Source organism: Amblyomma americanum, chromosome 1 (genome assembly GCF_052857255.1).
Source record: "Amblyomma americanum isolate KBUSLIRL-KWMA chromosome 1, ASM5285725v1, whole genome shotgun sequence".
In the NCBI taxonomy this organism is placed as follows: Eukaryota; Metazoa; Arthropoda; class Arachnida; order Ixodida; family Ixodidae; genus Amblyomma; species Amblyomma americanum.
Genome location: NC_135497.1, coordinates 239,366,450 through 239,438,538, shown reverse-complemented (window position 1 = coordinate 239,438,538; position 72,089 = coordinate 239,366,450). Strand labels below are relative to the sequence as shown.

At 46.3% G+C, this 72,089-nt stretch overlaps 2 protein-coding genes across 3 annotated transcripts; both read right to left on the bottom strand.

The window, feature by feature from the left end:
* Positions 1-26,228: 26,228 nt before the first annotated feature.
* LOC144114816 (leucine-rich repeat protein 1-like) lies at positions 26,229-58,547 on the bottom strand. Of its 2 annotated transcripts, none has more exons than XM_077648793.1 (7): positions 58,152-58,547; positions 52,867-52,965; positions 46,566-46,757; positions 44,862-45,083; positions 35,308-35,451; positions 30,178-30,338; positions 26,229-26,550 (listed from the first exon to the last, which is right to left on the bottom strand). In XM_077648793.1, exons 1-7 carry the CDS (start codon positions 58,335-58,337, stop codon positions 26,313-26,315), a joined length of 1,242 nt encoding a protein of 413 aa, XP_077504919.1. In that variant the 5' UTR covers positions 58,338-58,547; the 3' UTR covers positions 26,229-26,312. The 2 variants fall into 2 exon arrangements, with proteins under 2 accessions (XP_077504919.1, XP_077504920.1); XM_077648794.1 differs by having other exon boundaries at positions 26,229-26,547.
* Positions 58,548-69,102: 10,555 nt separating this feature from the next.
* On the bottom strand, positions 69,103-71,262 carry LOC144114815 (uncharacterized). The gene has a single exon (XM_077648792.1). It carries the CDS (start codon positions 71,018-71,020, stop codon positions 69,281-69,283), a length of 1,740 nt encoding a protein of 579 aa, XP_077504918.1. The 5' UTR covers positions 71,021-71,262; the 3' UTR covers positions 69,103-69,280.
* Positions 71,263-72,089: the final 827 nt, after the last annotated feature.

Genomic DNA, 72,089 nt, shown 5'->3' with positions numbered 1-72,089 from the left:
ACTCATATATAGGTTTTGAAAGAAATTATCACAACCATAAAGTTATCTAAAAGATACGTGGGAGTACAGATATTTCAATTCTCTCAGTAAAGGGGAGCAAAAGGTCACCTTGATGCTCAGCCCGCATTTCTGTGCGAGAAGTGTAAATGCGTCCCAAATTACAAGAACACGCACATCCTGTTTCGCCACAGCAGTAAGGTAACACGCGAGATTATGGAGACCTTCTGCATTCATGACAAGGGAAAGATGTGTATCAGCAGCCCTTCCGTTGCATTGTCTGCGAGGGAATTGAGATATCTTTCCTACCAAGTGTCTTTAAGATAATTTCCTGGTTGTGATAATTACTTTCAAATCCTATATATGTGTTTCGTACTTTAATAAACCCAGTTGATAGTCGGCGCTTGTTCGTGACATACTTTCGTCTTTCGCCCCGTCTTTAGTGCGCTTTGAGCAAAAAATGAGATTCACGTTAACACTACAGCACATTGTGGATTGCTAGGAGCCTACGCTTGCAACGCATGCCCACCATATCCACAAGGACAACGGCAAACGAAATTGCAAAAATCAGTTTTGAAATAGCCTTCTTGGTATTTTGGCAGGATGAAAACAATAAGCGTTGGAACGTCACCTAAGAAGACCACATATGAGTGCTGAATTGTAGAAAACGTTCACTCTGCATTATTTGGGCAGTGCAATACAAGAAATTACGTATGATCGAGTACCCCACTAACAGCATGCATGACGATGGAATGCAAATGAGGCAAACGCGGTATGCTCCAGGGAGGATATTCTATTTGGATTGGTGGAAACGTCCCATCATCGTTATTGCAAAGCGACAGGTGCACCAGGCAGTGCCGGAAGGAAGATGAAGAGGAGCGCAAAACGAGGCAAGTGCACGCGCCGTACCTTAACGGTCACCAAGCCCATTTTCATCGCCTTCTTTGATGCAGCCGGCGCTGTAGCTTGGTCTTCGTTCACTCCTGAGGTTGGGTATCCTGATGGCAGCTACCCCGACTAAGCCGACGACGCCCTCCGTGCCTTCGGAAGAGGAACTGCCTCTTTACTAGGACCCTCGGTACCACCGCTACTTCTACGCGGGAGTCATGACGCCTCCAACAGGACAGCTGTACGACTTCAAAGGCGCCCCTGTCACCCGACCCACTGACACCCATACGTGGTCCGTTGTGCAGCTGCAGAGCAAGCAGAGGGCGCAGCGCCCTCCTCCACGCCTTCATCACGGTCCATCATCATCGAGCGAGACGAACGCGTATGTACGGGGCTGTGTTTTAATATTCACAGCGCGGCTGTTAACGGCCTGTTTGGTGGAGAAGCGGCGGTGATCTCTCGCCTTCGTCCTCGTTCTCTCACGGTTGCATCATCACTGCCACCGATGCTCAACCCGGAACCGGACCGCTAACAGGATCCCGGGCAAAGCGGGTTTGTCGTCGTCGAAAAGCGTCCTTGCGGCAGGGCGGGTGGGGTGCTGTGCGCCGCCGCCGCGAGGATCCGGGAGTACATGCTGCAGCGAGTAATGTGTACGATCCTTATGTGAGCATTTCAGAAAACACCCCTCGACAACTGCACTGAATTGGTCATTACCGAATATTGTAATAGCCCTCTGAGTTTTTTTGCTGGCATAAACGATGCGCTGCATGTAGTTGGCACGGCCATGTGGGCTAGTTGGTGGCTGACCGCGCAAAAGAAAAAACTTCGACAGAGGTGGGAACAAACGGGCGGGACAAGAGACATAGCCATCACGCTCCCCACTAAAGCGCACAAGTGGTCCGTGGGGCAGATGGTTCTCAGTTCAAGTTCACGCCTTGTCTCGCTATTTCTTCTCGACTATGTACAGGATTATTTGCGCAGCCGCAAAATTCATTGCACACCATGCACTGGATCCGACAGACATATGCGGCGCATCTTGTGGTCTGAACACACCCTCAGCCTGTTGCGAGAGGAGTGAGCATATCTGAAGGAACACAAACGGGTATACAAAACTGAAACATAGCTTACATCTGTTTTAAACTGATGGCGGTCACATATCTTTGTGAGGCGCCTGTTCACAGTCCTCTCTCAGCGCTGTAATTTCGTGATATATGACAATCAGATGTATGCCATCTTTCGATGGGCGTAGACGCAAATCACTGTGTCCCATTATTGTGTACTGCAGAACATAGATCCGATGTACGATGTTTCAAGAAGAGTGGGTAAATGTTGAACGTTTAGTCACTCACTCTTATTGTAACATCGCACATCGTATCTATGTTCTGCAGTACTAATAATAGGCCACAGTAATTTGCTTTGTGTCTACACCAATCGAAAGATGGCGCGTGTACATAATGAAATTACAGCGCCTAGGCAGGACTGTGAGCAGTGTTGTGATCGGAGGCCCCGACAATGGGAACAGACGAGCCCGGCAGGCGCCATCGAACTATGTTTGATCAAAGGTGCTGTCGTCCTGAGAAGAGGATTAGGAACGGCTCCTGGCGACGGTGAGCTGTGACGAAAGGCCTCTCATCCCTTCGTCCGGAGTATGGAATGCGGCACTGCTCCCGAACTGCGCCCTCACGTGGACCGGCAGAAAGACCCGAACAAAGGCGCCGGACCCGCCTCGCTCGCTTGCACTTGCGCGGCCAGACAAAGCGGGGGCGGACACGGCTGATTCATCTTACCCTCTGGAATGCCCGGGGCCGTCAGGACGCATCTTTCCACGGAGGGGATCACCGCCTACAAAGCCAACGACCTTATGCACATGGTCAACCGGTCGGAAACAGCATTCCAGGACCTCAAGGCGCCAGGATTCCTTATCGCATGTGCACGTGTTTGTGGGGGCGGAGCGGTCACGGGGTTAGGGAAGAGACTATGAAGAGTGTGTCTGCCCATTGGACGCTTGATCAGCCACCGGTTTCCCTAGCTAGGTGCCTAAGGAATATCCACTGTATTTAAGCCGCGATTTGGCTGGTTTCAGCACTTCATCTCTGACTTTTGGTCTCCCTGCTTCTCTTGTAAATATGTAAATAAACCTTCAAGTTTTCCAACCCTCCTGAAGGCTTCCCTCCGTCGTCTGCAGAGTTCATCGTCATGCGGTGAAGACCTCGGTCCCGATACCCAAGCATATCAGCAGGCACCTCACAAAGTAATGTGACAGCCAGCGGTTTTATACATATGTAACGCAGTGTTCCGCTTTGGTACAGTGCTTTATACTGTCCCATTATTAGTACTGCATAACATAGATGCGATGTATGATGTTTCAAGAAGACAGCACATAAATTCGGTTCTTATGAGACATGAAGGGTGATATTCAGTAATGAACATAAATTGACGCGTGCATGGAATATGTAGCGTTTGTGGATTTATTTATTGGTCACACTTTCTATTTAACCGTACGAAAGTTGGATGACGGTGGTTTGCTACGCTTATTCTGCTTTTATTGACACTCACAAACTGGTCAAAGATACCAGTAACCTGCGTTCTGCGCTTTTCAGTTTTCATAAAACTTCTTGGCGCCTTCAGTTTTCTCGCGATGGTGGTTTCTCTTTACGTATAGAGAAGACGTTGATGCTCCATCTGGTTCTCTAGCCAATGCGTACGAACATGGACGCAGGGCCAGCGCAAACGACCTAGCAAGGAACGCCGTGTTTCCTAGGGCACCGTGGAAGTGCCGGATTTGGACACCAAAGCTCGATCTGCCGAAGTGAGAGACCCAACCAGGAGGAAGCGGCTGGTCTCCAGCTGGTTGCGCCGCGTCCGGTGCGCCACTGTCTCCCTTCTGGTGGTGGTGTCGGCCGCGGCCCTCTTCTGGCTAGAGGGCTCCACGGACGAAACTGCACGCCGTACCACTGCAAGCTCGAAATTCGAGGGGGAGCTCGTTACCCAGCCGGGCCCGAAGTTCCAACGATTCTTCCCAAGGCCCTCGCCATCGTCTCCCGCTGTCTCTCTAAACACAGCCCGAGGGGAAGGCCGCTTCATGGGCGATGTTGACAACGATCCTGTCACCATAGCCGGGAGTCTGTACCTCGACGCTGCCTCCGAGTACAGCGTCTCGCGTGACACGGAAATTTTGAGCCACATCTGTCTCGTATCGGGCGACCCACTACAGCTGGAAGAAAAGGACTGCATCGAGAACAGCAGCCTCCTAGAATGGCCACTCTGCCGTCACTGTGACGCCGTAGTTCACTGTTGCTACTCACTTGGTAAGGATCTGAAACTGCAAAACGGCAACGGAATGCGAGCTTTTGCAGAGAACGCCACACAAGAGCGCCCCACGTCGGAAGGCCGCCGCGCGACGAGCCAACTCCTTGGGGTGCTGGCGGACGACGCGGCCTGGCGGCGCCTTGCCACGCGCAGGAACAGAGCCAAGTTCGCTCGAGCTGTGATCCGCGCCGTGCAAGCAAGCAAGTTCGACGGCGTTCGTCTGTTGGCACCATGGCGTGAACGCTCTGCACGCGGCTTCTACGACTTTGTCGTAAGCCTGGCTGCAGATGTGACCGCACGGCTTCAGAAGAAAAACTACAGCTTCGGCTTCTTCCTGCCGCAGGGGCTCTCGGAACTCGATCGCTTCAGAACTCAGCTGAAGAAGATCCTGAGCGCCCAACACAGCGTGCTGTTCTACCCAGATTTTTCGGTGTTCTGGAAGGCTGCGGCCGCCGTCAGGTGGCCACTACCGCACGAAGCCCTCGGTCGCTCCTCGAACAGGACCACAGTGAACAAGACAGACTCGAAAAGCGACAGTTTCGCTTGTTACCTTCTCGCGCCGCCGGCGGCCGCATCTCTGAGACTTGGTGGGGGCTGCGATCCATTAAAATCGCAGAGTGTAGCTCGTGAAGTGGTTTCCACCTTCCTGACAGCCACTAGTCTGTGCCACCTGTGGAATGCTTCTTGGAAGACCTCTGTGAAAAAGTACCACACGTACGCCTGCGATGGAAGGCAGGCGGTCTGCTACCAGAGCTCGTCTCAAGCGAGAAGTTTTGCCATCGATGTTCTGGCCCACACGCCCTCATCAACTTGCACAGGTTTCATCAGTTCATACTTAGAAGACTGGCTTCACGAGTGTGGAGAGAACTCTGCTGGTTCTGAGGAAGCATGACTGAGAACGGGATGCAGCGGCGAGCTTTTTTTTTTACTTAAATCTGAATACATTTTCCATTTAAATGTATTTAGATGCAAAACGTGCGTTATGTCCAAATACATTTCATGCGCTCCTCCCAGGTCGTTTCCCGTGGCCGATCGTTTTATGTCTTTGTTCACACATATGATGCTGCACAATGGAAATAAAACAGGTCACAAACATTTTCCATTTAGCGTATTCCTCCGTGTGTGCGATATCATGGAGTTTGACTCGTATCGTAATGTTGTCCCGACCCTGGTATCGTTCTATCGCAAGTGGAGTATCTCCAGTTTTATCTTTTCAGCGGAGTCTTAATTTGTGCCTGGCTACGCAAAACGCACTAAAAATTGCGAGGGAGTTCTAGGACTATATAAAGCAGTTATAGCAGGTTCCGAAACAGTAACAGCTTGATTCAGATCCCCGTTTTCATCGACGACGCGTTCTTCCTCGGTGGGAGAACGAGCGCATTTCCTTGTGGCATTAAGCGTGGAAGGAAATCATCCCCCGACGGGCGTTAACAGTACTCTCATTAGAATTCTTTGCCGATAGCTTAAAACGCTCGAGCACGTCTTTTTTTCTCTTTTTTTTATGTGGTCAGTGAGCCGCTAGTATAAAGTTAAAGAAGGTAAACTTTGGTATGCGGAATTTAACGCATACAGCTGCACACCGGCTAAGAGACTTGCCGTAGTGAAAGGCTTCGGATTTTAGTCCACCTGGGGCTATTTAATGTGCACTGACATCGGACAGCACACATATCTTTTTTCATTTAGCCTGCATGGAAATAGAAAAAATGGGTGTGTTTTAACACTGGTTAAAACTGGAGTGACGAGATAGCTACAGCTGGCCGAGTGGAACTCGCTCAGTCAAATTGGAAAGGCAGATTTTCGCCGCTGCGTTTCGCTGGGCGTTCCTTCTTCATCTTCGTCCCTGGACGTGATTCACCCCCTCTCCACTTCCCCCCTTCCACCACTCTGTTTCACCGGCGCGCCGCGTTTCCGGCAGCTGCTCTGCACCACGTGACCAACCACGTGCCGGCGCCGCCACGCTGAAGGCTGCTCAAAATGCTAGCGTAATTAGCTATCGCTACAAAACGCCAGTGAGATTGGCACTCTCAGCGCATTCTGAAGAACCCCAGGGGGTAGGAATGTAGATGAGTATACCACGACTGGAGAGGCTCAGGTATATATATATATATATATATATATATATATATATATATATATATATATATATATATATATATATATATATATATATATATATATATATATATATATATATATATATATATATATATATATATATATATATACTTCACAAGTGTTCCCGGATCCAGAAATTTGTAATGCAGAAAAGAGGGGCAGACGAACGGAAACAGAGACTTATTACCGACGTTTCGGTCGGGGCCCGGCCTTCGTCAGGTATATATATATATATATATATATATATATATATATATATATATATATATATATATATATATATATATATATATATATATATATATACTTCCATTTTGGGGCATTGCCCGTTTTCGCTACATTTGGAGCTGTACGCAGACATTTAAAAAATAACCGCTGCATTAAAGTTTTCACAGCTCGTCTTAGTCGGCAGAGATTCATAAGTGTCCTCTTTGAACCGCAGGGAACGAAAATGAAAGGGAAGTTCATTCCCCACGTCAATTAGGGTCTGCTGGTTTGTGAACTGGAATTACTGCTTCCTGTCACATAGTTCGCAGGAAAAGAGAAAAGTCATTGCTGCTTAGTGCTGGGCACGTTGCTCTATGCGCACCGTGATGAGGGGCGCAATAGGAACTTCTTTGTTGCGGCGATTCCGAAAAGGCCGTGCTTCTACGTACATGTACTCTTCGCTTCGCCAAAGTCCTTCATTGTTTCTTCACTTCTTTTTTCTTCCTCAGAAATATGCCATTTTACGATAGGTATATGTGAACGTGCAAATCACGCTTGCGCCATATAGAAAACGATGAACGGGATATTTATAATTCACTCACACAGCTATAATGTGGAAGTGGGACTAATAGCTTGCAGTGCGTTATTGATATACAGACTGACGAGCGCTCACTCAACGTATGGCAGCGCTCTCCGCCTGCCTGCACTACATACCCAACAATTCTGGACAAAAGCATTTTAAAAACAGAAAGAGCTTATGAACTGGATTTTTTCATTTTTTCACCGGCGAGATGGCGGTGACCCTTACAAGCTTTCTACTGCTCACGCAGGTGTTTTCGGCGAACATTTTGGCGGCGGTCCTTCCTGACGGATTTCCGTTCGACGACGTATGCCCGGAATTGGTCGACAGTGGTTCTTCGTGCACGACTGCATTGTTTGAGAACTTCGAATTGCAACAGTGCCCAGCCAGCGACGAATTTGAACAGTTTGTGATTCCGAGCTGGCAACATTGCCAAGTGGGCGTCGACGCTGCCAAGTGTCGGCTACAAAAGCATCGGAGCAGCACTGTAACGATGGGGCGTGGAACCGGCGAGATGGCGGTGACCCTTACAAGCTTTCTACTGCTCACGCAGGTGTTTTCGGCGAACATTTTGGCGGCGGTCCTTCCTGACGGATTTCCGTTCGACGACGTATGCCCGGAATTGGTCGACAGTGGTTCTTCGTGCACGACTGCATTGTTTGAGAACTTCGAATTGCAACAGTGCCCAGCCAGCGACGAATTTGAACAGTTTGTGATTCCGAGCTGGCAACATTGCCAAGTGGGCGTCGACGCTGCCAAGTGTCGGCTACAAAAGCATCGGAGCAGCACTGTAACGATGGGGCGTGGAACCGGCGAGATGGCGGTGACCCTTACAAGCTTTCTACTGCTCACGCAGGTGTTTTCGGCGAACATTTTGGCGGCGGTCCTTCCTGACGGATTTCCGTTCGACGACGTATGCCCGGAATTGGTCGACAGTGGTTCTTCGTGCACGACTGCGTTGTTTGAGAACTTCGAATTGCAACAGTGCCCAGCCAGCGACGAATTTGAACAGTTTGTGATTCCGAGCTGGCAACATTGCCAAGTGGGCGTCGACGCTGCCAAGTGTCGGCTACAAAAGCATCGGAGCAGCACTGTAACGATGGGGCGTGGAACCGGCGAGATGGCGGTGACCCTTACAAGCTTTCTACTGCTCACGCAGGTTGGTCTTTTTCACCCTTTGAAACCGTCGCGCTACATTTTGCCGGTTCCACCCCAAATGCTTTATCTTACTTTTTCCTGTAAGCCACGCGGTTTTGTGCTGTCAAATCGTCTGTATGTTAAGAGGCATTTTTCAGTTTTTCGTAGCCCAGCGTTTTATCTTCTAATCTTGTTGCTTTGTGGCGGGGATATTGAGAGTAACCCTGGCCCAGCAACAGCTGAACAATTTCAAGAGCTGTTGAATGGTCAAACCACAATTCTTTCCAAGTTATCGCAGCTTACCGCGGACGTAACTGACGTAAAAGCCCGGCTTGTTGTATTGGAAACTAAGTTAGGAAAAATTGACGCAATTGAAACAGCTCTAGCCAACGTTGAAGATCAACAACGAAAAGATCATGAAGTTCTGACAAGCATGATTGCAAAAATAGACGATTTGGAAAATCGTGGAAGGCGTAATAACTCGATTTTTTACGGCTTAACTGATTCTGATGACAGTGAGACGGCAGCCAAGTCTGAGGAGCTTATCATAAGTCAGTGCACTGAGAAGCTGGAATTGTCTTCCGTGTCTATTGAACGTGCTCATAGGCTGGGTAAATTCTCCCAAGGAAAAAATCGGCCTATCATTGTGCGCTTCAATTCCTTTAAAGACCGCCAGGCTGTGCTTGCAAATGCATTCAAGCTCAAGGGATCCAGTGTTGCTATATCTGAAGACTTTTCCCGTACTCTCCGTGATAGGAGAAAGAAATTATGGGATTATGCCAAACAAAATGGCGAAAAAGGCGTGAAAGCAGTTCTGAAATATGATACGCTTCATTTGGGTAGTAGGCGTTTCCAATGGGACAGTGAAGCCGGCACCGTACGGGAACAATGACAAACCACTGTTCATTCTGCGATGTGCCCGGTCAGCATTTTGTCAATCAATTGCCGCAGTATAAAAAATAAAGTTGATGACTTTCACTTTCTTCTTCGTACCGTGCAACCGACCTTTGTTTTGGGAACAGAATCGTGGCTCGATCCGACCATCTCAAGCGCTGAAATATTTCCTGACACGTACGAGTGTTTTCGTCGCGACCGTTGTGCACGTGGCGGAGGAGTGTTTATTTTGGTCCATAAAAGTGTCCCGTGCGCTCAAATGGAATTCTCTGATAGTGAAACTGAATTGGTTGTTTGCAAAGTACGACTGCCGAACGGGAAAGCAATGGTTCTTGGGTCATTTTATAGGCCTCCTGGTCCTTCTGTAAAGCCGCTAGTTGGCTTATCTCATTTTCTTGAAACCATTAACACTGAATGCCTTGTTTTAGGGGGGGACTTTAACCTTCCAGACATTGACTGGTCAGCTAACGAACCAAGAGATATAGCTCGAGGGAATCTATACTCAACTTTTTTTGACATTTTAGATTCCAACACCTTTTGTCAGTATGTGCATGAGCCATCACGAACGGACGGAACTGGTCACGTACTCGACCTCTTGCTGTGTAACGTGCCTGATGTTGTATGCAATGTACAAGTGTTGCCTGGTTTGAGCGACCACAATATTATTCTAGCAGATTTATTAGTTCACTACGTGAAGGTTGCAAAACCACCTAGGCGAAAGATTTATGTCTACAGCAGGGCCAACTACGAGGCGATTAGCGCTGCTTTCGATTCGTTCTTTCCAACTTTTGATGAACTCGCGGATAACTTAAATATCGAACAGCTATGGAGTACATTCAAACAGAAATTGTTCGAATTACGTGAAGCTTTTGTTCCATTAAGCGTTATATCAAGTAAGAGAGCTCGAGATAAACCCTGGTTTAACACCGAGTTACGTGCCCTTGTTCGCAGACAGCGACGAATGTATCGAAGATACAAGTTGTCTAAATCGCCAGAGTGTTTGGCCTTGCTGAAAACAATAAAAAATGAATTCAGACAGAAGTCTCACATCGCTAAAGACTTCTATTTTTCGAATTTAGGAGAAAAACTTGTCAAAGATACCAAAGAATTTTGGAGATATGTGAAGCGTAATGGTAAGGATGACAGCTCAGTACCTGCTCTGAAAAATGATGAGTTAATCATCCATGATGATGAGGCTAAAGTTGAAATGTTTAGCCGTTATTTTTCATCTGTGTTTTTGCCACCTAGTTCACGTTCTGTCTGTTTTGCATTACCTCTTGAAATAGATTGCATGCCGGAAGTTACTTTTTGTGTTGACGGTGTGCGTAAATTATTGAAGGATTTGAATCAGGCTAAGGCTTGTGGCCCTGATGACATTCCTGCCGCAATTTTAAGGAATTGTGCGGATACATTATGTCTGTATTTCACCCGGCTGTTCCAGAAGTCTCTTAATGAAACCGACTTGCCTGCTGATTGGAAGGTAGCGCGTGTCGTGCCCATACATAAGAGTGGTATGCGAAACTCCGTTCAGAACTACAGACCCGTTTCCTTAACCAGCATAACCTGTAAAATTATGGAGCATGTAATATATAGTTGCGTTATGGCCCATCTCACCAAACACAATCTCTTATGCACTAGTCAACATGGTTTCAGGCGTGGATTTTCCTGCAATACGCAGCTGGTGGAGTTCGTTCATGATTTGGCATCGGCAATCGATAAGCAACAAATTGTGGACTGCGTTTTCTTGGATTTCCGCAAGGCATTTGATGTTGTCGCGCACAGTCTTCTCTCCAAATTGAAAGCGTATAACCTGGATTGTAAAATAATTGCGTGGATTGCAGAATATCTGTCGTTACGAAGGCAGGCTGTTGTTCTGAACGGTATTTCTTCACAGTATGCACCAGTTACGTCGGGAGTTCCCCAAGGCTCAGTATTGGGACCACTTTTGTTTTTGCTGTATATTAATGATATTTCAGTTGGCATACAGTCTTCATTCAGGATGTTTGCCGATGATTGTGTTGTTTACAGAGTAGTAAATTCCACTTCTGATTCACAAATCCTGCAAACTGATTTAGATACTGTGGCAGACTGGTGTGTACGTTGGGACATGTCCTTAAATATAAACAAAACTGTTCACGTCACCTTCACAAGAAAACGTGCTAATCATCCGTATAGGTATAGAATTAATGATCTTACTCTCAACATAAGCAAGTCATTTAAATATCTAGGCGTCTTTTTTACATCGGACTTACGGTGGAATAAGCACAGTAATTATATTGCGAATAAGGCAGCTTCACGTTTGGGTTTTCTACGGCGGAATTTTAGCCATTTACCAAGTAACTTAAAAACACAGCTGTATTTCAGTTACGTACGCTCCATACTTGAATATGGATGTGTTTGCTGGGACCCACACACATCTGAGTGTGTAGGAAAATTAGAGAAAATTCAGAATAGGGCAGTTAGATTTGTTCTTGGTAATTATAATTGGCAAGTTAGTATGACGGAAAGCAAACGAAAACTTAACTGGCAAGAGTTGAAGGACCGTAGAAGGTACATCAGATTGAAATTTTTCCATGAGATTTATTATTCAAAAACTGGCATAAACCGCGAACAATATATCCAGGCACCTCATTATATATCAAAGCGACTAGACCACTGTTTGAAGGTCAGAGAATTTTCTTGCAAGGGTGACGTCTTGCGTTATTCTTTTTTTGTTAGAACTGTTCGGGACTGGAACAGTTTGCCATCGAGCATTGTATGTATTACATCTAACGAAGCATTTTTCCATGCACTGCAATAATTGCTTTATACCTATAAATGAAGTCTGTACCCCCCTGCTGTAATGCCCTGCGGGGCGATGCAGGTAACTAATAAATAAATAAATAAATAAAATAAAAATCAATAAATACGCAGATGTCCCGTCGACAGGCTTGCGTTTATTTTGCTATTAATATTTTTTTTGATATCGTCAAAAGCGTTCCCCGTCGGTTTTCTATGGTATTCTTAACTGCTCGATGCGAGCGATGTAAAAATTTTGAAAGCTAGATTTTGCTTCATACCGGAAACAAGTGACTGACTTAAAGCAGCTTGTCTCTGACTGGTTGACGAAATGGTACCCAGAATTCGGAAAAAGATTTCGCTGCGGAGAAATTTGAGCGGAGGAGCCATGGTGCTTTTGACAGAGTGAGCTGTTCACGCTGCCCACTCTAGGCCAGTTGTTTTGACCCGAGTGCTTTTAATGGTTGGCACACTGTTCGAAGACGTAATCTAGCCCTTTCTTTCAAAATTCCCCGGGTCCACCGAGTCATCGGAGAATTCCCAGGATTTCGATGCCATTACCGTCGCCACCTGGGGGGAAGTGGCGGAAATGGGGGGGGGGGGGGGGGGGGGGTCTTGACATCCCAGGAACATCATCATCATAATAATTAATTATTAGCTGCAGGTATTCCTATTTTCCCTCACGATAATTGTCTTCGGTTGCTGGGTAATGTACAATATTTAATCAATATTCTGGCAACTTTTCATTTGGTAGCGGTATATCAGACTTCCCGGCGCTCATAAAGATACACTGTTAGCATCATATCATCACCATCATCTCGAGAGTCAAAGGCATGTGTCGTTACATGATCTTTGCAGTATGCCATACACGAGAACTGGCGCGTTTACCTGCTGGACAATCCGAATGTCATTAATGTGGACCGGGTTGTGGGCACTTTTTGTAATGCGTCATGCGCGCATTGTAGTAATGTGGGATCCATATGAATCTTGATATGGGTTAGAAGGGGGGTGGATGGGGGCCAGGTATGACGAGAAATTACATCCTTGTCACGTGAGTAGGTGCGATGGAACATTAAATCGCTGTCACGTGACCTGGTGTGACTTCACACTCATATGATGTCATCACTAATTATACTAATTAGTCGTAGCGCTACCTAATTCTATTAATTAGCATCTATTAATCATGTGACGTCATCATCTTCGTCTCGTGACTCGTCGGCTCGTGACGTCCCATGGTGCCGTTTCTTGCGGACACTTTATTGCGGATATGACCTTCAAAGTGAGCCAGCTAATGCTTTCGCATTAAAGGGCCACAGAAAGGGGTGTATGAGCTTGGCTTTAAAATGCTTGCACTATGTAGAGTACAGGCCACCGAGCGTCCATGCCGCGTACGAGACCTCAGAAGCGGGCGGGAAATTTGCAATACATTTTTAAATATTCCCACTTTCGCACCTCGCGGCGACGCGCGGTGCCTAGCTTTCGCACTAACACCTCGCAGACGAGGTCACGTCTTGCACATGACGTCAGCAGGGGTTATCATTGGTTCACAGCGCTAAACTCTTTCAGGCGTCACGCGCCACCGCGGCCGCGGCCACTCCGCGCGCGCCGCAGCCGGCGGAAGTAGGGGAGTGGCCGAGTGAGTGGGGCCGGCGGAGGAGCGCCGCCGTTTTGGCGTGCGAGAGGAGAGGGAAAGGCGCGAAGACGCGGAAATTCAGATTTTGTCTGCATATAACTCAGCTTCCACAAAACGCATTAAAATAAACCTTGCTGGGGGATAATTATGAACCGTCGTGTTTTAACATCCGAGGCATATCGCACGTTTATTGCGACACCTTTTCTGAGTCCCTTTAACAAAAGAAGCCGCTCGCTTCTACGCAGACATAAATACAACATGCCTCTCTTGGTGTGCTGCAGTCGCAGCTTGTTAAGTGTTCTCGAAGGCAACATACAGAGGACTGAAAAGAGCATTCTCGCTATGATGGATGGAGCTAGAAAATCGAAATATACTGACATGCGTCTGCATAACCGTCGCATTGGAAAGCACATACAACCAGTTTCTTTATATTTGTAACTATTCTCAAGCCTGAAAAGAGTATCGTGGATACCTCACCCTCCTCCCAATTTAGAAGGGCTGTGTTTGTCAATTGCCGGTTCGTGCGTGAATGAGCGAGAGGCTTCCAAAACGAACAAGTATACACCAAGCAGGTTGCCAAATATTGACACATATAAAGTGCAGTGGTGAGCAGCCCTGTCTAGAGCGCGCCGACGGTGCTCTGCGGAGCAAGTCAGCGCCACCTAACGTTAGGCTCCGGTACTGAGTTTATATATATATATATATATATATATATATATATATATATATATATATATATATATATATATATATATAACCCCCACCCTCCTTAATTTCTAGAGGTAACCCGTTGCTGGGACAGTGGAGATAACGCGTCCGTAACAATATATATATATATATATATATATATATATATATATATATATATATATATATATATATATATATATATATATATATATATATATATATATATATATATATATATATATACATGCTACTCCGTATAAACACTCACCCACTCACTCTCGGACTCACTCACTCACTAGTTCTAGTGCCACACCGTGTAGTCAAAGCGTACACCGTGTTCGAGGCACCAGGAAACAGTCATGTTACAAGGGTCAGCTCGACACTTGAAAAAGGAGCCGGGGATGAGCGTGATGCTGACAGCTGCCACTTGCGCTTTGTTGCTTCCTATGCAGCGGAAGCCAACGTGCATCGGAGGCTGAATGTACGCCTAGGCCAATCGACATTATCAGGCAGAATTCCTCAATACAGCGCCGCCGTAGAGCCAATTTACATCTGCGGAAGGGGCGTATACATACTGTCTGGAGAAGTGCGGCTTGAAAATAGAACAAAGCGAGGGGGAAACGATCGTTTGCTTTGACAGCGCAGTGGAAGAAGTGTCGACAATAGCGGCGACCCTTAAGAAGAACGGGCAAGCCTCTTGGTTCAACCCACGTTCCGCTTGACACGAAGTTGTTGGCCTCTGGGAAGAAGGGGGAAAAAAGAAAACAAATAAAATGGCCTTCGGAGTTTCAACTAGCGATTAGTGGCGCAACCTTTCGTCAGGAACCCTCTCCGTAGATGCAAGAGTGATCTTGGTGGAGAGCGCCATAAAAGTGGCCTCCCTGGTGCGCAGGCGCGTGCGAAAGACTTACGGAGGGCGACGCGCTCGGCGCACGCAGAAAGGCATGAACTTCGCGCACCGCCTCGTCCTCCTGGCCATTCTGGTCACAGTGCCGAGGACTTGGACGCAAGACCAGGATCCGGTGTCCAGACCCGCCGCTGGAGACGACTGGCTGCGATACCTTCGCCCGCAAGCAGACCTTTCGCGCGCCGCCCTAGACGGATACCAGAGGTCACTTCGGGACCTGGAAGCGTTCGTCAGCCAGCAGAGTGCGACGAAGGCTGTATGCAGCTTATTCAGTTCGCATCTCTGCTACGTGGTCCGTTTAATAATTGCATGAACCGTCTTCCGATTTCTAACCGGGAGCCTTGGACAGCGACACGTGAAAGCAGGCGATCAAGTCTGCGTTCGGGCGCTTCTTATCTGCCTTTTTTGTCTTTAACGCGTCTTACCTGATCATCTAGCAAAATTCTGAGCACTTGCGCTAATGGCATTTAAACTGATATCTAACGCGTCAGCTTACTTTCTTTGCACTAACAGCGTGAGCTGACCGAGTTTTACATCTTCTTTAGCCCCATCACGTCTAAGGCGATAATACTACACTTATGCGAGTAGGGGTAGCATACAGCTGCCGCTCCACTCCCTAAACAGAGCTCCGAGAGCGACTTCCTTTCTCCTCTACAGTGTAATGCAGTATAGCAGCAAGATGCTTAGCTTTCCAGCACCACCGGGCGAGCACCACTTCGCAAAGTGAGCTCCCATGCCACATATTGTGTTCTGCCGGTATTGCTGAGTACAGACTGTGCCTTTACTGGGTAACTGACATCGCAGCCGATTCGACCCTGACATCGCAGCCGCTAACGTACCCTGATAGGAAATGCAGCTGCGCAAGCTTCAAGACCCGACGAGGAACACTGCCGCAGCGTGTACTGAGTAAGTGATACAGGCGCTTGATATAGGCATGCTCTTAAAAGGACAGTGAGGACAAATTGAAGCTTGCCTCTCTCGGTATGGGGAATCACGTGTTAAAGACAAAGGGGCCATTCTAACAGGAAACTGAGATTTTATAAGGTAGAAAATGGAAAAAAAGATAAATACAGGAGTCGCTATGCATCACCCGCCCATTACAATGCGTGCGTCAATCCCGATTTTCGGCTCGGATCATGGAGGCTACGCTACACCATCATTAACTTCAAAACGGTGGCTACCTGTCCTTTTTATCGGTAAGGACATCACGAGTTTTAATCGACTGGCGGTAAGATTCTTAAATTCCATTTTCTCGGCGACAAATGCGTCTCTTGCTGCCGAACAGACTTCGGAAAATCCAGAAAGCACTGGGGAATCAATTTCTGCTGAAGAAACTAAACTGGATGGATTGGTTCAAAAGGTCCCTTTTAAGGGCCGCATCGACGCATTTTCTATGGACTGCTTTTGTGCGGCGCACTTCTGAGCGCCGGTTTTGGCGGGTGTAAATCGGTCCTCAGTTTTCAGCTATACACGACGCACGCGATTATCGGCATGTGTGGTATCAAGTGAAAAGGCACTCTGCCAGGAATAGTTTTGTACGGGTGACTTATCGGTGCGGTACGGCCGAACGGTGCAGTTGTGACTAAAAAAGAACAGATGGAAGGATCCATCACGCGCGGTGACACACTAGGGCGCGCGGGAGTAGGTACAGCCGGCTGTGTGCTCCGCCTGCGCTCGTTGGCATCCCGTGCTCGAGTCCCCGGCAGTAGCCGTGCTAGCGTAGACACGGCCGGACTTCAGCGGCGGCGACAGATGCGCGCGCCGCCGCCACCGCTCCAGTCCGGCCATGGCGGAGGACAGATACCGTGCGGTGCGTAGCCCAAGGATGGTGGCGCTATGTATTAGAAGTGGTCGTATATTGCCGCCTTTAAACTTTATTTAAGGAAAAGTGCTCGCGCTGCAGGTGCCTATAGACCGTTTACAGCGCTCACTCTTCTGTTTGAGACCAGATGGCGCCGCAGGTGCGATCAGAAAACGGCGCCATTACGGGCCTCTTAAGTCGCTGGTAGTCGCCGGCGTGTACGCATCGACGCAGCAGTGGAAATATCGCGGGTGGCTCCCGAATGTGTTCTTTCTACGAAGATCTGTAAAGGCAGAGTAAATACGTGCTGTGTTGTGAATTACAAGAATTGCTACAGAGAGTTAAAGGTGCGGGATACGATCATTTGCGATCTTCACGGAACCGAACTGCGTTCGTCATGTACCCTTTCCGAACGGGCGAAGGCAACAAACACCTCGCCAGCGCTAGATAGCCAATATAGAAAGAAAAGTTTCGATCTTAGGAAATCTGCAAGGGTAACTGCACAACATAGCCGCATGAACAAGCTGTTTCGCCACGGAAACCGTGACTTCGTGCTTTCAGTTGCTGTGCAGTTGGGTCTGCGTGTGTAGCGAGACCTCATTGCTCGTAAGTTCAGGCGTGCGGCCATTACTAACAGGACAGTCCGAGGCCGAAATAGGAACGGGAAAGAAGGACAACTTATGCTCCTACATACCTCTACTGTAGATTATGCAGTGCACAGCCTTGCGAGCGGCCAACGCTTACCGTCAGTCCGCGTATTACTTGATGTCTTGGTGCTACTGTTGAACTTCGCTCCAAGTACCCCGGTTTTCGTGGACCGTACTCGGAATAAAGCATTTGCGTTAAGGCTGCCGGGCTGGGTGGTTGCCACTTCCTCGCGGTTCATGCGAGACCATCACTAAGAGTAAATCCGCAGGCCAAAGCTCAGAGTGAATAAAGCTAAATACTTACCACCAACGAGACCTCGAGCATTTTCATGTCCGCATATCGAGCGTGGAGCGCACCCAAATTTTATTTGTTAGGCTGGCATAATTGTGAACTTCGTGTAGTATTAACGCGTTGTCATGCGCGCGTTATAACAATTATGTCGCGGAATCCTTCGAAAAGATTGCACGCCAGCTTGTGAAGGCTGCTTGATGCATGGTACTGCTGCCATGATAGTTACCATTTTTGTGTCTTTATTTTTGTCGCCTTTCTGTGTTTAACAAACCAGTAGAAAATATTTTAGGTTCTCTAAGCACCGAATACGTTGCAAACAAATGCGTACAATGCGCATGTGAGCGTTTTAGAGCGGTGTCTGCATGCATGTACACACTACGCGTCAACGACCTGCGCTGCCGCAGGAGCATTACACCTTGTCGTTTTAGATAATAACAATAAAAAAACATTCAGCAAAGCATTAGCGGGTGCAAAAACAGGCATTCAGGCGATCCACCCCGTTGGCTCAAAGGACAGCTGAGCGGCTGTCCGCGACATAATAATAATAACAATAATAATAATAATAATAATAATTGGTTTTGGGGGAAAGGAAATGGCGCAGCATCTGTCTCATATATCGTTGGACACCTGAACCGCGCCGTAAGGGAAGGGATTAAGGAGGGAGTGAAAGAAGAAAGGATAATAGGTTCCGTAGTGGAGGGCTCCGGAATAATTTCGACCACCTGGGGATCTTTAACGTGCACTGGCATCGCACAGCACACGGGCGGCTTAGCGTTTTTCCTCCATAAAAACGCAGCCGCCGCGGTCGGACTCGAACCCGGAAACTCCGGATCAGTCAGATCACGTTTTCGCGCCTCAAGTGATCAAATTAGGGTTCTAACATGTCCTTCGAAGCTTTGGCCCAACCGTAGTGTCGTCTTCTCACTAATTTACAACCGTATCAGCCGAAACACTTCCTGTCGGGACAGAACCATCAGACGCAGTAGCCGTCGCGACAAGTGCGCGCCGAGCAGTCAGGGGTATAATAGAGGCGTCAGGAGGCGTGTAATTTCGCGTAATCACGTGATCAAAGATGGCAGCCCCCATGATACGGCGCTGTAGAGTCTATTAAGGCGAAAGCCTTTACGCGCTCATACTCGCGGTGGCGGCGTCCGTCCGGCCCATCTTGGCGCAGTGCCAGCTGCTACCCTCCCCCTCACCGGCCCCCATCCTCCTCGCACCCCCAGCAGTGACGTCAGTTGCGCCGTTCGTCCCAGTGGCATCTGTGACGCGCGGCGCACACAGTTGCGCATAGCAACAGGCAGTCGAGGTGACAGTATTCAGGACGGCTTTCGCCATGCACACTTAAGGCCCACAAAGTGTCCCCGTAGTTTTTTTCAGCAGAGATTTTTCGCGTTTATTTTTTTTCCCGTGCCCAGAGAGACTAGACTCTGCTAGTAAAAAACGTCTCCATCGAAGATTGTTGGGATGTGCTTAATTATTAGCTTCATAGAGGGAGCTTGATGCTTTGTTCTGACGGTTGAGATTTTATTTAATCCTGGAGATAGAGAGAGATAAATACGAAGAGGGAAGGCAGGGATGCTAACCAGAAGGGTGTTTTGATTGGCTACCTTTATGTAATACTAACTACTCATTTTATTTCTGAGGGTAAAAATAGAGAATACTATCTAGCATACGAGGTAGCCGCTAACAATGCAGCTTGAAGCTATCCTTTTTCAAAACTTTGCTATAGTTTGCATTGAACATCGTGACCTTCAGGGGGGGGGGGGGGGGGGGGGTATTCTGTGGAGTAGTCTTTTTAGATACGTGTACACGTCCGCGTCGATTGGCTGGAGCCTTAGTAGCCACGGGCTCGAGCCAATCCACGCAGACCGAAGAACACACGTCTAAAAAGGTGACATCCGCAGAATACCACCCCGGATGTCTAATCAACTTGAATTGAATAAAAGTTTCATTAGGGGAGGGCATGTTTCTTCAGCTCCGTTCACTCAAAATTTATCTGTTTTCCTTCAGACCTCCTGTCAAGCACGGACGCTTGTCTTGAACGGCAAAAACAGACCCGCTTATTTCACATCTCTTGCACACGTGGTCACCCTCATTGTAAAAGCCTATTCTGACAACACTCGCTGTACAGCCCATACTAACCCGCCTACTGTCAGCTCAACCTCCCCATCACCGCCAACCCGAATGGCACGTATGTATCGCTCTCCTGTTGCACTGCAACACACTCTGGGGAATTGGTAGCTTAACAGGGTCGTGATGGGTTGGATTCACAAGAAGCACGATAGTCTCATACCTTTTGCGCGCAAAAATAAGCATTTTGTTCCTCTCTCTATAGTTTTGGGTTTTTCTTATTGATAGTAGACATCAAATATTGGTTGCATTTTTTCTTCTTTCTATTGACGCGTAAGACGTTAGTACACATGGATCACCACGTACGTGGCAATTGCCTATACGGCCGCTGGACATGTTATGTATACACTCGAGTAAGGGTCGCGATTGTGTAAGGACCACTCACGCCCAACATGGCAGCCGGAAGACGAAGCCAAAGAAGTGCTTTAAAAAGCGTCTCTTCCACGGAAACCGGCATAAGTCGATCTCCAATGACGCCAATTCTCCGCAACACAACCCAGGAGTGGGCGCCGCGGCCACCACGTGCGCCTCTGCATCGAAGCTTTCGCACTCGGCGGAACGCTTGAAGAACCTAAAGGCAAGTGACAGTGACCGCGGTTATGGCCTGATTGACATTGACCTTCTCTCGTGTGCCGTTGCCGAAAGCTGGGCGTGTAAAGCGTGCGGTGGCGACATGCAGCTTGTTGAAGACGCTGCACAAAAAGGAGTTGCTTGCGCGTTTTCCCTGCAGTGTGTAAAGTGCTTCTCAGCGCACCGGTTCGAGACATCGAGACGGACAACATCGGGCTTTTACGAAGTCAATGTGAGGATTGTTTATGAATTGCGATGCATAGGAAAAGGAGCAGCTGCCGGGGCTACGTTGTCTGCGATGCACAACTTGCCAAAACCACCCACAAAATTTTCGCGGTACAATGATGAACTACTGAATCATGTTACCGCCGCCGCTGAAAGATCAATGGAAAGCGCAGCTAAAGAAGCAACGGACCTCATTGACGGAGATATTGATATCGCTATTGCTCCTGACGGAAGCTGGCAGAAGCGAGGGCACACCTTCAATAATGGCATAGTGTCCGCAACCAGTTTTGACTCTGGCAAGGTCATTGATGTGGAAGTAATGACGAAACATTGCGCAATGTGCGTGTCGAAAGCCACCTCTCGTGCCGACCTAGACAAGCATCCTTGCCAACGGAACTATGAAGGTTCAAGCGGAGGAATGGAGACCGAAGGAGCTTTGCGTATATTTCAAAGGAGCAAGCAACTACACGGTGTTCGATACACTAAGTATTTAGGAGATGGGGACAGCAAAGGCTACCTTGCTGTGCAAGCAGCAAAGCCATATGGAGATTATGCTGACGTTTCAAAGCTAGAGTGTATTGGCCACGTCCAAAAAAAAGGATGGGGACCCGGTCGCGAAGACTCAAAAAAAGAAAACAAAGGAAACAAGCTGCCCGACGGAAAAGTTATTTCTGGCCGGGGACGCTTGACTGATACAGTGATCAACAAACTTCAGACATATTATGGCTTGGCCATTAGGAGATATGTTGGGAGCTTGGACGACATGCGGAAGGCCGTATGGGCCACCTATTTTCATATGGCGTCCACTGATGCCCATCCTTCCCATGGCCTGTGCCCAAAGGGTCCTGACACGTGGTGCCGATTCAACAAGAGCGAGATGAATGGCGAACCTTACATCTACAAGGATTCCCTCCCGGCAGCGGTGAAGCCGGTGTTTCAGCAGCTCTCAAAGCCTGAGCTTCTCCAGAAATGTCTCCATGGAAAAACTCAGAACGCGAGTGAGGCGTTCAACAACGATGTATGGGAGCGCGCTCCGAAGAATGTCTTTCTTGGTCTCAAGACGCTGAAAATAGCAACAATGGATGCTGTGCTAACTTTTAATGACGGCAGCATTGCTCGAGCCGACATTTTGAGGTCATTCAGAGTTTCTCCAGGACGGTTCACAGTCCAGTGGTTGCGCGAAGCTGACCGGTGGCGACTGTACTTTGCAGAGAGGGCTACACGACTGGTCACTAAGAAGGTCCGGAAAACAAGGCAGCTAGCACAGAAAAGAAGTGTTGATGATGGAGGGGACTACCAGGCTGGTGGCTACTGAAAAAATGCATCCGAATTTTTTTCTATAGTCCTATATTGCAATAAAACTTTCTTCCACTTCAAAGCCAATTATCTCGAAACACCAAATTTTGCTGCATTTGACCCTTTTTTTTCAGAAACTACAAGCGCTAGGGAGATATTTTCCAGATATTGAGCAAACATTACAGACAGTCTACTGAACAAGGATTATAAATAGTATTGCATGGGATTTTTACTTACGGGCTATTAACTGGAGATTTTGGCTCTAAAATTTGGTGGGTCCAGTAAAAAAGAAAACAAAACTAATTTTAAAAAAATCCTAGTTCAGTAACACTACCTAACATTGCTGATTACAATGCCACCAAGGTTTATGTTCTAACCCCAGCAGATCATGAGAAAAAGGGTCACGAACATAGCCTAAAATGCATGGCAAGAATAGGACCTACCCTGTCCCCTTAACAATTCGTCAAACGCCACCTCGTCCTTGGCTCACGTCCGACACGTGGTTCGCCTTGAAGAAAGATGCGAGGCCACAGATAATAGTATATCCTACCTTGTCTTTGCCAAGCTGCACTTGGCTGTAGCTGATGGAGGGGGCATCAAAGGGAACAGAGAAGCCGATGCCATATGGCAGCACGGAGTGATGTGTGCGTCAAAACAGCATTGAGACACATCACTTCAGCATTTATGACCTCTAAGTCACGTTGAAAGATATCCTTTGCTGTACGATCGGGTTGGACGTCCGTCGCCGTAGTTGAAGCACTCGAAGGATGCGCAGAAACTGACGGCACTGGCTTGGCATTGATCACAACGGTGGCTGACGGCGTCAAAAATGAGGCTACCGAGGATGTCCCGGCTCCGGTAATGGTTAGTCGGTGGTTCTTACTTTCAGCGTGACTTGTCACCGCTCTTATTCCCATGTTGCTGAGCGAAAATTGCTTTCTTCATAGTGCACAGTGCGCTGCGTTCGCGTTACTTTCGACTGGCCTAATCCAGGCTGCAAACTCGCAATGTTTCGCATTCGTCCAGTGCTGGACGAAAGTGCACGTGAAGGCCGTCATGACTGACACGTCACACACAGCTTGCCTGAGACACCACAGCAGTCATTAAAACTAAGTTGGTTCAAAACAGCGCAGCTAAGGACAAAACTCGTTGCTTTGCCAGCGTCGGCAGATCGCGATAAGGCGCGAAACTATTTCCCCCTCTCCCAAAGCTGCGCCGCCTGCATCGAGTGCGTGCCCTCACGGCGGCAAAAATGGACCCCCCCCCCCCCCATCCCATTCCCCCCTCCAAATTCCGTGAGAATTCACGGTTCTCCCAGTTCGTAGACACCAAACATTTGCACTGTCACCATAAAGTTCGTAGACACCAAACATTTGCACTGTCACCATAAAACTTCTGCAGAAGTGCAATGGCACTTCAGGCGTTTTCCCATTAAAGGGACTACGCAACGAATAAAAAGTCGCTTGTAAATGTTTTCAATGCTTATAAATGTTGCTAAGAAGCATTCACACCAAGCATGAGTCGTCAGAATTGAGCCGGCAATTTATTATGAACTTTTAAAAACCGTGTTTTTTTTAAATTCGCGGGCCGATTGGTGTGCTCGTTGTGACCGATTTTGAAACTAGAATCTTGAAAAAAGGCGTCACTATACCCATGACGTCACCAAGCCACCACACGCTGTTATTCGCTGGAGCCACGGCAGCCACGACGTCACGGGCACACTTCCGGTAGCCGTGAAAATCGTTTGCTCGTGCCGCCGCGCGACCCTCTCGGGGAATCGCGAGCGAGGGCATTGCCTTCGCGCATATGGTTTCAATTTTCCTCTGCCGCCTCCCGTCTGGAGTTCCGGAGCCACTCGCACGGTTCTTCGTGGGCACGCATAGGGCTCGATGCCCATCGCGGCCGTAAGAGCGAGCAGTCGCGCCTCGAGGTCCGGGTTTATTACTGCTAACTACAACAGATGACAAGCAAAGAAACCCGACGCGCGCCGCAATCCAGGAAGGCGAAGAGAGACCGGAGAGATGCCGCCACGACGCCGACGCTGCTGCTGGGGTGCTAGGAGCGACAACCGGAAGTTGCAAAGCGAACGTCATCTGATGCAGTTTGTTGCAGAAGTGGAATCTAAAGCAGCAAAAATATAATTCTGAATTAATCTCTATTAATATATTTTTTGTTAAAACAGTAATACGTCCAAAGCCGTGTATAACCATGGTTGGCAAGCACTGAAGTCTAGCACAAACATTGTGTTTTGCAGTATTTCACTGCATTAGTCATTCAGCATTGAAACTTGCCTAGTTTGTCTGATATCAATCAGAAGCTCTAGACCCATACAAACTAGGCTCTGAAAAAGAAAGTCCAGCCAGCTGACAAGATAGGTATAACCTCCAACTGTGTGACTAGAGTGGTGTTGCCATCTGCCAATCGGAAATGATGGAAGTACTAGTACACTGCACAGCAGTGGCAGAATTGACCATCGCAACTTTTTCAGCAAATGGCAACTGAAGTCATTAAACAGTAGCTGGGCTCACTGTTTCCAAGCATGGCTTAGCCCAGTTTCTAGAGTTCAATATGCAGTAGCAGTTTATTTTATTGGTGTTAGTCAAATCTGACAAGTCTTGAAGCCAAATCAGTAATTTAACAAAACAAAATGTGACACACAATTTGTGATGTGGCTTGCATGCAAACAAACCAATGGTACTTGCAAAAGAGCCTGTAAGGTTGTTTGTGCAAAGAATGTGCACAAATATTTGTGAAATGAAGATGTATTGGTACCAGCCAAGAATACAGCTGCATATCAAGCAACAGAAATTACTTTCTTGCAGTCTGATTTAGGACGTTAGCCACAGCCACAGACAGCCACTCTTGATGGCACACTTCTAAGCAAAAGAAAACTTCGAACAAGAAAAATAATCATGTAGAACTGCTTGGATCTGAGCTAGAAGGTGCACAATTTTTAAAGATGTCAGAGGAACAAAAGGATATGTATGAGAAAGACAGACAGCACACAACTCTGACTAATACCTAATATTTATTGCTGGAAGAAATGCACATATAAGATATAAAAGTTGCAAAATTTCTCTTTTCCAGTAAAACCTGCATTGTTCGCATTTGGAGTGCAAGTCTTGCACATGAGTATGAGTGCTTTATTAATAAGCGCAACTGAAGGCACACATTGGTACATTTCAACAATGGCAAACAGGCCCTACTTCGTGTGCCATCGCAATTCTGCTGCTATTAAGCACTATGACATCACGCAGTTTAACGTTCCACCGGTAGTCTTGGTGGTGTGCTGCCAGGCGGCTCGAAGGGGATGCAGCATGCTCTCAGTCCTTGGCACATCTGTGGTCATCTTTTGTGTTGTGTGGCACAATGGAATATCCCTTGAGCAGAGCAGAACGTTCAACTTTGACATTCCATGTGCAGCCATGGTAAGGCACAAAAAAATGACCGCACATGTGCCAAGAGTTTCCAACACCATGCCATGTCTTATTCCCTGCCTGCTGCATCCCTCAGAGGGACACTCTTTGAGCCACCTGGCAACACACCAATGAGACTGCCAGTGCGATGTTCAGCTGAATGACATCACGCTGTTCAACAGAAGCAGAAAGGAGACGGTACACAAAGTCATGAAAGTGTTCGCCACTTTTGAAAGTAAGCCTATATATGTTGGCATACCTTCTATTGCACTTACTATTAATGCACTCGTGACCCTGCACAAAACTTACACTGCCAATGCAAAAAATGCATGATGCGCATTGTATTGAAAAAGCAAAATGAAATTTTTAGTGCTTTTTACTGCACATTAAATTTTAGTTGTGCCCTGTCAGCATTGTGCCTTATCTGGATCTCTTGCAAAAAACAAAAATAGATAATGTGTACACAGACTTCTAGGTGCTAAGCAAGTTGCACTAAACAGTAAATGTGCAGAGGAAGCAATGCCTGCTGGCCATACTTTTACATTTTAGCACATCCACAAAGCACATGGCACTTTTTGCTCCCTTTGCATACAGTGTACACTGAAGTCTGTTCACTGCAAAAATATGCACCAGAGCACCGGTTACCTGTACACTTTCAACAACCCTTTGAAGAAGAAAACAGAGATCACTTCAAATGAACTACCCAACACAGCTTTCAATGCACTAACTTTTATTCTCACATGTGATGCAGTTCTCATTTCAGAAGAGCTCTTTTGTCCAGCACAGGAAGACAACTCTTATTGAGGGAGACACTTGGTTGAGCAGATGTGTGCTCGCACTGGCACCGAGTTGTCATGTGTGGGGGCCCACATTAGCTCACCACCAGGTGCAACTGTCTTGTGTGGATTCACTCTGAGAATCACGCTAGCTGCAGTGGCTGGAAACACAGGCTGCTGGCAGCCATAGCATGGGGTGGCCGTGCGTAGCAGCTGTAACAATGATCGTGGCACATCCTCGGCTGTCAACTCCAAACTGCTGAAAGGGACCGATCAGACAATGTCAGCATTGGCTACAATGACAGAAACCTTGACAGAGGATCATTTTTTGTGCCACTAAAGGTAGCAAGATATGAGGCACACACAAATGTACCTCAGCACTGAAATAAGAGTTACCTGCAACTTACATTTTCTTTCTGGAATAAAGCATAATAGTTAATGTTCACTTGATGGAATTTTGAATGTCACATTTAGAGTGGTAACCTAACTCCTGCAAGTGCCACCCACACGACTCCAGAGGAAGTAGGATTGGCTGGAAGCTGACATGCAAGTGGCCATTGTAGTAACCAGCACTTCACGCAGCCCACGCTGTTGCAGTGAGTCATCAGCTCTCTCTTGAAATCATATCTGCCTGTGTAAATTCCACAGGAACACCACATCTAAATACAATGGTGGTCATGCTGTTACAGAAGATATGTGCTACTCCAGGTGTTGCAGTCATGTCAGCCACAGCAGACTGAAAATTGTTGACCTCAAAAGACCTCTACAGAGGTACCCATTCATATTTGTATCCAGGTTATCAGCCACATCGTCTCCATGACAGCTAAACCCAGGATTTCTCGTTGCTTTAAGCCTTCAGAATAAGTAACAAACTTTGCTTCCATGCTTCATTAAGTGCAACCACACACACTTTCAAAACTGATTGTCTGTGGAGCGCCATTGAAATTTAGAAGTGGCCGCGCTTTGTCCCCAAAGTGCGCGCCTCTCAGCCTCTGCAGCTGCGTTTCAACAAGCACGCAGTTTGCAAATTTGTGCATCTTAAATGCATGGCTCCTTTTTGTCTTTAGCGTTTTGACAAGCATCGAATTCACAGGCCTTCGCTCATTTACTGATGCAGCGGAGAACATTTAAATGAGTACAGTGGTGCTTTTGTATGTTGAAACAAACTCTCAGCAAGTTCACTTGATGGCAGTACAAACATACAGACTGCGTTGCAGAGCGTATCATGCATGGTTTTCACTGAAAGTAGCCCAAAATCAATGTCATCATTTACAGTTTAGCTTACAAGGACCGTGCTGTTTACCATTTGCTGAGACAGGCATATGAATTGAGAGTGAAACCAAGATTTCCACACCAAGACCTCTATCACTTGTTAATGTATTTAAATCTATTTGAATGAGAAGCAGAACATGCCTCAAAAAAGTGTTGCTACAATTTCGCGACACTTTTGTGCTGTTTTCATAGAAAAGATTTTGGGATGTGATTAAAAAGACCTCACTGATAGCAAATATGATGCTTTCTAAAACACGATTTTTTTAGATTTGATCCCCACGTCCCCCCATACATATTCTGAATGCAAGGTATTTTGGGAAAACCTTCTCCCTGTGTGTCAGGTTTCTTTCTCTGTTTCAAATGTATGCATTTTATGTTGTTTCTGACCGTATAACAGGATTCGTTTCCAAGAAACCATACAGTGATAAGTGAGAAATATAATATTTGGTTCTTGAAGAATACATCAACACATTTTTTTATTTTTGATACGTAGACAGACAATAAACAATCACAGTTGTGTGGGTTAGAGCACTTAGGTACTGTGATATCGTTCAAAACAGGGCATGACACATAGTGATAGGTTGTAGGTCGAACAATGAGCAAGTGCCTTTAGCCACCACAGCAAATTCAACAGCGGCATATGCCCTAAATCTATGCAATGACGTTTCAACTTGAGTTTTAACAAATGCTCATTAGATGGCGGGACCAGCCCAAGATCTTTTCGAACCAGAGTACATATAATCAGGAGTTGTAAGGAGTAAGCACAAAATGCAACACGAGTGTCTTCGGACGTTGCAAGAGGTGTGTATTGGGGCTCACTCGAGTGTACTTAGGCCATAGCCCCCTATATTTTTCAGGACTGGGCATCAGCTCAAAAGCAGCCGTTCAACCAAATCAAAGCTACCAGTTATCCTTGTGGGCAAAGTGTGAGGAGGTAAGGAGAGGGTTTCACTACGTGACGATGGGCGCGGTGCTGCTGGTTCACGTGCACTTCAGTCTCTCTGCCACAAGCAGGTCGTCTGCAGTGCGAGCACCACACCACTGCCAGTGGCAAAACAAGGCACGCCTCAATGAACCAGGTGATGAACGAGGTTTTAGGTATTCTCCGATGCGAGCGCCTCATCATGGCGAGCACCTCATGCATTGCCGCATGCCTACGTTTACCGATCGCCAAGCAGCAGCACTTGCAGCCTTGACGAAAAGTGCGACGGTCGGCATCCATTGACCTCGGCGCCGACGACCAGGCACGGAAAATATAGGAGGCTATGCTCAGGCATGGCACTCAAAGGATTAAAGAACCCATTTTCTATCATGCAACATGCAGAGTTCACTACAGATGCACGCAGTTCTGTAGTTCATCATCCTGCTATTTGATAGCATTGAGCTCATTAGTAGATTGAAAATGGCGAGCCAATGGTGACATTACGGCAACTGTTTGTCATATATGTAGGAGCTGGACATCTGGGGCTGGCTATAGGGTCCCTAAGTGCCCGCCCCTGGCTTAGTGTTAGAGGTACCATGAACCATAGCCTCCAGAAAAGTTTTTTCAATAATCGAGGAAGGCTACGAAAAAGGAACCAGACCTGCAGAAGAGACTAGGAGATGTGTGTCCCAGTGGAGAAGAGGGCAATGAAAAAGATGCCAGAAGAGTGCAAAGCTATGAGAGTTTCAGACAAGGAACGTGTGAAGACAATGGTCCACTGAATCATGCCCGCCACCATTGCTTGTCGCACCAGAAGATATGTCGAAGTGTAAGAACATGCGAAGTCTACGTAGCTGTTGACAAATTCTCGACGCATAAGTGACATCCAAGCTGGTTCAAAAGCCTGTGCAGATGTAGACTTCTTTTACCTCAGGCTAAGCGCCAACAACTTTCATCACATTGTTTTCTGGTATTCAATGTTCTGCTGAATATGAGAACAGTTTAAGCACAAACCTTTGCACAAAAAGCATGCGCTGTTCTTGCTTCCTGTCATCTGCAAAATTTATTGAACAGCACGCACCCATTAGAGATTGCTAGAGCAATTACACTGCCTCGTGAAAGTCGCAGTGGTCCCCATAGAATCCACTATGTTCCGTTTGCACGACCATTCTCCGGATAATTTTTTCCATTTATTTTAGTCCATTAAGTTTGGGGATGACCATCATAGACTTCACTGCAGGCCTTTCTCAGTGGCTCCAATGGTTAGGGCACTTGGCTGCTGAGCTCGAGGCCGTGGGTTCAATCCCGACCACAGTGACCACGTTTCAACAGAGGCAAAACACAAGAGAGAGTGTGCTATGCAATGCCAGTGCAACTTTAGGGAATCCCAGGTGGTCTACATCACTCTGAAGTCCACCACTATGATGCATCTCTCTTTTATCCCTTCCTTCTTTCCTGTCCCGCCTTATTTCCCTTTCTCACAGCATAGTATGGGCATCCACTAAAAGGTAAGACAGTAACTACACCCTTTCCTTTCCACAAAACCAATTTTCGTTTTTTTTTAACTGTAGCCCAGTTCATTAAACAGAGAGAAACACTCTTGCAGAGCTAATCCAAAGTGAGTTGTAAAACTTTCAGTGGAGCTTCTTCATGCAATAAGTCAGCGTTTGTAAGAAAAGCAAAACTTCTTACCCTGCAGCCACAACAGCCCGTGCCGCCAGCTCAATCAAGGGCCAGGGTACCTGCCGTGAAGCTGTAGTGTGCTCCATGGGCTGTCCAGCAGTAGCAGTCAAAGGGTTACTCCAGATAGAGACACATTTCAGCTTCAGCTTCAGCATGCTGGCTGGTAGAAACTGCGAAGTTTACATATAGGTATCACTCATCACAAGCTGAAGGCTTTCAATGAAGCACATCTTTAAATGCAGAGGACTGTTTTTAAAACTGCAGAAGAAAGGGTCCCGAGAAAAGTAGTGGAAAAAACAGAAATAGACTCTCCCAAACACCAATCCCGTGAACTTACTCAGGCCCAGAAATTTTGACAGGGTCAGAAAACAAGCGCTGCACTAAAGGTAGTAGGGACAGTTAAATGGCAATTTTTTCACTACAATGCAGACACAAAGCTCACGAAAACGATGCTCAAATAGTTTGAAATAAAAATTGCTTGAGATTCCCTATATTGGACAGAAAAAGTTCGCAAATTGGACTGTAACAAGCTTAGAGATCAGAAAGATTACCTAGGATACTTTTTTATTGCTAGTGTGGCTTTTTTACAATTCAAAAATGAGAAGGGATAGTAGTAATTACTTTTCTTTCTACCCCTTTGTGTGTGTGTGGTAAAAATGTGATTACTGCATTTGTGGTCATTTATGCAGTCAACTGATTGAAACACTGCAGCATAAAAACTGCATATCCAATTTATCCCTTTGCAAAAGAGCAATCAGCAGTCACTGAAAAAGATGCCTTGTTTTTCTGACATGAATACAGGTAAGCACACTCTTCACTGCCATGGCCATCATTTTTTAATGCTTCGCCCCATCTGAAAGAAAACCTGAAATGATTTTGATGGTCATATTCTAATGCTTGGTTTAGTTTGGTTTGGTTTATGGGGGTTAAGTCCCAAAGTGACTCAGGCTATGAGGGATGCCATAGTGGAGAGCTCCGGATAATTTCGACCGCCCGGGGTTCTTTAATGTGCACTGACACTGCACAGTACACGGGCCTCTAGCATTTTGCCTCAATCCAAAAGCAACCGCCGCAGCCAGGATGAAATCTATGTCTTTCGGGTCAGCAGCTGAGCGCCATAACCACTGAGCCACCACAGTGGCCCAAGGGTCCATTTTAATTTCCTATCCCAAAGCTGCTAAAAATCAGCAACATACGCCTTGTTGCCGAAGGTTTTAGTGAAGCGTCGTTGCAGCTTCATCTAAGAAATGCAAAACATTGCATTACCATCTAGTGATAAAAGCTAAAAGCACATCATCGGTGATCCGAAGGGAGCATTGCTTTTCATCAAATGGGGCACTGGAGAGAGCGTAAAGTATATAGAACATGAGGAACACTCCTGAAAGAAAAAAAAAACACTGTGCACATAAAACAAATCAGTGATATTTTACAGAGATGTGGTCAAGTGGTGGAGTACACTAATAATGGCAGGCTTTCATCGCACGATGGCACTTCAGTTAGTTTTATGCGATTTTCAATGCCAAATTAAAATTATATATCCTTGCTTCTTTGCTACTGCAGTGCTCAATTCTTACAATATGAAATGTCATGACACTTTTTTGTCGGTGGTCGGTCCCTTAGCTTTAAAATTTTTCTGGTGCAGTGATGAGTGATGAAGTACATTCGAAACCCGCGATAACGAAATTCCGAGGCAACATAATTCTCGCCGCAACAAAATATTTTCAAATCCCCGGCGAACGCCCATAGAAGTCAATGCATTTCGTATCTCGCGGCAGCAAAACTTTTTTGAACAGCAATCCCTCATCAAGAAAATTATCTGAAACGGCAGTCCGCATATTATTTACTTACGTAATGCTAACTTTGTCCAAAAATTGGTTAAATGCTTTCGTTGTGCTCTTAAATTGTATAAACTACCGCCATAGCGTATTGCTGTGGCAGCCGCCATTATTGTTTACTTAAAAAAAAGCTGCAGTGGAGGACCATAGTGGAGCAGTTGCATCTCGCAACAAGCAACAGCGATGATGATGGTTTGCCCATCGCAACGGGTAAATTATGTACTGCGAAGTATATCCTGACCAAAAATGCAATTATATATAGAGTATTTAAATTACGAAAATACTAAAGAAAAGCAGTCGAGGCGGAGGCGACCTCGCAGTGGGCTGATATATTTTTTAATGTGTGTCGTCACGACATAAGCAAATGCGGAGCGCCCGCGTCACATGCCGACTGACTCAGTAATTGCTTGCTAGCCAAATTCACATTCACGCGTGAAGACAGACTCCGGCCATACTCCGACTGCCGACGCGCGACTTGTAGGACCTGACAACATTTTGAGCTTTGTGTACCGCCGCACGTGGTCGACAGTAGTCCGTGCTTCGTGGAATATACGCGCAAACCCGCTTCGTGTTTTTTATCTTCGAATTGTCAGAACATCCGCCGATTTCTCCCAGACAATAATCAGAGCTCTCGGCGCTTTGGATGTGGACTGTGTAGCGCACGTCAAATGTTTGTCGATCGGACCGTCTACTCAGCCAGCCCGCTAAGATGCCGTCTCCAGACAAGAAGCGGAAATTTATGACTTTACAAGATAGCTGCAATTATTGCCCAGGTTGGAAAGGGCAGGAAAAAACTGGAGACAGCTAACGAATTTGGCATTGCATGCAGCTCACTGTACAATTTTGAAGAACAAGGCCTCCATTCTCAGCGCTCTTGGAAATGGTGCAAGTGGAAGTAACAAAACGATGACGGCCGTGGCGTTCCCAGATGTCGAGAAGGCAGTGTTTGCATGGTTTTGTGAACAGCGTGCAAATAAAGTGCCCCTGTCTGGCAGAATGTTTCAACAGAAGGCACTGGACTTCGCGTACATGCTCGGGCACAGTAACTTCAAGGCGAGCCCTGGCTGTTTGAGGCGTTTCGAAGCCCGCTACGACATAGTCGCCAAAGTCATCTCCAGGGAGGCAGCAGCCGTCGACCCAGCGACAACGTTGTCGTGGCTGCTGACCAACCAAGAAGTATTGGACCAGTACAAGCCCTCAGACATTTAGAATGCAGATCAGACGGCTTTATTCTACGAGATGCTTCCATCAAAGACACTGGACTTAAAAGGACAGAACTTCCATGGGGGAAAGCACAACAAGCGGCAAGTTACGATTTTGCTGTGCGCAAACATGGACGGCACAGAGAAACGGCCGCTGCTAGTAATCGGCAGAAGCAAGAAGCCCTGCAGCTTTAAGGGAAATCGTAAGCTGCCTGTCCAATACACCGAAAACCTTAAGTCATGGATGACCAGGGCTATATTTGGCGGCTGGCTCGAGGCCTTCAATGCCGACATGTGGAAGGCCGGCAAGTCGGTCTGCCTTTTTCTAGACAATTGTAGCGCCCATCACGCTGAGGTGGAGCTCACAAACATGCGGGTAATTTTTCCCCCCAAAACTGCACTTCCCTGCTGCAGCTGCTGGATCAGGGCGTTATTCGTGGCGTCAAGTGTGCCTACAGGGAAAGGCTGATCCTCCAGCTCAAGCGTCCCACCGACATGGACATGTTCATGGCGCTTGAGATGATGGCCGCCGCATGGGTTGCGACACGTCCTGTCGTGATTGCCAATTGCTTCAAGCATGTCGGCTTGATTGTCACACAGCAGGCATCATACGCCTATCCAGTGACGCCAGAAGATTTGCCCAAAGGCGCACTCGACGACAGTGCTGGCGGCACAGTGCCGCCATCGCTGTCCAACGCATGGGGTGAACTTTGTGCCGGGGCAAACGACGTCCCAGGTGGTCTCAGCGTCGATGAATTCGTTCGCACGGATGAAGACGTCGTGCACGAGGAGATGACCGATGAAGCCATCATAAGTAACGTGTGTGAAACTGAAGACACCGATGATCAAATACCAAAACATCAAAAGAAGACGAACCCACAGGACTTGTTAGATGCCTTAGACACACTGCGTTCGTTTTTCGGTGAGCACAACGATGACGTTGCTATGGGCCACTTTTTGCAGTGCAAAGCAGAGCTTTCAAATTGCTGCAGGGCAAGGTTCGACAAAACAAGCTTACTGACTTTTGGAAATAATTTTTTTTTTCCATTTTCATGTCTTTTCTGTCTCATTCTCGCATCAACAAAATTCCCGAAGCGAAACTTTCTGGTTTCCCACGCGATTTCGTTGTTGCAGGTTTCAACTGTACTGATCGTTAGTGCACATTTTCTAACCTCAATAAATATCATTTCATGGTCCTTTTAAAGTGCACTGCAAAGAAGCCACTGTGGCAGCTGACTGACTCCTGCTACGCTTTTGATCTTAGCGTAGCGCACCTCCAGGGTCAGCTGGCTCTTGTGCATTGCAGTTTTCGGATGCTTCGTCCCCACTGCATTGACACATTGCGGAGACGCTGCTCTGGTTGCCAACTACCACTGGGCTTTTGCTGATGCTGTGTGTCTGCAAGGTCAGCCCGCTCGTATGTTTGTGCACGTTTGGATGGTTGCTGAATGTATCATATGATCAGAATTGGCAAAATTTTTAAGATACTTACCGGGAAATTGCACTATCTGGAAACATATTAACCAGAATAAAAACAGCTAGTGTAACCCTATGGAACATTTTTATTACTTGCAATTTTGAGCGTATGAACCACGAAATTATCTGAACTGGGAGCATACCAGTGAAGTGCTACTGCATACACAACACCATCAAAGCCTATCATACACAAAATAAAAAAGAATCGTATGTTCCAGTGAGTCTATCTCTGTCAGAAACTGAGGCACCGTTCTGACAAAATCCACCAAAGGTGTAATTTCATTTTAAGCATAAGAGTGTACTGATTTGTGCACGTGCTTACTTACATTTTGTTTTGCTGCTACGTTGCACTAATGTTACCACTGCATGTGTGTGAACACTGTGCAGACCTTTTCACGACAGCCGAGAGCGTCGGGGAGCTTAATCCTCAACTCTTTCTGTACTACAAGCATAGTCCGGTATACAATATGACCGCACTCCTCGACCTCTTTATAAAAATCTATAGTTTTTAAACAAAACGTGCAGCTATTAGCTAATGACTGTCCTGCCCATGCTTTCTGTCTCTTGTTGCATGACCCTTAGATGGTATAGCCTTCCTGCAGCAGGCACATTAGCAAAGCACTTACCGTGAGAGCATTGCTGGTTATATCAAGCTCCCATAAGTCAGACAAATAACCAAGGCCATCTGGGAGCTTCTGAAGACGATTGTATCGAGCTGCCAGGAACGCCAGCTTGCGTGCACTGCACAGTGTTTCTGGTAGAACTGTAAGCTGCACAGAGGAAGTTTAAGGGTCCTGTGTTACGCTGTGACACAATTATGGTTTGAAAGACTAAAAGCATTTTAAACACGACAAGTAAGGCACAACACAAAAGCGGCTTCAATAGTCAACTCCACAGTGTTACACTATGCACACTATAACTCTTAGTCCAGAAAAAATTACACTACAGACCAAAGTAAAAAAGTGCTTGTGAAAGCAGTACCATGATAGGCATCTATATCCCTTATTCACCTGGATAGTGAACAAGGGAGCCGTTGTGCTCTCGAAACGTCAAAATTTCCATCTTTATTAACCTTGGCCAGTGTTGGGATTCATGTAGCAGTATCCCACCGCTTCCACCAGTCGTTGGGATTCAGGTAGCGTGACTGGGCCGGAGAAGAGACGAGGACGATCGAAGGAAGAAAACTTGGAAAACTTTATACAAAGACTATTTACATAATGTACAAGTAAGGGCAGCTGAGAGTGTTTCTCAGTAAAGAGAGCTTCACAGCAGTCGGGAGTCTCTCCTAGCAAAGGGTATCTCTCAAGAAGGGGGCTCTCCTCTGGTACCAAACCAGCATCTCATTAAATACTCTTCGTATTCCCCAGATCCCTAGCTGGGGAATACAGTTCGAAGAATGATGTCCAATCACACAATGGCACTGATGGTACCACCCATGGCAGGGCGGTCCTGATGTTCTCTCGCAGCTCGGTCGAGGGAAAGGAAACAGGACCCGGTCACATCGTCCACGCGGCCTCCAGGTGGGCGCGCACGTGTGTCCGGACCGCACCCATGTGGAACCGGAAGGTGCCTGCGTGATACAGGAATGCAGGCTGTCTCCCAGCAGGGGTTGAAAGACCTTGTACTGATAACCGGAACGCGGAACCTCTGTCGAAGGCGCGGCACTCGGGCAATTGTTCAACCCCAGCGTGACTGAAGAGGGCAACACTGATCTTGTATTTCGTCGTCTGAGGACTGGAACGAACACATGGGGATGCTAATATCATCGCTGCTTCCGGCATTTCAGCCACGTCTCCCCCAGAGGGCTCACCCACCCTCGCGGTGGTCCTCAGGGAATCCTCCCCATGTCCAAATTCACAGAACTCAACAGCAGGAAGGAAGCGCGAGCACAACAGCACCCCCGCCACCAGATATTGCGCCTGGAAGATGAACTGCTCGCACGTAGCTCGGCTGACTGGGCGTGCCAGGAACCTGATGCTCTCTGGGAGTCTTCGGATGACCTTCAGTGCCGAAGCTCGGCATCGCTTCCCCTCGTCAGATGGCCGTTTTGGGAAATTCTCTGCAATGCTAGCCAAAAGGGATCACAGACGCCAAACCACACCCAACAAAAGCAAGTGCCCTCAGAACCCACTCATCCCGCCAGACCAAAACTCAAAGCCAAAACTGCACTTAGCAAAAAAAATGTTCAACTAAAACATGAAGAGATCAAATGTTTTGCCTGAATGAACACATGGTGTCTCCCGACGAGGAGTTTAGACAGGGCACCTGTCCAAGGCGTGTGCTCCCACACGAGGCGCACTTGGAAGGAAAAAAAAATTCGCTAAATGAAATCAGGTTGGTGCTTAGAGGGCACGCGGTATGGGAATAGGTGACTGGATTTGGCCGAAGTGGCGTTCAATTTTTGCCCGCCCCAATACCTCAGAATCAAGGTACGTTACACCACTCGCTCTTACTTATCCTTGGCCGAAAGAAGGAAAACGTACTCCTAGGTATGTTACCTGATTATGAACAACATTACTGCAAAGAAAGTGGGAGATATACGCTCTCCATTAGGAAGAGAATATGAAATAAATCTCCGAAACTAAAATTTTGGGGGACATCCCCTTTAGGTAAAATCTTTACCAGCTAAAAGGCTCGACTTAGCCCGTGGGCATTTGTGTAGAGCTTGACTTTCTTGCAGCGAACCTCGAAGCTGTGGTGCTGGAGTGCCAGGCTCCACCTCAGTAGACGACCATTTTTGGGCGACATATTGTGCAGCCAAGTCAAAGGGCAATGGTCTGTTTCTACTGTGAAACGGGATCCGGAGACGTAGCATGCCAGTTTGTCAATAGCCCAAACGAGGCATGAGCATTATTTTTCAGACGTGCTATATGCCTCTTCCCGCGTGCTGAGCTTGCAGCTCAAGTAAAGGACAGGCCGTGTGTGCCTGCCATCACATTCCTGGCAAAGAATAGCGCCTAACCCGCGCTCGCTGGCATCACATTGTATGATAAAGGGTTTCGAGGAATCTCGCGCTGCCAGTATTGGGCGCTCGCTTAGGGCCGTTTTCAGACTCTGAAATGCTTTCTCTTTCTTTTGGTCCCAAGTAAGATTGGTAGGCTCACTTTTTCTCAGCGCGTCAGTCAGGGGGCTGGCTAAATCAGAGTAGCCCTTTACATAATGCTGATAATAGCCTGCTAGGCCAAGAAAAGCCCTGAGTTCCGATTTTGTGGTTGGGCGACAGTACTCCACCACGGCAGCCACTTTAAGTTCTGCAGGTCTGCGTTTGCCTCGTCCAACCACGTGCCCAAGATAGTTCACTTCGGCGCACCTCAGGTGGCATTTTCCCGCCCTTACCGTTAAACCAGCCTCAAGCAGTCGGCTCAACACAATACGCAGGTGTTCAATGTGCTAATCCCAATTTTGTGAGAAAACGGCCACGTCGTCAAGGTAGGGGAGAGCACTTGGTCCATTAAATTTGAAAAACAGTACGGGGCATTTTTCAAGCCGAAGCTCAAAATTACAGGGCAAAACGTGCCCGCGGGGGACACGAATGCTGCGTACCTGCTGGTGCGATCAGTGAGTGGCACCTGCCAGTAACCACGAACTAAATCCAGTGTGGATATATATTCTGATTTAGCGACTGTTTCAACCCTCCCCTCGATGTTCGGAATGGGGTAGGTCTGGTCCACTGTGATTGAATTCAGTCTCCGGTAGTCCACGCAAGGTCTCGGATCCTTGCCTGGAACCTCTACAATAATGATTGGTGACGTATAGTCACTTTCGCAGGGCACTATGACGCCAAGTTTGCACATACAGCGGATCTCCGTCTCAATGATTTCCTTTTGCCTTGGAGAGAGACAGTATGGTTTGCTCCTGATCGGCTGTTCGCTGGACAGCTGAATGTCGTGTTCGATGAGGGTTGTTTTTCCGGGCTTGTTTGAAGACACCACCTCAAAGTCACGGACGACGTTTTTCATGTCTCCTCGTTGACTTTCCGTCAAACGTGGCTCTCTGTCGATTGAATTTAGCAGCTCATTCGCTGCCTGCTCGTCCTCATGTGGGACATAAGGTATGTCTGAGATCTCTTCCTCTGGCACGTTCAGCGCCATGTTAACCATGGCCTGACGCTGTACATAAGGCTTCATCAAATTACTGTGGATTATCTGATTGTGTTTGTTCTTAACTTTTACCTCATAGTTGGTGCCCGAAAGCTTGGACACCACCTTAGCTGGCCCTTCCCATTGCACCTCAAGCTTGTTCCTTTTTGACGGACGCAGCAACATCACCTGGTCGCCAGGTTGAAAGGTGCGCTTGCGTGCCGATTTGTCGTAGTACACTTTAGACAGTGACTGCGCTGCTCTGACATTTGTTTCCACGAGGTCTCTGGTTTTCACAAGTCTTTCCAGTAACTTCAGGACGTATTCCACTACACAGGGATCCTCTCCGTAACCCTCCGGTGACTCCTTCAGCATGCGCAACGGGGTCCTCAAGTCAAGCCCGTAGACTAGTTCAGCGGGGCTAAATCCTGTGCTTTCGTGGGGGACGGATCTCATTGCAAAGAGTGCTGCTGGAATGCAGCCTTTCAAATCTCCCTTATGCTCAAAACACAGAGACCTAAGTATCTGCTTTAGCACTGAGTGCATGCGCTCGACTGGATTTGACTGAGGGTGGTGAATGGAACTGCGGATTATTTTAATCCCACACCATTCAAAGAACGTTGTAGTCAAGTAGCTTGTGAACATGCTCCCTTTATCGCTTTGTATCTCTGCAGGGAACCCCACACGAGAAAAAATTGACAAAAGGGCGTCTACAACGCAAGCGGAACTTAGCTCCTTCAAGAGAATGGCCTCGGGAAATTTGGTTGCCAAGCACAGTGAGGTCAGAATGTAGCGACAACCAGAGTTGGACGCTGGCAGCGGGCCGACAGTATCTATTACGAGACGCCGAAAGGGTTCTGTAATGATGGGAACTAGTGTCATGGGCGCTTTCCATTTATCCGTCGACTTGCCGACCTGCTGGCAGGTGTCGCAAGATCTAACAAGCTGTTCCACATCTTTCCAGCAGCCAGGCCAGTAATATTCGAGAGCTAATCTAGCTTTTGTTTTCTTTATGCCCAGGTGGCCCGCCCATGCATTTCCGTGTGCGAGCTCTAGAAGCTGCCGCCGGTACTTCTCAGGCACTAGGAGTTGCTCATATGCGCGTCCCTTTGAGTCGCAGTATTTCCGGTACTGAAGGCCTGATTTTTCATGAAAGCTGATGTTCTTTCTGGCGACTCCCTTTCTCACCTTATTGCTTAGAGCTCTTAACGATGGGTCGCTTTTCTGCTCTGCAATGAGTGCTTTCCTATCAACCTTAGTCAACTCCTCCCAACAAGTCGAAGCAGGTGTTAATGTCGAACCCTTCGCGTTGGTTCCTGTTGCCCCATTCTCTACGGAATCGGCAGTTCCTTGGATTTCATGAGCTACCGCTTGTTCGGGAACACCTTCATGGTCATGCTCATGCGGTTTAGAGGGATCAGTTTTCCTGCAAGAATCCCCCGGCTCGTCGGGACAATGGTTCGGTGCCTGCTCATTTATCGGAGCGCAGTCGAGTTTCTTTGCAAGCTCTCGTGCTTGAGAACGTGTTAGCGCCATGCAAGACAAGCCCGAGGTGAAAGAAAGACCTTTCTCTTTCAGCAGCTGCTCGGATTTGTTCGAAAACAGGTAGGGCAAGTGTCGGCAAGTTTGCGCTAACTGCCACCTCTGTGTCTAGCCTGCCAAAAGTCCCCTCTAGAGTCACCTTCGCTATAGGCAAGCATGCACTCTGTTCTTCGGCGACCTGCTTAATCCAGGCGCATTCGCCGGTGTAGTCCGTGAAGGAAACACAGCACAGGTGAGCAACATCCATGGTAGCCGCTGATTCCCGCAGTGCTCTGAATTTCTTGCCATTTATCAGCAAGTCCCGCATGTATGGCTCCAGCAATTTAAGGTTTTCCTCAGACTCTCGCATGCACGCAAACGCCATCTTTTGCCGTTTGCAGTTCAATGAGATGTGACCCTCCTTGTTGCAATTATAGCAGACAATGGGCTTTCGCACTTCAAACGCGCGAGCTCCAGGTGCCTGCTGTTTCGGCAAATCGGCAAATTTGGGTGACTCAATCTTTTTTCCGCTACCTCCTCCTTTTGATCCCGCATCCTCTGCTCGGAGATCCCGGCGTGCTGGTGGCACCCTTCGGCCGGGGATTCTCTTTAAAAGAATGCAGCGCGAAAAAAACATGGACGAACAGAAGTGGACAGGACAGCGCCCTGTCCTGTCCACTTCTGTTCGTCCTTGTTTTTTTCGCGCTGCATTCTTTTACCATGTCCACTGACCAACAAGCCCAAACAGCCGCTTTAATTCTCTTTAAATAGGTTTCTCCCTTTCCTAACCTGTCATCGCACCCTGCCTTGCTTTGGAGGTTTCGGCGAGCATAATACTCGTCTGCGAGCTGTGCCGCTTTGTCTAGGTCTATATTTGTTAGCCTATCTTGCAGCCATATCCTCAGATCTTCTGGAATCGCGCTATAGTACTGCTCTAGCGCGATGCACTCCGGTACCTTGTCATGACTTCCATGCACCTCAGCGGTCTTAAGCCACTCGTCTAAGTTGACTTTAAGCCGGTACGCGAAGTCAGTATGCGACTCTCCGCCTTTCTTTGCCTGCCTGAATTGCTGCCTAAAGGCTTCAGCAGAAAGCCGGTACTTTCTAAGCAGTGCGCTCTTTACCTTCTCGTAGTCATCACACTATTCCCGCGAGAGGCGAGCCACCACTTCGGCCGCCTCGCACGGAAGGAGAGGAAGTAACTTCTCCGTCCAAGCGCTCTTGTCGATGTGCACCTTCCCGCATGCGCGTTCGAAATTCACCAAAAAGAGTGCAATATCGCCTCCCACGTGGTATGGTGAGACAAGATCCTGCAATCTCTGCCTCCCTTGGTCCTCTACCAAAGCTACAGGGCTAAGACGCGCCATATTCCCTCCGTTAGACGCGATTTCGAGCTCCTTCATTTTTCGAGCATGCTCTCTCGCTTTTTCCTCTGCCTCACGGACCTCCAATCTCTCTGAGCCAACCGAAGCTCTTCTTTTTCTTTCTGCTCGCACAACTCCCGTCTTTTCTGCTCTTCTTTGCGTCCAACAATCGTTTCCCAAGCCTCGTCGACCTCCTCAGTAGTCACCTCCTCCGGCCACATAACCTCGAGAATTTCTTTTTTCTTTTTCACAAAACGTAGCGAAATCCCCAGCTCATGGCAAATTTCGAGCAGCTCCTGCACATTTAACTTCTCCATCGTGAGTTACACCATGCGTTAGCAAGCCCACTAAAACAAAAGCCCTAGCTTGAAGTGGACAAAACAGTTTCCCTAAATCAATTTCCCAGACAACAGGAATCCGCACCTAGCATCTGCCTGTGCTAGTACAGTCTGGCGAAATGAACGGAAAACATTGGGCACTCACCCTGCCAAGGTATAGCTGACGCCCGTCAGTCCCGTAGCTGCCGAGGTCCGTTGGAGCCGGTAACTTCACGTGGACGTCCCACAGCTGCCATCCAGTTGTTGGGATTCAGGTAGCGTGACTGGGCCGGAGAAGAGACGAGGACGATCGGAGGAAGAAAACTTGGAAAACTTTATACAAAGACTATTTACATAATGTACAAGTAAGGGCAACTGAGAGTGCTTCTCAGTAAAGAGATCTTCTTAGCAGTCGGGAGTCTCTCCCAGCAAAGGGTATCTCTCAAGAAGGGGGCTGTCCTCTGGTACCAAACCAGCATCTCATTAAATACTCTTCGTATTCCCCAGATCCCTAGCTGGGGAATACAGTTCGAAGAATGATGTCCAATCACACGATGGCACTGATGGTACCACCCATGGCAGGGCGGTCCTGATGTTCTCTCGCAGCTCGGTCGAGGGAAAGGAAACAGGACCCGGTCACATCGTCCACGCGGCCTCCAGGTGGGCGCACACGTGTGTCCGGACCGCGCCCATGTGGAACCGGAAGGTGCCTGCGTGACACAGGAATGCAGGCTGTCTCCCAGCAGGGGTTGAAAGATCTTGTACTGATGACCGGAACGCGGAACCTCTGTCGAAGGCATGGCACTCGGGCAACTGTTCAACCACAGCGTGACTGAAGAGGGCAACACTGATCTTGTACTTCGTCGTCTGAGGACCGGAACGAACACGTGGGGACGCTAATATCATCGCTGCTTCCGGCATTCCAGCCACGTCTCCCCCAGAGGGCTCACCCACCCTCGCGGTGGTCCTCAGGGAATCCTCCCCATGTCCAAATTCGCCGAACTCAACAGCAGGAAGGAAGCGCAAGCACAACACCAGTGACCAGTACTCCTCATAGTACAGAACTACTGCATGACCAAGGAAACAAGCCAGATATTCTTGGTGTCAGGGAATGCTACCAAAAGATACACAGATATGTGAACAAAGCAAAACAAGGTCAGCAATTACTTCGCTGATTACTTCTAATAAAGATGTTAATTTGTTAAATAAACTACTTTAATTTACACAACCATGCTCATTTAATACCACAAAATATTTGAATTTAATGCAACTTTGAGCTATAATTTGTACTGCTTTTTCATGTCTAACTGAGCTAGGTATAATGAGGTCTGACTGCACCATTTCTTTTCATGACTGATCGCCTGTTTATTCACCTAGCCTACAGGGGTACAACAAAAAAAAAAGGGGGAGGGGGGGGGGGAATATGACTTGATGAAGCAGAGGTGTTTAACATATGAGCCATCATAGGACTGCCCCGAAGTCACTTGCCTTGGCATCAATGTAATCCAAGCAGCTACTTTTCCATACACACATGTACAGCCGCGGTCAAAAATACGCGCCCCACGGCTCCGGTGCAAGAAGCAGCTGCGGGGCCGCACCGCAGTGCTGCTACCTCCGTCGGGCTACATCGGGCGCTCGCTGCGAGGGTGCACAGAGTGACGACAAAGCTTCGCCCTCTCTCTCCCCTGGGAACGCAACACAACTGATAAATGTCAAGTGCGGCGTTCTGCTGAAGGGGAGTGCGCGCGGTTCGCCGTTGCCGCCTCGATTCTGCTTCGCTCTCGTATGCCCCACGAGCCCATGCGTAGTGAGCCTTGGTGCAAGGGCATTACGGTGCTCAAGAAATAGCGCAGAACAAGTTATTGTCGCGTCAGGACCCCGGTCTGTGAACTCGGTGAAGCCCTGTTTTGTTTCTGGTAGTGTGTTACTCGTAATTTCGTTGCAGCGGGAACGTGCCTAGATTTTTTTTAGCTTTGAATTAACGATTTTAAAGGAGCGAGCTCCAGCTACTAATTAGGGTTAACCCGACCAAGCGCCAGGCACTGGAGTGCGGCGTACACGTATGCGAGACGCGCGTAAGTATGGAATGCGAACTGAACTCAGACGCTTCGCAGGCAGACACGCTTAGTCGAACTGCAGAACGCGCACCTGCCGTAGCCAGTCTGTGCATAAGGAATACAAGATATTCGAGTAGACGATGAAAGTCACACGCAGCACGCATTGCAGAGCCCTCTTTCGTATGGACCGTCAGCCGCGAAACAGTTGAACGCTGCACTTAACATTCATCAGCCGTGTGGCGTGCTCAGGGAAGAGTGCGGGCGAAGCTTTGTCGTCACTCTCTACACGCTCACACTGACCGCCCGACGCAGGTAGCAGCGCCGCGGTGCGGCCCCGCAGCCGCTCCTTGCGCCGGAGCCGTGGGCCGCGTATTTCTGACCGCGGCTGTACAGAATCATGACCAACAGTTTGGCTGGAATCCAGAAGACAAACTAACATGTACAGATGGTACAGAGTAAGTAAGGCTTGTGTGCAACCTCTTGGTGACATTCACTTGATAAATATCTTTACATCATAAAAAATTGAGCTCAACCAACGCGAGTTAAGATTTGTGCTAGCGAAATCCAGTGCAGTGCCAGAAAACCTAAACCTGGGAAGAGATGATATTCTGGAAACCATAACTTCCTGACCTAACCCTGGAAACAGATAATATGCTGGAAGTCATAACTTCCTGAACTGAGAAATTTTAAGTCATGCAAGAATTCTGCACATAAGCCTTTCCCAGAACTCTTGAGTGAACCCAGCCCCCAGCGATTTCTCTTTTCTCTATTCAAAGGCAGTTATTTGCTGCTAATCAACCCAATTCCATCGTTAAGAAACCAACATTCTTAAAAAACTTCACCTGGTTGTTGGAAACATCAAGGGACTGCAGGCAGCTGCGGAGTCGGCCTTCAAAAAGTTCAGGCTGCAACTCTACGATACAGTTCTCAGATACTGTTAAACACTTTATAGGCAGGTTTTTCAGCTGAGTTGGCAACTTCTGTATTTGGTTGGCTTTCAAGTTCAAGACGCAAAGGTTTGCAAGTGCCAACACGTCGCTGCTAAGCTGGACCAAGCTGCAGCCCTGAAAAAAATGGCCAGTGTGAGTCTTGGTATGAATGCCACACCTTCAGGGTGGCTTTCAAGTCCCACAAAGCTAGCTTTACAAAAGGTAACATAATGGTTTAATGCAGTCAGTCAAGGCTGTCATATCAAAACACACTTATACAGTCAAAAAACATAAACAAGCAGGTTGTGCAAAGGGTCCCACTGTAGCATGTAAATTGCTACACTTAAGCATTTTAGAAAAGACAGCTACAAGAAGGAATGAACCATCAAGTAATTTCGTACTGTTGTGGAACACTTTTGTAGCACTGATTCATCAGTTTGATAACTCATATTTAGAGACCTATTCTGATATCTGCTTAAATTCCATAAAAAATTACTGAAGGTTCATTTTCACAATGCAAAGCATCAATGAAAACGAAATGAGTTAAATGCAATTTTCTAACCAACTTTCATATTTAAACATGTAAATTAATTATTACAAGCTTCATCAAAGTTATTTCGTGCACAAACGGCGGCAAAATAAGTCTGGGCATGCAACAGGCGGCCAGAATCACATAAAACTGCATCGGCGCACCGTCTGGCGTTGCATTTATGGGGTCAAGACATCGCAGTGCACGTGCGCGTCCTTTCATGCTCGCAGCTCTTTTTTCTTGCCTGCAGTGGACTAGCTGATTGCATGCAGCGTTTGGCAGTAGGGGTCACTTTCATTATTCATAGCGTGACACTCGCAGTTTGACGGGCGCCCGCCGAACTGCGAGCGTCACGCTATGAATAATGAAAGTGACCCCTACCGCCTAACGCTGCATGCAATCAGCTAGTCCGCTACAAGCGAGAAAAAAGACACAGCTGCAAGCATGAAAGGATGCGCACGCGCACCGTGATGTCTCGACCCCAGCAGTGCAACATCAGACGGCGCGACGATGCAGTTTTATCCGATTCTGGCCGCCTGTCGCATGCCCCGACTTATTTTGCAATTGAAACTTGCATAAAAAAACTGTGAATTAAAAACACCGATTCCCCATAACAGGAAACATGCTTTTATCTCTCATAACTGCTTCTCTCTGCATGCCTGACAAAGTTTTCCCACTATTACGCTAAACATGTGCTACCGTTTCTGCAGCATCTACTTACCTGTTTTACCAGAAAACAAGAATTTAGTTTAGCGTGGCACCAGTTCCGTTTGTTGCCTCCGTCAGTTATGCTGCATGTTCTTGTGTTTCATCATACATGAACCCAACTTGCCCAGCTTACAATCTTGCTCTAACTCGGGAGTATCATCTATTCAAAGGCACTTGCATACATACCCAAGTGGCATTCTTGCGAGCCAGAGTGAGCCCACATGGTGAACACGTCGCTGTATGCCAAGTGTCAACTAAGATGACTTAGTTAAATTTGTTGCCTTCATCACATCAGTAGATGAGAAGAAAAAGCATAGCTCAGCTTGCCAGAGGGCGTGACTGCAACACAAAATAAAAATGCGGCAGCAGACTCAACTTGCCTCAATCGTCAACTCCTTCAGTGCTCTCGGGAATCCCTGAGATGGATATTGGTGCCGGCTCTTCACAACTAATACCTCTCGAGTCCGAGTGATCTTTGAAGGGGGGTCTGAGAACACAGACTGGTCAAGTATGTCCCCACGCTGAACGCGACGTAGTAAGCAAAGGAACTGGCGTAGCTTTGTAGCTTCGGCCTGTGTTGAGGAAAGAGAGAACCACTGATTCTAGTGCCTGGCAAGTCCACGTTCAAATAAAAATGGCACTGAAACATTCTTGGCTACACTTGGCTTTTCTTTGTCTCTGAGTTTTTGCCTTCAGTGCTAAAGAAGGAGCATAGCACGTGTGACACATAGCCTCCTCAGCCTAACAGCCACTGCTATGTGACTTCATACATCCTTTCCTGACAATGTGGTTGTGAAGGATGCACTCCTCTCCGCCTACACAAGAAACCTGGCCAATGCTGGCATTTCATTTCCAGAGATAAGAAGAAAACCACCTGGCATAATACAAAGGGTGCTCAATAAGTTTTGTATTGCCTCCCAGGCTGTAGGTTATTTAGTAGGTGATAGAACTGAAAGATGTTACATTGATATAATAGTCTGAAATGATCACTATCCTAGGAAAGCATCATTTTTTGATAGTGTCCACCAGCAGTGATGCACTTCCGTGCCTAGTGCACTAATCTCCAAATGATGTCACAGAAGAATAAGGGTAGCTGCTCTGGCTCATCCACCTTACAGCCCAGACACTGCGCCATACGAATTCTTTTTCTTTTCCAAGATGAATGAACGCCTGAAGAGTACACGCTCAGTGCTCTAAGAGGTCAGCAATGCACTGTGCCACTGGTGTCACCAACAGCTGCCCACACTCTTTTACAATAGTATGCAGAGAGATAAAGTGCATAGACAGAGTGCAGAAGAGGTCACTCCAAGCCTCCATATCAGCGTAAAAATTTTCAATTCCAAAAAAAAAAAGTTACCAGGAGGCAATACTTACTCCACACTCTTAATAGAAGATGGCAAGTGATAGAAAGAAGCACAGCGATGGGCCCACATAAGCGCTTCAGGGATTGTTTCAATGGCAACATTTAATGCTTGCAGAAAAGTGCGTGGAGGCTGGGAACATAGAACACACTTGCAATTTCTTGTACAGCTATGGCTGGCCAAACCTAACAAACAGCACCTCCATGCAGCTCCTGCACTGCCATGTTCCAGAGAACATGCACCAAAGTGTGCTAGCCACTTTATCATTGGTTTATACATGGGTCACCAAAAACTAGCTAAAAAATAGATCTTGCTGCCTCACTCTTGCTCACTTCACCACTTGAATCTTGTTCTGGACAAACCTGAGGCCAGGCATGATGCTGGCAGAGGAATCATAATCAGTTTAACAAATGAGCTCTCAACAAGAAATGTTACAACTTCTAACTGGTTAAACGAATCATGAAAGTGGGTTGATCAGTGAGTAAACAGATATGCTTGCAAAGCATGACTGAATACGAAAAAGTAAAATCTGCCAAAAAACTTATTTAAAAAATTTATTTTGTTTATGAGTAATGTACACCAAAGATCAAGCACATGAGGTAAAACAGACAAAAAAAAATTACTCATAACATAGATAAGGTACTGATACAAAGAACCACGATTTCTCACAAGCCACACATGCAAGTAGTACAGCATAGCAGCATCAGATATACTGCCAGACAACAAGATGATATGTGACAAAAAATTGGCGGCTCTGAAACCAAATCTGACGGATACAATTTTAATCTCATGAAAAGAGTAATAGATGACATCAGTGCCCCATGCCATTCATGGAGCAAGCATATTTAGAAAACCATGCTTCTTCTGGTGATCAGGTGTCTCATGCACTCGAGGCTGAGCAGATGCTATTCACGTGCATCGTTGTTGTTATGCGCTCTTTTGCATCTGATCCACGTGCACCTGAAGCGTGCATGTGTTTCATGTTCATGGAGTTTTAAAAGCATTGCAATTCCTCAAAACATGTCACCTATTGGAGATCTTGAAGGAACACAACCAGTACTGCTGCTTTAAGGTGAGTAAGGCTTTTACAGAAAGCCTTCGTTTCTTCACTCTTTTACAGATTTATTTTTTACCACAAGATTTCATTACAAATCCGCATTCATAGCATTCCCATGCCTGTTCTAGGACCTGCTAACAGGGGTCTCAGACATGCAGCTCGCTGGCCCTAGAGGTGTCTGGCATTGAGGTGCTGGAGCCCCCTTGCCAGTAACATTTGTTTCTTCTCCATCCATGTTGCATCTCCCTACTGCTGCTCATGGCTTTAAGCCGGCCAGTTGCACACAGTGTCTAACCTGTAAGTCAGCGGCTAGAAATTCTGTGTGCAAGACCAGGAGTAGTAACCTCCTACCTTCACATATCACAGGTTGTGAGTCAATGTTTTATATTCACTACATCCAAGGTGGAAGAAGATTCAAGTGCTCACAGGCACGATGAGAGGTACGCTGCTTCATAGATGAGGGGGCTCGTAATACATAATTTGGCTCATTACGCCCTTCTGGACTTCACCAACTACAATACCCTGTTGTATGTTGTATGGTTTTATTTGTCTTGAAGAAAACTATCCAGAAAGAAAGTGAGTTTGCTTGTCGCTCATACAGGTGTTAACTACTGATTGAATGCTAATCAGGTGTTCCCTTTCATACAACTGCTACGTGTACTCTTAACGATGAGACCAACCTTTCAATGCCACAGTCCAAATTTAGAATGCCCACTGTTCAAGGGGCCCTGAAACATTTTTTTGCACACTGTAAGTACTAATCTGTACTTATTGTTACACCTCGCACAGATCACCATCTTGGCTAAACATAGCTATCCTATGTATAGATGAAAACTTACAATTCTACGCCGAAAATTGTCTAACCCTTCCTGTGCCATTGCACGCTACCAACGTTTTTTCACCAATAAGGTGTCATATCCATTGCTTTTCAGTAACAACTAGGAGGTGACAAATGTTAGCTGGAAAGGTTCATTCCGCATTACTAACAGCAGCTGCTAATGGTATCAGAGGGGCAGAAAAGCAGGCCAAGCATTCCTGCAAAGTTGTCCAACTCAGCGAGCAATAACCACATTCAACATACAAAAAAAGCACAAAAAAGCAGCCACCAGGTGGAGTGCCACAAGAACCTCGCAGTGTCAGTGATTGCATGTACGCTCAAGTACAGTAGGAAGAGCGAGAGTAGAGGGGAAGCCTATGAAATTTTTCGTTATGGATAACAAATAGACTTCGAAAAACTCTTGTGGTAATTTATTCCACAAGCGGTAGCCCTCAATACCACACATATTCAGAAAATTTAGTAAAACAAAGAGTTTTAGCATCAGTGGAGACATACTGGACCAATCACGCACCTGCTGTACATGTGCAGTGGCAAATATGATGTGCAGTGGCCACCTGGCTGGTTTGGTATATGCCTATGCTAGTGCATCACCACTGTGCGATAACTCTCTAGTGTGTTTCAGGACCCATTAAAGGCAACACTGGCATATAGGTAGCACACAGTAAAATGACATCAACCTGTGTTTCAAAAGTTCCCTATTCACAAGCACTGTTCAAATTGATCTGCAGGAAAAGCGTTGCCTCATGTGACATCTAAAATGAAGTTCACAATCATGAACTCACCAATAATTAACTATGAAGACCTTTCTCACATGGGTTTAGGATGGCTGTTGGCATCTATACAGTGCCTTAGTTTATTAGTTTGCAGCAGAAAAAATACACGTCGAGGAAGCAATTTATGAGCAGATATTAGATTTAACCCAACTTTTAAGGAACTATTTGTGGTTAAAAATTTGGGAAAAATTGAGTTTTATCCGGAAATAAAGAGGTGTACATGTGCACTGAAGCACCGGAGAAACAGCTTTGAAGGTGTTAAGGGAAGTCAAGGGCATTCAGGGCACAAAAAGCCAGATAAGTGATAATGATGTACACATGCGTCAATGTCTTAAAAACTTATGCCAGGCAAGTTTATGAATAGAGTTTGGGCTGTTTGGTTTGAACTGCAGAGAACAGATAAAAGCACAGAAAAATCAGTTTTTTTAAATTTGGTTTTAACTGATAAAGATCAGCATTCTTGGCATGCAAAGCCAAGCTAGAGCTCGATGTTAAGCATGAGTTACACTCAAAGTTCAAAATTAACTAACCAGGGAAGCCAGGGACATGATGCAACAAGGGAATTGCTGGATAAGCAGCGCAGTCGTGCGATTTGAGGTATTGCTCCACGAGCTTACACGCCTCTGCAGACCGGTAAGCACCATCTCCTTGCAACCTGCTAGCTAAGCACCATTTGTTCGCTATCATACCCACTTAAAGCAGTTAGTCGGTTAAGTAGGTATATCAACTGCGTGTAGGATACTGACACGAAACCGTGCTTAGGTATCACGGAAAAAAATACCATATTCTGGCTACCACAACCGTTCAGCAGCAGTTCCATCGCTGTCATAAACATGCGGACCACGTGATACCGCACCCTCTCGCTCAATCCACCCCAACAACCCAACGATACCGTGTCAACCCAGTTCTTAGATGTATACTTCCATCTAAGTTTTTGTCTGTCGGCTATGTCATTTAATTTGAGTCACTTTTTTAATGATGACAGCAAAACCGTCTACACGCTCAGCTCCAAGGACTATCATTTGCATGATTCATCATCATCATCAGCCTGACTACGTCCACTGCAGAACAAAGGCATCTTCCGTATCTCTCCAATTAACCCTGCCCTGTGACAGCTGCAGCTACCTTACCTTATCTCCGCAAAATTCCTAACCTCAAAATCTCATCCCCTTTGCACTCACAATAATTACTGATAAACAAACTGTTCATGCTGACAAAAGCACCGAGATACATTCTAACTGACTTCGACCACATAAGAAAGATTATCACATTAGATCACCACAAAAAAAAGTCAGTAACTCGTTCGTTGAAAATAATACCAGACCAAAAAAGAATGAAACTTTCGTTCTGAATTAAACACCAAAAAATGTCCGCAGAATGTCTGCAGGACTATGCGTTGAGAGGGCACCGCGAAGTTTTCCTCAGTGCCGATTATTCTGATTAAATGGATTCATCATGTGTTCCAGAAACCAGTGCAAAAAGAGTTATTGAAATCAGAGCATTCAAACTAAAGTTATTCCACTTTGAAAATTGAAAATAAAAAGATCAGGCGAAAATGCATTTCACTAACCCATTTCACTCACCCAGTGAGGAGATTGGGTACTACCAATCACAACCGCGCCTGGCACACGGGCAGCAGAAGCTTGCATGCTGCAGACAGGGTAGGGCTGAGTAATTAGAGAGAGGAGCCTCCCTGATGTTTCTTTGTTGGTAGGATTGGAAGGCGGACACTGCTCCCCGCTTCTACAACCTTGCATCCTGTCTCTTGTCTGGCTTTCCACTTCATATTTTTAGGCAAGGTGCGTTGATGGACTGGCTTTCCTTATTTTTACTTTGCTGCCTTCTTGGTGTGGTTTCAACTACATCATCACTGGTGTCCATGAAAGTTTGAAGTGAAATGGAAAGTGTTGACCCTAGCTTCAAACTTGATAGTTTTTGTTCCCTTTCCCTGCTTTTTTTAAGTTTTTGTGTCATGCAAAAAGCTTAAGGCACTCAGAGACACAATATTTTTGATCAATTTCATGAGTATAAAGGAACAAGGTTCAAACTGGATGCCCAACCAATCGGAAAGGCAGCACCCAAACTAGATGCCACCTCATTTCCGCTGCCAAAAATGGCTAATGCGTTGCGACACCGTCGACTCGAAGCAAGCATTTCTGGAGAAGATTTTAGATATTAAATATTACGATTTCAGCTATATCTTTGGGCATTCAGGCATCACAATGTTTTTTACTTTGCATACAAAGAATGAAGAACTCATGCTTGATTTATGTCGCAGGGCCCCTTCAAGAACACTGCATCCTAGTATTATTCAGAAAAACTTTAATGACTCCCAATATTAAGAAATTTTCCACTTTAATGCAAAACTTTTCTTTACCGGGCACACTTATGACAGTGTTTTCTCAAGCAAAATTCACAATTTGATGGCATAACTAACAGTTCCTTTGGGCTTTCAGACTGAGATTTGTGCACACAAGATGCACTGACTTGAGCTGGTCAGGAGAAGTATGAACTCATAAAAAGCCTGCAAATTGTAAAGCCAACACAAAAGTGCCATCATGCCCTGCAGAAATATACCTAACTTGGTGAAGATAATGGTGGTGAAGATACAGTATGGTGGAAGTAATCGTCATACCTCTCACTACTGCTTACCTTGCTAATGATCACGTCATGCTTTGGCTCTCGTATCCGAATTCTAGCTTTTCCTTCATCGACAAATTTTGTGAAGAGTCCTTCAATATTGCTGTCAACCTGCAAATAAATCACAGTTCAAGGTCAATAAAGCAGAAAATAAAAAAGCTCCCAAACTTATCTCCTCCCTCAAGACAAGAACTGACAGTGATCGCCATTACTGCATGCTGTTCTTCCACAAGTATGCCCATTTTCACATTCCTAGGCCCACCATGATAACTATAGGTGGAAAATTTCGAGAGTGCCCAGCCCCTGTGATACCTGTAGCCCTTGTGACTCAGGCCAACCTGGATCCCTTTTTTAAGGCTGCAGGGTGAACATGGAAGCTTTCGGCTGCAATGGCCATCATTGCATCTCTTCCATTACCACACGATCAAAGAAGTCTGAGAACAAGGGAACATGCTAAGTGAATAAACAGGTAGGGCTAGCAGAAATCTATATTTCATCAGGTACCTTTCCAGGCAGAATAAAAACTGTTAGGACTGCAGCATTATATTAGAAAGGTGACAAGCTAAACAATCGAAATTACTGTCCAATCTCTCATTCCCATATACTCAAAAGATCTCGAAAAAACTATTCAAAATCAATATCCTCATTATGGTCAAAATTTGAGCAGCTGAATAAGGTTTTCAAAACAATAAGCCAACAGAGCTGGTGCTGATTGATTAAAAACAATACCTGATACAAAACTTTCAACAAACTTTTAGCAACTGATATATGTGTTGATTTCTGACAGGTTTTTCAGCACAGAAACCGTAGACATGTACTTGAAAAACTTGAATGGTATAAAATCACGGGTCTCTCATACAAAACCATAAAATCACATCTAGTGGGCAGGTGCCAGTTTGTTTGTATAAATGGTGTGGATTCTTAGTAAATGAAAATAGCCACAGGTGTTCAACAAGGAAGCATTCTTGGCCTGCTTCTTCTTAGCTTTTATGTTAATGATATTACCTTCATTCAGGAGCATGCAAAATTCATAATGCATGCCGATGATACAAGTACATCTATACTATAAGCTTCACCAACCAAATTAATTAGTAAGGCAAATGATCGTCCATTTGGGTTGAGCATTTAGTCAAAAAAAAGTCTAAAAGTTAATGCTAATGAAACAAAAGTTCTCATTTTCCACACTGAAGAAATGCAAGTACCATCAAATTTTATCTTAATCTTTAACTCTACACAGCAAGTTCATATTTCCAACCTGCTTAAATAGAACGACCATGTAAATTTTGTTCTTAAAAAAAATTAGTCACAAAAGTATGGTTCATTAATCAAAATCGCTATAGTTTTATACTTTCAGTAACATTATTAATTTACAAATCACTGTTCGCTTCCCACATAAATTACTGTTATTTAGTATGAGGCACAATAACTCACTCAAACCTCATTAAGTTATTATTAGAGACGCGTCACAACATCATATGGACTCCAGGGCAAGTCGACCTCAAGGGCAATCAAGTAGCAGATGCCGTCACTTCAGGTAACACCAACCAAGCAGCAAATGGCGAACAGGAACCCACGCTGGTCCCTCAAACGTGCCCCACTACCCTCAAACATCTCCGGGGAATGCGCATGTGATACCCAAAACCTCACCCAAGGCTCAATAGAGAACAGTCAGTTCACTGGAAACAATTATACACAAACACTTTTCAGAATTGCCACATTCTAAACAAAATTTACCCCACACAATATCAAGGCCTATGCCCCTGGTACGGGGACAAACTGACTTGACATCATACCATATGGGGCTGCAAAAATATAACGACAGCTCCCAAATACAAAATGCTACAACATAGCGGTGGGAGGCAGCGCTGTCCAGCGTGAGGCTGGAAGAGCAGTGAAAGCTGATTGGCTAGGCCAAGACCGCCACAGCAGCCACAGGGCTCCACCCATCCACAACCAAAATTTCCAAGCAAAATAAGTTTTTCTCTCCCTCTCTCTCTCTATTGCAAAAAAAAAAAGGCCTTGCACATTACTGGAAATTCCTCGTACACACAACACACCTTCTTTCAAAAACACAAGATCCTAAAAATTCAACAGGTGTAGATATAATTTGCTGCGACACTTTTATTATGGCAATAGAAAGAATAACAAAACACTAGCAAAAACCTCAAATCTACGCCAAATAATACCTTTGCATTACGCACGGCACACGAAATTCTGCCAAATAACTCGAACTAGAACAAACTATGGGCTATGCTTCACCATGGCTAGCCTGCACTCCTGAACTCTTTCGGAATTCTAAGCGCAAGTATTCTTAGCTTAGCACCCACAGAATTCAAACCCTTCCTGCACTCAAATGTCCAACCTTTTTTTTTTTTTAAGACACGAGGCATCCCATGCTTTACCACCATTTATTAATTTTACTGCTGTGTGTGCATGTGTTTCAAAATGTTTTCACGTGAAAATCGATGCCATGTTCAAGATTCTAATGTTTTCCCGTGGAAACAAGGCAGTCCCATGATTTATCACCATGTATTAATTTCACTGATATGCGTGTGTTTTGAAAAGTTGTCATGTAAAAAAAAAACACATTTTTGTCATCGCCACAGAGACTGTGCGTGCATTCGCTCCTGTGCTGTTGCTTGTAAAAGGGGCCAAGGGCTTCTCCATGCAGCTTTTTTACTTGGCCTCCTCCATATGAATAAATGGAAATAAACAATTGAATTGAATTGAAAGCTCAGGGAACTGTACCCTATTAGGCAAAGAAGGAATTTTTTTTATTGCACATAGAATGCAAAAAGGCAGAAGAAAAAATGTGCTTAGATGGCGAAAAGCCCGCTGTTCCCTTCATCTTCAACAAAATTTTGAACTCTGAATCTGAACCTTCCTCTTGGCTGGAGGGCAACAACCCTCCGGTATTTTCCTTGGTATCAATGGCTCGCATAGCTTCTATCCTCCTGTGTTCATAACACAGTCTTGTGCACCCTCTTTCAAAAGCATACAGGCCAGCAGGTGGCTACTAGACGATATATTGGTGCTCTTTTAGGTATACCATGAGCACCTAAGCCTAAGCAGAGTAAAGATCATAGTTTAGCCCAACCTGAGAGATCTGGAGTGGCAACAATGCAAAACTAGGCACATTGCATGGCTATGAAGAAAACCTAATGGCCTGTATATTTTTGATAAAGGCTGTCCTTTCGTTATACCTCAGTTGAAGCATTTTTTGACATCTACAACATACATCTTTTATATCTACACACTATGTCTTCATAACAACTCTGAATCTAAGGCCAATAGTTGCAAAGTTCCGCATCACATGTTAATGAGTTCACCAAATAACCAGTTAAAAAGTCGGCCTTTGAGCTCACATTTAACCTGCTATCTCAGTAAGATGCACTATACAAAATGTGATTCAATGCCCATGCAATTTGACCTGCTTGTGCTAAAGAGGGGAAAAATGCCTGCCAGGTTAGTGACGAGTACAAAACCTGAGGACAAGGCAGCACAGTGCACTTATAAACAATGCTAAACATTAGAATTGTGTGCTAGCCCCTTGAATCAGTTCTGCCTACATCACAATCGTTTTGCAGCGCTGTGAAGGCAGCAGCGAGCTGAGCCAATCAGAACGGCGTGCACTGGAAAAACGTCCATACCCCTCACCCCGCGACTGGTGGCTCCACACTGAGAAGGAAAGCGCACCAGTGTCGAGCTGCTGCAAACGCCATGTACACAAATAGCAGCGCACCGCTTTGCAGCAGGCCTCTGCAGTGCAGTGTTTGTGCGGACTTTCAGTGATAATTTAACCAGTGAATGAAACACTCACCGTACTTTCAAAACATCATCATACACTACCTTTTCAATTACTGCATTAATTCTTTCAAAAACCATCACAACACTGCACAAATATCTGAGGGACTATTTGTTGTCTTCCTTGACCCAGATTAAATGAGAGAGCTCTACATTTCACAGTGCTGCAAACCACTTTCGGGATGAAGTAGAGCTCTCAACTTTTATGCAGCAAAGCAATCTACTACTATTTCTATATAATTAAAACATTGAGCTGCAAGTCGTGATCACATTTATCACTACCTAGCACAACTTACAACCACAAAAATTTGTGAAAAACAATGCACTGTTCCTTGTTTATGATGCAACTGTCAACCACAAAAACAACTGACTGACTGAAATCTTTTACTAAGGCCATATTTGTGGTGTAATGGGTGAACCACTTAAATGTGTGCAGCCAACAACTGCCTCACTGGAGACACCATAACACTCCTCAACTCGCTGCCAATACAGTTCAGTCTCCTGAGCAGAAGATAAGTGCCTTCTGTGTTTTTCTGTACTACTCCACTAGAAGTTCGAAAATTCAGCAAATGAAGCCAGAACGTACGCTTTAAAGCGTACGTTTTGATTTCTCTAAAAGTAGAAATTCCTATAACTAAGCGCGCGCTGAGGACAAGCATGCTGAACATGGTGATGAATCGATGGTTCATCATCATCACCATCATCATTTATTATCCCTTAAGGGCCCTGGGTTGAGCATTACATAGGGGGGGAAGAGGGGGTTAACAAGTACAGTAATCACGTGGTCATATAAAAGCGAAATAAAAACCAGAAAGGCAAGTAACTTTACACATTCTTATGAAACCATGGTTATTGAAAGAGAAAAACGAAAAAAAAAGACGAAAAGGACATCCATGCGATTGATTTTCGCATATCTTTGCAAAGCAATACAAATGTTTACATGCACAATTATTACAAACACAGAAAAGAAAAAAATACAAGACAAAGCAGAAAATATGACATTCGAAAATATGACAGACGGCAATGGACCCGGGATGGTTGAAATAGCGCAGCTATTATTCTTGCTCAGTTAAACCCATTTTTCACTGTGCTTAGCAGCTGCAATTCCTTCTTGGTAAAAGTTGTCGCGCTCCTAATTTTAGAAATTTTCACTCTATTCAACCATCACATCTGTTTTCGGCTGTGCACTTAATCACACTACAAGCGAGATAAATTTTCTTTGGGCGCAAGAACCGATATACAAGAACCGCATGACCATTTTTGTGCCTAAAGCACGATAAATTTGGCATCTTTGCAGTTGCTTCTCTCGCTTTATGGAGGTTTATGCATGAACCGGTCTCTTGTATAGAATGAGACAGCTGCACGCGAACGAAAGATTACAGCCAAGGTAAAGAGAGAATGATTTCCTACGCTCGCTCAGTTTTCTTCCACAGAATGACTAAAGCAAGAACTTATTCGCGACGGATGCGCCCACATCCTAAACATAGCCTTACCCTGTATTTTGTCCCAGCCGGATTTTTCGCGGTGCAGAGGAGCAAAAATGTGACGGGCTTGGACTTCTTTTTCTCGGGCTTGCGGTAGAGAGTGAGCGTCGTGAAAGTCGCTTTCATGGATCTCTCGCAGTGATTGAGATACTGCAGCATTCGATAAAAGATTTGGGTCTCACAGTCTAGCCTCATCTTGAGTACAATGCACGAGAACTACGCTTAAAAATTGCAGTGCCAGCCAATTTCGTGCAGTGCTGTCTGCACGAACTATTCGTTTAGCAAGTTTTTAAAATTAGGCGCAGTATGGCCCGTATCCCAACACATGCTCTGCAAAAACGACTCGCGATGCTTTAGAAATATAGCGGTGAAGTCAGGGTTGCGTGCACTTTGAGAACGCAAAACGGCGCGTTTTGTCACCAGGGTTACCAGATGTGCTGATGCGCCGTGGCCAACGTTGGCCGCGGCTAATAAAAGCCAACGGCGCAGCAAACATAGCAGAATGTCCAAACTTTTACCCTCACCTTTCAAACTCAATCATAAAACGCAATATTTTCAACAGATCTTTAAGTTACACAGTCGTCTGAGCGTGGTGGCGAGGCGAGAAACAGACACCTAACGAAGCAGAGCCATTTACCTAGAGTTTCTTGCTGTTTAGAAACTAGTGAACTAGGATATTAGAAACTTCTGCACCGTGCTTATTGTTTTAAAAGTGTGTTCGTGTAGGTGGGCGGAGCTGCACTATTTCTAGACTGGCGAAAAAATGATTTCATGCAACACTGGCTAGTAGATACATAGATAGATACTTGAGGCCTTGCACTTTGTAACGGGCGGGCACCACTACGCTGGGCATCCGGATCAAAAACAAAAACAAAAAAAACGACAGTGTAGGTAAAAAAGTGGACCTCTATGGCCATTTATCATCATAAAATGTGTCCGAATAGATGCATGAAAAAGTGCATGTGGTGTGGGGGCTACGCCAAGACGTACCACGTATTTGGGGCTGTGAAAAAAAGCCCTTTACTACCCAAGATAACTAGACTAACTAGAACCATTGCCTCCTCTAGCAAGATGCCTGCGGCGTCGCTCGCTCACCCATTGTAGTCGCCGTGCCTTGAGTTGCGGACGGTTGTTAAGAGATGACGCTAGCTACTTCCCTTTGGGCTCCGTGCGCTCGTATGGTGGCGCTAGCAGCGACCACATCGCCAGCGCCGCCTCGTGGCACTCGCCGCGTTAACCGAGGGGTGAATACGGCTGAATTCTTTAAATCGGGCGGTGGCTCAAGCCACCAATCATATAACCTTCGCTTGGTTACTTCTACCCGCTTAAAATCTACTTTCCCTTCACTATCCTTAAACCCCAATGCCTTGGGTAAATCAGCCCTGCTGCTTTCCACTGTACGGTGAAGCCCTTTAGAGAAAAGTATCAAGTGTTCTGCCGTTTCCTCCTCCTCTAAGCACGCAACGCACAACGTATCGGTCTTGTGGTACCTGACACTATATGTCTCAGTCCGCAAAACTCCAGTCCTGGCCTCAAACAACAAAGAGCTTCCCCTACAATTCTCATAGATATTTTCTTTAGCAATTTCCTGCTTAAAGGTCCGGTTTGTTCCCAGGGCCGATTTCGTCAGCATCCCTGTTTTCCACAGAGCTCTCTGTTTCTTTAACCTTTTTCTTAACCGATAATTGCTGATTTGCCCCCTTACTGCTGTCCAGATATTTGCTTGTCAATTTTCTAGTTCGCTTTCTCCATTTCGTGTCAACATTCTTTATGTACAGGTATCTGAAAACTTTCCTAGCCCACTGCTTTTCCCCCATTTTTCTCAATCGTTCCTCAAATGCTATCTTAAGATAGCATTACTGCTAGCCTCTCTGCTCTCGAAAGACGCCCATCCCATATCAACCTGTACCCCCTGATTTGGTGTATTGCCATGTGCTCCCAAAGCTAACCTCCCTACTCCCCGTTGTTTAATTTCTAGCCTTGCTTGAACATCTGGTCTCATGCACAGGACCGCATTACCGAAAGTCAGGCTAGGGACCATCGCCCCCATTCCAGATCCCTAGTCTTACCACTTCATACCTGTTTTTCATGACAGCTGCATTCATACTAGCTTTATTCATTACATATTTTTCATGCTCTGTCAGATACTCAGCACTGTCAAAAACGCGCGGAAGGCGCCGTCTGCCGCAGAGGCGTGAGCTACAGCTACTGCGCGCCACGACCGCGCGGTAATGAGCGCATGTGTTGCAAGCGGACGCCACAAGGATCGCTAACTACTACCTAAAGTGGAAAGGAGGAAAAAGGAAAAGGTAAGGGCAGCAGGTTTTTGGTCCACACGGCAGGCATATCTCTAAAGGTGGCGGTGCTAGAACTATAAGTGAACTAGAGAAGATAGAAGGAAGGAGTGTACGATGGGGGGCTAGTTGGTAATCCATGAACTAAGAACGAAAACCACGCAAAGGACGATACACAGGGAAGAAGTAGACAGGACGAGCGCGGACTTGCAACTGTTTATTGAAACACATCTTCCTTCCATCACCAACCCTACGCATGCGCAACAAGCAAACTCTATCTTATCGAGTTCAAGAACTTCAGCTCCTTCTTGTACAGATAGACCGAAGCCTCGCTTACACACTTCTCGGGCACATATCTATCAATCTGCCAGGCTTCGATGACCTCACGCGTTTTCTGGTCTTTGGCCCTTCCGATTATCTTTGTACGCTCAAAGAGTGGCGTGCATTTATTGTCACAAGAAAGACAGTGTTTGGGCAAATGCATGCCGCTGTGAGAGCCCAACGAATTTTTGTGTTCTTGTAGGCGCTTATTAATGCAGCGTCCCGTTTGTCCCACGTAAACTGAGCCGCAACTAAGCGGGATTTCATACACTACTCCCATTCGACAGGACACAAACTTGATTTTGTGGTTTACACCACAGCCTGCTTTTGTTCTCGTTTCATTGTTAGTTAGCGCGCACAAACGGGACAGCTTACAAGGCGCCGAAAAGAAGATTTCCACACCGAATTTTCCTGCTACCCTCTTCAGGCCATGCGAGGTCTTATGTATATAGGGCAGTACTTCAAATTTCCGCCTCTCACTAATGCCAGATTCTCGAGCACTAGAAATTGGGATGACGGTTCTCAACAGAGACCCGGCAGCGGCCTGCAGAAGCGACGAGGGAAACCCAGCACAACTTAGGCGTGCGACTTGAGCGGAAAAGCTGAGTGAAACCTTGTGAAAACAGGACTTCAGTAATGATGACCTCAAGCAGGATGAAGCAATTCCTCTCTTAATAAGCTTAGAGTGACAGGAGTCATAGGGTAAAAGGGCCTTTTTTGTTCTAGGCATGTACATCCAACACAAGTGGTCCGGTTCACTGAAAAACAATCTCAAGTCCAAGAACTGTAAGCAAGAATTCTCAGGCAATTCCACGGTAAAATTCAAACTGGGAGCCTTAGATTTAAAAGACGTTAAAACTTCATTAGTGACCTCTTGTGGGTTGTCATTGGGATTCATTTTTAAGAGTATTAAAAAGTCGTCTACGTATCGGAAAACTCGCGCGATGCGGTCGTCAGTTAGCGCCCGTGAGAGTGAACAGTCAACTTCCGCTAAATATATTTCAGTGAGAACAGGTGCAACACTCGACCCTATACAAATGCCTCGTTTTTGCACATAGAATTTATCCTGAAAACTCACTAGCGTTGAGGAGAGGTACACATTCAACAGTTCCATGAAACCTTCTATCGAAATGCCGCAGGCATTTTGGAACCCCACAACCCCCAAACGCTCTATACAGTTGCTGACCGCCATGAGCAGTTCGTTGTGAGGAACCGAATAAAACAGCTCTTCAATGTCAACCGAGAAGCCATAATTAACACCTGGCATGCTCTCTTTGAAAATTTTCACAATGCCGTCCGAACTGGTCGTCTTGTAGGGGTCTTCAGGCGACAGACTCTTCAGGTGTCTTTGAAGGTATCGGCTAACAACTGCCTGCCAGGTTCCTCTCTCCGTTACGATTGCTCTAAAGGGGCATTCTAACTTATGACTCTTTGCACTAAAAAACACAGTGAGCACATGTACCTTGTTACTCATCACTTCATTCTTCATCCGCTCAAGCTTCAAATCATCTAAAAGCGCAACCGCTTTGGCCTTCGCCTTCGTCGGCTTCACATCCGCAACTCGGAAGTTCTTGTTGATCGCTGTTAGTGCCTTCTCCCCGAATAGTTTCCGCGGTAGGACCACGAAGCCGCCTTCTTTGTCGGACAAAAGAACCCGTAGCCCAGAATCACAAATTGAGCCAGCCACTCTTCTCAGCAGGGAAGTGCAGTCCTTCTTTTTCTGATAGGTGTTGCTCACTGAATCAACTCCTTCCGAAAGGCAGCACCCTTTCTCTTCCCCTTCTACCTTGTCAGCGATCCTGTGAACCGAAGCCAAAAGCTCAGGCTTGCTGAGCGGTACTTCCAGGCTGAACTTAGGTCCCTTCCTGAGGACCCTTTCAGTGTCAGATGAAACAGTCGCCCCTCCAAGGTAGACAACAGGCACCTCACAGGAAGTCCTGTTTTCACAAGGTTTCACTCAGCTTTTCCGCTCAAGTCGCACGCCTAAGTTGTGCTGGGTTTCCCTCGTCGCTTCTGCAGGCCGCTGCCGGGTCTCTGTTGAGAACCGTCATCCCAATTTCTAGTGCTCGAGAATCTGGCATTAGTGAGAGGCGGAAATTTGAAGTACTGCCCTATATACATAAGACCTCGCATGGCCTGAAGAGGGTAGCAGGAAAATTCGGTGTGGAAATCTTCTTTTCGGCGCCTTGTAAGCTGTCCCGTTTGTGCGCGCTAACTAACAATGAAACGAGAACAAAAGCAGGCTGTGGTGTAAACCACAAAATCAAGTTTGTGTCCTGTCGAATGGGAGTAGTGTATGAAATCCCGCTTAGTTGCGGCTCAGTTTACGTGGGACAAACGGGACGCTGCATTAATAAGCGCCTACAAGAACACAAAAATTCGTTGGGCTCTCACAGCGGCATGCATTTGCCCAAACACTGTCTTTCTTGTGACAATAAATGCACGCCACTCTTTGAGCGTACAAAGATAATCGGAAGGGCCAAAGACCAGAAAACGCGTGAGGTCATCGAAGCCTGGCAGATTGATAGATATGGGCCCGAGAAGTGTGTAAGCGAGGCTTCGGTCTATCTGTACAAGAAGGAGCTGAAGTTCTTGAACTCGATAAGATAGAGTTTGCTTGTTGCGCATGCGTAGGGTTGGTGATGGAAGGAAGATGTGTTTCAATAAACAGTTGCAAGTCCGCGCTCGTCCTGTCTACTTCTTCCCTGTGTATCGTCCTTTGCGTGGTTTTCGTTCTTAGTTCATGGATTACCAACTAGCCCCCCATCGTACACTCCTTCAATTCATTTCTTCTACATGGGGCTCTGTTTTATGTCATCTTTCCTTCGAGAATCAATGCACGATGTGCACGAGTTTTATCGCTGCTACCACGATCGAGGCAAGAGTGTTGGGCTTTTGCCTAAGGAAACACGTCTGTCCGCCCAGCGTTGTGGGATTGTTCGGCTTCCTGGGCTGCTCCGAAGGCCACTGGAAAAGAATGGCTAAGATTTTAAGGAGCGAATGTTGGAGAAACGTTCGACTACTACGGGACTGGCTGCGGTTGGTGTGCTTCACTTGGAAGGGGACAGGCTCTGCCGGCATGAGGACATACAAGGACTACCAGAACCTGGCTGAGACTACCACTGAGTTCCTTTGGAACAAGCGACGACAAAGCCTACCTAAGGCGCCAATGAAGCAGACAGGTGAGGTGCCTGTTATCTACCTTGGAGGGGCGACTGTTTCATCTGACACTGAAAGGGTCCTCAGGAAGGGACCTAAGTTCAGCCTGGAAGTACCGCTCAGCAAGCCTGAGCTTTTGGCTTCGGTTCACAGGATCGCTGACAAGGTAGAAGGGGAAGAGAAAGGGTGCTGCCTTTCGGAAGGAGTTGATTCAGTGAGCAACACCTATCAGAAAAAGGACTGCACTTCCCTGCTGAGAAGAGTGGCTGGCTCAATTTGTGATTCTGGGCTACGGGTTCTTTTGTCCGACAAAGAAGGCGGCTTCGTGGTCCTACCGCGGAAACTATTCGGGGAGAAGGCACTAACAGCGATCAACAAGAACTTCCGAGTTGCGGATGTGAAGCCGACGAAGGCGAAGGCCAAAGCGGTTGCGCTTTTAGATGATTTGAAGCTTGAGCGGATGAAGAATGAAGTGATGAGTAACAAGGTACATGTGCTCACTGTGTTTTTTAGTGCAAAGAGTCATAAGTTAGAATGCCCCTTTAGAGCAATCGTAACGGAGAGAGGAACCTGGCAGGCAGTTGTTAGCCGATACCTTCAAAGACACCTGAAGAGTCTGTCGCCTGAAGACCCCTACAAGACGACCAGTTCGGACGGCATTGTGAAAATTTTCAAAGAGAGCATGCCAGGTGTTAATTATGGCTTCTCGGTTGACATTGAAGAGCTGTTTTATTCGGTTCCTCACAACGAACTGCTCATGGCGGTCAGCAACTGTATAGAGCGTTTGGGGGTTGTGGGGTTCCAAAATGCCTGCGGCATTTCGATAGAAGGTTTCATGGAACTGTTGAATGTGTACCTCTCCTCAACGCTAGTGAGTTTTCAGGATAAATTCTATGTGCAAAAACGAGGCATTTGTATAGGGTCGAGTGTTGCACCTGTTCTCACTGAAATATATTTAGCGGAAGTTGACTGTTCACTCTCACGGGCGCTAACTGACGACCGCATCGCGCGAGTTTTCCGATACGTAGACGACTTTTTAATACTCTTAAAAATGAATCCCAATGACAACCCACAAGAGGTCACTAATGAAGTTTTAACGTCTTTTAAATCTAAGGCTCCCAGTTTGAATTTTACCGTGGAATTGCCTGAGAATTCTTGCTTACAGTTCTTGGACTTGAGATTGTTTTTCAGTGAACCGGACCACTTGTGTTGGATGTACATGCCTAGAACAAAAAAGGCCCTTTTACCCTATGACTCCTGTCACTCTAAGCTTATTAAGAGAGGAATTGCTTCATCCTGCTTGAGGTCATCATTACTGAAGTCCTGTTTTCACAAGGTTTCACTCAGCTTTTCCGCTCAAGTCGCACGCCTAAGTTGTGCTGGGTTTCCCTCGTCGCTTCTGCAGGCCGCTGCCGGGTCTCTGTTGAGAACCGTCATCCCAATTTCTAGTGCTCGAGAATCTGGCATTAGTGAGAGGCGGAAATTTGAAGTACTGCCCTATATACATAAGACCTCGCATGGCCTGAAGAGGGTAGCAGGAAAATTCGGTGTGGAAATCTTCTTTTCGGCGCCTTGTAAGCTGTCCCGTTTGTGCGCGCTAACTAACAATGAAACGAGAACAAAAGCAGGCTGTGGTGTAAACCACAAAATCAAGTTTGTGTCCTGTCGAATGGGAGTAGTGTATGAAATCCCGCTTAGTTGCGGCTCAGTTTACGTGGGACAAACGGGACGCTGCATTAATAAGCGCCTACAAGAACACAAAAATTCGTTGGGCTCTCACAGCGGCATGCATTTGCCCAAACACTGTCTTTCTTGTGACAATAAATGCACGCCACTCTTTGAGCGTACAAAGATAATCGGAAGGGCCAAAGACCAGAAAACGCGTGAGGTCATCGAAGCCTGGCAGATTGATAGATATGTGCCCGAGAAGTGTGTAAGCGAGGCTTCGGTCTATCTGTACAAGAAGGAGCTGAAGTTCTTGAACTCGATAAGATAGAGTTTGCTTGTTGCGCATGCGTAGGGTTGGTGATGGAAGGAAGATGTGTTTCAATAAACAGTTGCAAGTCCGCGCTCGTCCTGTCTACTTCTTCCCTGTGTATCGTCCTTTGCGTGGTTTTCGTTCTTAGTTCAGAGAAGATAGAAGGGCTATTTTTTTAACCTACACTTAGTGCAAGCTCGTGTAGGCGAGTGGAAGGCGTGGCTAAAGCTATGACGTGAGGCGCTGCCCGAGCGTCAGCCAATAGCGTGATACCGATCGTCGCCGTCCGCGAGAGCAGACGACAAGCTCTGAATGTTTGGGTCGTCGCAATATACTATAAGATGAAATGAGAAATACATACTGCAAAACGTATTTGCGTGGCGTTTATTAGGGTAGAGAAATGCAAGGGACATTTTTGTTTCCCCTCAAATAGAGCGAAACTCACAAACTTGTAAAATATACTGGCTAGTGTGGCAAGCGCAGGCTAGGCGAAGGTCCCGATGCCGATGATTTCCGGCGGCGCCCGCTTGGTGCGCTGTTGTGCGGGTGGTTTGAGCCACCGCCCGATGTAAAGGGTTCAGCCGTATCCATCCATCCATCCATGCATCTGCGTTGAATTCGCGCCGTGATACGCGCGCTCGGAGGAGCGCGAAGCAAACTATTTTTTTTTTGTATTTAGACTGCTCTTTAAAAAAAAAAATATTTCGTAATGGAACTACGCGTAATATACGCGAGCTCGTTCACAGTGCGCACATTTTGCAGTACCAAATATAGATCAATTTGTTGACGTATTCTAGCAGTTTGCTTTCGCCCGCAAAAAAACACGATACTAACCATGCAACCGTTTTTTTTATTTACTAAGCTCTCGAGAGCGAAATTATTTCAGAAAGACTTAAGCCCCTTACCACATAGCCTTCATTTGACCATATTGAAGTGAAAATAAAGAATGACAATAAGGTTAAGCAATAAACTGCACACTAGCTGAAGGAACGTGCGATATGTTCATTGCACTGGAAATTAAAACGTTGAAATCGAGAACATTATGGCAGTTAAATTTAAAGTGCCACCCTCGATTAATTTAAAATACACGCTGATATTTGGAAATGACTTTAAAGGACTGATTTTGTTTAAGGCGAATAATGAACTTAATATAAACTTCCCCAATCAGAGCATTTAAGAAATGCACAAAACTTGCATTGCTTTAAAAAGCTACTATAGTGACATACGTTAAGGTAATAATATTTCCGTTAAAAATCTTGGAACAGCTGTGCTTCACAATGCAGAACATTAAAAACAAGCATTTTCTTATTTCTTTCTCATGAAGAGCCTAACCGAGAATATTACGACCACGATTTATAATAACTCCACCGATCTCGACAGCTTCCTTATAATTCAACTAGCCCACTTACCGGATAGCGAGATGTTGAGAACTGAAGCTCGATGCCGCACGTAAAGACTGACATGCCCAAAGCATGCCACCAATTTAACCTGTTTCTCATGTCCATCCAGAATAAACAAGCTTCTAAACAAGTTGTATTTTATACCACTGTTTAAGCACTCCGTTTTATACCACTGTTTAAACACATTCCTACACAGCATCTTTCAGGTTTGAGTGCAAAAGAACATGTCCGTTCTTTGCGAATGAATGCACACTGGCAAGTTCCAAGAGCCCGCACTATGGGCCCCAAATGCTGTCCTACATACTACCAACACTGCTGAATTCTCCTGCTGTGTAACTGCTTTTATTTGTATTGTACAATAAACGTTAGTATATATATACTAAGGAAGCCAACAGTCACCGAATCCAAGGTGCGTAGGGGAATATTTGTAATTTTTTTTTAATTTGCAGTGCCAATCAATCGGTTTAAAGAGAATTACTTAAAAAGCAGCAGAAAAAACAACCATGCCGCCGGTGGGATCCGAACCCACGACCTCCGAATATCGCGTCCGGGGCTCTTACCAACTGAGCTACGGCGTCGGCTGTCCAATCTGCTGCTTTCGTGGGTATTTATGTTTACTGGGTGTAAGCGAGCCTTGAGAGTGTTCACCAGCGCCACCCTCGACCACAGCGGCGGACGTAGCACGTCCTGTATTACCGCGAGCGTGACGTGGAACGTCATCTAACGGCGAGGGCGGAAACTGTGCGAGAGCCCTCTTAAGCAACCTGTGGCATCAAGACTGCCAGAACCAAGACCCTCGTTAAGCTATCAGCAGACAAGGTAAATGAAATGAGGGGCTCGTTTGACAAACATACTAAGGAAGCCAACAGTCACCGAATCCAAGGTGCGTAGGGGAATGTTTGTAATTTTTTTTAATTTGTAGTGCCAATCAATCGGTTTAAAGAGAATTACTTAAAAAGCAGCAGAAAAAACAACCATGCCGCTGGTGGGATCCGAACCCACGACCTCCGAATATCGCGTCCGGGGCTCTTATATATATATATATATATATATATATATATATATATATATATATATATATATATATATATATATATATAGCATTGCCAGGCATTTGTCAGCTACAATCATCTTCAATTTGAACCGTCTGCAAATTGTGACGGCCCCGTGTACCTGTTGCACTGCATGCCTTGCAAGGGAGTGCAGACCTCTTCAAGCCTAATATGACTTTTTGTCTGCATTTCCCTCAGTATCCGCAATACTAAAATAAAATTTGATTGATTGAATGACTTCAGCGAGAACATAACAGCCACTATTTTCTGTGGGCAAAAGTGGAATCCATTTCTGTGTGCCCATGTCGCTAGATTATTTACTGCCAACTGTATTGTCTCTCACATACTGTCATCAGTTACAGGTGGATCACATCCTGCACACAAGCTGTATGGCAACAAATGCCGAGTCACAAGATAAAGCCGTGGGATAGCTCAGCAAGTTCAAAGAGCCCACAAAAAGCACACCTGCAAGGTCGCTACTGCCATCTGCTGGTGGCTCAAAGAAACTGGTTTCGTCAGTGGCTCACTGGTGGATCACGTCGCACTCAAGAAAATTATAGGCTGACCCACCGGTGGGCCCCGACACACAGGGGGGGAGGGGGGGAGGATCGCTACTGCAGTGAATGTGTTAATGTACGCAAACACCGATCTGCCATAACAGCAACTTGAAAATGCCAATGGCTGTGACACACTTTTATGTCTTAATGCAAAGAATTGAAGCTTTCAAATTCCAAACCAATGCTTCAAATACAATCATACATAGAAAATTTTTTAATGTGTTGCTGTACACACAATGTTGCAAAATGATAAGGACTGGCAGTGGGAATGAACACTCTAAAGTTTGTCAGAGTGAAGCTTCAAAAGCATGTGCTATGCTTGTGCATTAAAAAAAAGGCACCCTCCTGAAAGTGCAACAAATAATGAATTCTTGGTTCTACGCTTTGCTGAAAAAGGACGTTATTCTCGCTTGATCCGTACTTGAGTTGTTTGAAGCCTTTTTCTTTGTACCGCTTATATCAGCAAGTATGCTACGCTTGGCAGCTTTCTTCCCTGCAGATTTCAGTTCTGCCAGTGGAGCTTCATCCGTAACAGCGTACACTTTTGGTGGGATGTAGAGTTCATGCTCCAACTGCTGTTCCAACTGCTGCTTGCTACGGCGACTTTTTCTTTTGTTTTTCTTCTCAGCCTCAGCATGCAGCCAAAACAAAAATGCTTTCTCACTATGAGACTGACAGTTTTTTGCAAGGCGTTCGTGCAATGGCACGTCATAGTCATCATCATCTTCATCTTCAGACACTGGTGTCCTGAAATATTTCATCATCTCAGGAATATTCAGTGGGGTTCCATGGTTGCCATAATTGTAGATCAGTTCTGCTCTCAGACAGCTGATGCGACGTGTTGACAAGAAGTCAGAGAGGCGTTGTAGTATGTTCAGCGTAGCACTCCCCTGTACTGTGTCCTTGGCATCATCCACATTTCCAGTGCTTTCTTCATCTTGAAACCTGCGTGCCAGTCGCGTCAATTCATTCAGGAAATGAGCCACCCTCTCCTTGACGAGTCCATGTCTTTTAGCGGCCTTGATTCGAAGTACAAGGGTTCTTATGATGACAGCAGCCGCATCCGCCGTTGGAACTACCTCGATTTTATTCTGCAAGTCGGACAACAGTTTAACGAACTCTTCTAACTTGCAGACGTAGCGCTTAAGCGGGCGGTCCTCGGGCATCGCGTAGCTTTCGCCGCCCAGCTTTGCCCGCTTTACATGCAAAATCGCTGTCTGACACATGGGCGTCTTCTTATTGAGAGAGAGAAGCTTGAGCTGAGTAAAACCATCATGAGGCAACTCAACAATGGGAGACGCCATGGCTGTGGCAAGCGCCAGTTCATCACTGCTGTTTAAAAGGACTCGGATGAACGCGTTTGTGATGCACACCATGTACCCTACAGTGTTGGAGTCCCACTTCTCGACAGCTGAACGGTCCGGTTTAGGCACCTCGGCGACTTCTGAGCTGACGCTGACATCTTCGATGTTGTAGACTTCGTTCGCGCTCATATCAAGGGGAGCTTCGGTGACGATGCGCCTTATTTTCCTGCCTTGTGACAATAGATCGACACATTCTTTGCCAAACTCCTCTGTGATCGGACCATACACGAGAAAAACCGAATTGGCAAACTGGGCTGCAAAAGTGCTATCATCTTCCAGAGCGTCTCGGAACTTTCGCAAGATTTGCCAACCGTTCACTGTGTTGGTTTGCGAGAGAAACTCGACGTATTCTTGCACACACTCTGGCTCGGACTGCTCGAACTGCACAGCAGACTTTGAGAGCCTCATTTGATAAACGAAGTCTGCGTTAGCAACTTCAGGTAAAGTCGTGTCGAATTTGGCGCTTTCTCTTAGCTTCACACGCGCCGCGCACAGATGAATTGCTTGGAAGTGCTCCGGTACGGACAGCACAGTTGTGCTCCCGTTGACAAATGCATTGCGCTTGCGCAACGCATCTACGAGAAACCCGAAGACAGTACAGCTGCTCAGGTCATCGGCCAATGTTTCTGTTCTCAAGATATATAGCTTCTTCGATCCCGCTTTTTCTTTCACGTATTCAAAGACTGCATTTTTAACGCATGGGTCGTAAGCAGTCCATAAAAAACAAATACTTGCATTTTCGTTGTCACTCATGGCAGCGAGTAGCGAGTACGGCTAATTGAGTGCAGCACAAAGAGCGTCTTAACACACCACTTTTCTTTTTGCCGGCGTCTAGTGTTTGCAGCGTCTGTAGACCCAACGGCACGCCACACAACTTCAGGAACGATGTCGACGATGTAACGCCGTAAAACCGGCAAAAAGTTAGTTCGCGCCAACGACGGTGGCGCCAACTGCTCAGGAGCCGACTTGACTTGGATGTGGCTCAAAACAATGCCTCCTGAGGCAGTGACTGCAAGCGTTATTTCAACCCATAGATAAAGTGTACTAGAATCCCGTTGTTTTGAGCCGGAATACAAGTTTTCGCGCAGTTCTGAGAGAAAAGGTTTACACCTTTCTCTTCTAGTACACTTTACCATAGAGCTATTTCAACCCTAGACGTCGCATCCGGTTAAAAAAAGACGTCACGTCCGGCAATTTTTTGGCTGTTTGAGTCATGAGCCATGTTTGAGTTGAGCCGAGCATTGCTTTCAGTTGTAGCACTATGGCCGGTCGGCCGGAAGGGCGTGCCCCAAAGGCCCGGAGAGAAAGACTCATCTGTTTTATCGTAAGTTCTGCTCAAAAGCTCTGTGTAGGTCTACGGAAAAGAGCAAGCGCTGAGAGTGTTTTTACACCTTCTGTCAACCCAGCCCAACGTAACTCATGGTCATGTAAAACGCGTATAATTACCAGCTTTTACGTGCCCCCGAAAAAAGGCGGGAAACTTTTGACAACAGTTCAGTTGAGCCACGACCGGCTTTATTACTAAAGCCGGTCGTGAGCTGAACTAACCGTTTGTGCGATGAGTTTTGTACGCGGTTTGATTTTTTGTGGCCCCGCGGCTGGGAAAGTCTGTAGAGCGTTGACTTAATTGCACTTTACAGTTGTGTGCTCCTGTTAAAATTCGCTTTCTAAAACAGATGCAAAAATTGCGGCGAGATAAGCGATTACGCTTTGATGTCTGCAGAGCGAAACATGTTTTTCTTTTAAATTCATATTTATTTCAGAAAACAGCACTTGAAAAACTGGTAGGCAGTTTTCTGGTATGCACGGGCTTTCCCGATTC

Bases quoted from the DNA above. Each gene is read 5' to 3' on its own strand.
- LOC144114816 (XM_077648793.1), bottom strand. From the start codon at position 58,337: ATGAGGCTAGACTGTGAGACCCAAATCTTTTATCGAATGCTGCAGTAT. The intron at 35,452-44,861 runs GTGAAGTTTTTT...TCCTCTGTGCAG, and splicing joins TTGATGTTTCCAACAACCAG to CTTACAGTTCTACCAGAAAC. The intron at 30,339-35,307 runs GTAAGTGCTTTG...TAAACTTCGCAG, and splicing joins TAACCAGCAATGCTCTCACG to TTTCTACCAGCCAGCATGCT.
- LOC144114815 (XM_077648792.1), bottom strand. From the start codon at position 71,020: ATGAGTGACAACGAAAATGCAAGTATTTGTTTTTTATGGACTGCTTAC.